This window comes from Oreochromis aureus, linkage group 5, assembly GCF_013358895.1.
Source record: "Oreochromis aureus strain Israel breed Guangdong linkage group 5, ZZ_aureus, whole genome shotgun sequence".
In the NCBI taxonomy this organism is placed as follows: Eukaryota; Metazoa; Chordata; class Actinopteri; order Cichliformes; family Cichlidae; genus Oreochromis; species Oreochromis aureus.
In genome coordinates, this window is record NC_052946.1 from 14,775,315 (window position 1) to 14,836,262 (window position 60,948).

General features: G+C 41.8%; 4 protein-coding genes across 10 annotated transcripts in view; 3 read left to right on the forward strand and 1 right to left on the reverse strand.

Annotated features, from left to right (window-relative positions):
• LOC116326519 (keratin, type II cytoskeletal 8-like) overlaps window positions 1-1,002 on the reverse strand; it is a 5,365-nt gene extending 4,363 nt beyond the window's left edge. Inside the window, exon 1 of the mRNA XM_031747851.2 lies at window positions 468-1,002. Within this exon, the coding sequence (XP_031603711.1) occupies window positions 468-920 (453 nt within the window). The 5' untranslated portion in view covers window positions 921-1,002. The remainder of the gene's footprint in view (window positions 1-467) is intronic.
• A 7,766-nt stretch (window positions 1,003-8,768) lies between these two features.
• Window positions 8,769-12,471, forward strand: LOC116326440 (keratin, type I cytoskeletal 18-like). 2 transcript variants are annotated; one of them, XR_004199922.2, is made up of 7 exons: window positions 8,769-9,394; window positions 10,615-10,697; window positions 10,788-10,944; window positions 11,038-11,202; window positions 11,289-11,414; window positions 11,622-11,912; window positions 12,196-12,471. XR_004199922.2 is itself a non-coding variant. In XM_031747752.2 (7 exons), the coding sequence occupies exons 1-7, from the start codon at window positions 8,954-8,956 to the stop codon at window positions 12,233-12,235; spliced, it is 1,233 nt and encodes a 410-aa protein (XP_031603612.1). In that variant the 5' UTR covers window positions 8,770-8,953; the 3' UTR covers window positions 12,236-12,471. The 2 variants fall into 2 exon arrangements, 1 of the variants encoding a protein (XP_031603612.1); XM_031747752.2 differs by having other exon boundaries at window positions 8,770-9,394; window positions 11,622-11,842.
• Window positions 12,472-13,291: 820 nt separating this feature from the next.
• eif4ba (eukaryotic translation initiation factor 4Ba) lies at window positions 13,292-23,939 on the forward strand. Of its 3 annotated transcripts, XM_039612041.1 has the most exons (16): window positions 13,393-13,399; window positions 14,796-14,831; window positions 15,154-15,294; window positions 16,537-16,742; window positions 17,486-17,602; window positions 17,720-17,774; window positions 17,905-18,051; window positions 18,465-18,587; window positions 18,751-18,990; window positions 19,113-19,374; window positions 20,250-20,338; window positions 20,457-20,718; window positions 20,865-20,902; window positions 22,109-22,238; window positions 22,621-22,693; window positions 22,782-23,939. In XM_039612041.1, exons 2-16 carry the CDS (start codon window positions 14,828-14,830, stop codon window positions 22,857-22,859), a joined length of 1,965 nt encoding a protein of 654 aa, XP_039467975.1. In that variant the 5' UTR covers window positions 13,393-13,399; window positions 14,796-14,827; the 3' UTR covers window positions 22,860-23,939. The 3 variants fall into 3 exon arrangements, with proteins under 3 accessions (XP_031603610.1, XP_031603611.1, XP_039467975.1); XM_031747750.2 differs by lacking the exons at window positions 13,393-13,399; window positions 14,796-14,831 and adding an exon at window positions 13,292-13,384; XM_031747751.2 differs by lacking the exons at window positions 13,393-13,399; window positions 14,796-14,831; window positions 22,109-22,238 and adding an exon at window positions 13,292-13,384.
• A 4,759-nt stretch (window positions 23,940-28,698) lies between these two features.
• On the forward strand, window positions 28,699-60,551 carry LOC116326472 (tensin-2-like). 4 transcript variants are annotated; one of them, XM_039612847.1, is made up of 27 exons: window positions 28,699-29,312; window positions 37,253-37,358; window positions 37,453-37,490; window positions 47,297-47,329; window positions 47,431-47,480; window positions 47,643-47,826; window positions 47,946-47,996; window positions 48,172-48,294; window positions 48,394-48,458; window positions 48,707-48,790; window positions 48,909-49,021; window positions 49,185-49,245; window positions 49,502-49,577; window positions 50,018-50,147; window positions 52,083-52,148; window positions 52,431-52,547; window positions 53,214-54,602; window positions 54,716-54,866; window positions 54,964-55,826; window positions 55,963-56,094; window positions 57,700-57,792; window positions 57,996-58,073; window positions 58,187-58,264; window positions 58,359-58,527; window positions 58,701-58,769; window positions 59,042-59,071; window positions 59,263-60,551. In XM_039612847.1, the coding sequence occupies exons 1-27, from the start codon at window positions 29,190-29,192 to the stop codon at window positions 59,405-59,407; spliced, it is 4,617 nt and encodes a 1,538-aa protein (XP_039468781.1). In that variant the 5' UTR covers window positions 28,699-29,189; the 3' UTR covers window positions 59,408-60,551. The 4 variants fall into 4 exon arrangements, with proteins under 4 accessions (XP_039468781.1, XP_039468782.1, XP_039468783.1 ...); XM_039612848.1 differs by lacking the exon at window positions 59,042-59,071; XM_039612849.1 differs by lacking the exons at window positions 37,253-37,358; window positions 37,453-37,490.
• The last annotated feature ends 397 nt before the right edge of the window (window positions 60,552-60,948 follow it).

Here is a 60,948-nt window from a genome sequence, read left to right on the forward strand (position 1 = left end):
CCAAACGGGATTCTGGTCAGTAGACACCTGACACTTTGCTCTCTACTTTCACAACCACTCGTTTTGCAGAATATTGCTTGTATAAGGAATGCACTCCTTCGAGCAAAATGCCTCTGCTCTTCATCCCACTCCTGTACTCTGTATCCAGGTTGATCCTTTTATCTGAGCTCTATGATCTCGCCTGAGAGTGAAAACTCTGGAAGCAGGAAAGCCATTAAGCAAACCAGGCAATATTCCCAGCAGACTGTATAGATGGCACATTGTTATGAAGTTTTGACAGGGAATGTCTTAAGGATGATCTCTGCTGTGAAATCAGACTTCTTTCATCTTTCACCTATTTTGGCTTGCAGCGTATCTCTGCAGTTTTTCTGTGCTGTTTTGTTACTCTGTGTCACATTTAGTTTCACCCCAGCACTCCTGTGAATTTCAAACACAAGATTTCACATTTCATTACAACCTCGACTGACCTTGTCGATGAAGGAAGCAAAGCGATTGTTCAGGGTCTTGATCTGCTCCTTCTCTTCAGTACGGATTGCCTGGATGGTGGGGTCGATCTCCAGGTTCAAGGGAGCCAACAGGCTCTTGTTCACTGTCACTGCTGTGATGGGGGCCACAAATTCATTGGCCATGCCACCTGCTACACCTCCACCAAAGCCTGAATATCCAAACTCTACGCCACCTAATCTTTGTCCGGATCCCCCAGGGGCAAACCCACCGACCGTCTTAAAGCCCCCAACACCCACAGCTGCACCACTGCTGCCCACTCCTCCATATGAGCTGCGGACAGCGTAGCTCTGCCTGGCACTCCCCACACCATGACCTCCATAGCCAGAGAAGGAGCGGCTGCTGAAGCCCTGCGCTGGGCTTCTGGGTGAGGACACAGTGGAGTAGGCGGTGGTCTTCACAGCTCTGACAGACATGGTGTAGGAGGAAGTCTGTAGCACTGAGGTTTTGTGAGAGGAGAGACTGCTGAGAGGAGAGTCAGGCAGACAGACCCACCCTGGTCCTGTGTACTATTTATCAGAGTAGGGGAGGAACCCTGCTGAGGTGCGATTGGCTGGTGTCCTCAGTAGGGGAGTGAAGGATAAGGGGGGAGAAAGAGCAAGAGGGGGAGAGATGAGAGAATGTCAGGGGAGAAAATTGCATCACGTTACACTTTTACAGCACATTGAAGCACAAGAATTACGTAATATCAGAATGCCTTTTTCATATATAAAAAAAGGTTTCCAGAGCTTCTGCAAGTAGAAGCTCTGAAAAACTGGAAAACAAACTGTGTGAAGTTGCATTTTCCATGCTTCATAGTTACAGTTGCATTAAAATTATTTTGCAACCAAGTTTACTTCACATGCCTTAGTCACACCTTGGACACATACGATCTACATCCTCATTGTATTTTACACATACTTATACACACACAACAAACACTGGGTATAAGGAACATGTACACCACTTTATGAGCTTCCCTTCTACTTTATAGCACCTCTGACAGGCTGTGATATATGGCAAAGTAAATTGTGCTTGGACAGTATGATAACTTTTTTTTACCAATCGTTTTTTTACCTGTTGGACCATATTTGAGCAAATGTGCAGCTTGCACAAAGAAACTATGTAATGGGCGGGGTGTTTCATTATCAGCAATAATTGCCACCGATCTATGCTATGCACACACACACACACTGATAAACATTCCTTCTATATCAGCAGGTGAAGCTCAAACACAGTTTGTCTTGTTTTTCACCACCTCAGTCTTATATAGCTTCACACACCCAAAGAAATACTGATAACCCCATGAAAGCAAAAAAAATACAGAGACTATATATCGCACGCAGACATAGATATGTATAAGACAGACAGACAGAGATAGATAGATAGATAGATAGATAGATAGATAGATAGATAGATAGATAGATAGATAGATAGATAGATAGATAGATAGATAGATAGATAGATAGATAGATAGATAGATAGATAGATAGATAGATAGATAGATAGATAGATAGATAGATGTGAGTGTTTTTTCCTACGTATTTTAAACATGAGCTCCATCCATCAACTCACATTGTGGAAATCTTCATTGATTTATCACTTGGCAGATTTATGACTCACAATCTTTTCAGGGCAATTCAATGGCTGTTGCCTGATTTAACCAGAATAACCCAATGTCTTCCCTCTACCAACATTTTTAGCAAACGTCTGTTCTTTGTTTTTCAGGTTTTATCTGTCTGAAAAAAGACCGCCTATTTATGAGCTCACGGAAAGAGAGAAATCCCATGGTACACTGCCATGTGCGAAATAAATGTGAACAGGCACAAGGGGGTACATCTTATGGAAAGTACAACCTGAAAAAAAGACTTGTAGGCTGATCAAAAACTGTGTGTTTCACTTGGCTAATCTCAAACGGTGACGTGGTACTTCACAATGGAGCACTTGTGCTAAAGTTGGAGACAACCATATATGTACAAGTCAATACCTTTTTGCTGTTTCACTAACTCAGCCTCTCCGATGAGCACTAGCTCATGAACAGAGCTGCACTTTGTGCTAATTTTATTTTTTAACACGTGATTAGAGCTAGTTGTCTCATCTCTCCTGATAATTCCTAATTTTTTTCTGTGTGAGAAAAGTGAAAAGGTTCATTTCAGAAGTTAATCCCCCAGCGCTCCTCTGAGGCTGGTGATGTTATGGTTTGTGTGAAGCTGCTAGATGACACATCAGGACAGGAATGTGCTGAGAAAGATCCACATACATGCTACAAGCCAGAGAGGAGGGGTGCTGAGAAGACGAGCTGGTGGGGTATCTGAGAAGGCAATTAGCAGCGATAAGAAACAAAGCTATTTCACAACCACTGACTCTCACTGAGAAGTTCATTTTGGACAGGGTGGGATGCACAGCAAGTTAACTTACAGTTACATGAGCAGTTATCAATGACTCATTCTTTTTACAGAACAATATGCTCATTATTATTATAAAACCCAACAATATGCATACACGTGGGGTAATAACTGTTTGATTGCCTGCTGAATTTGTAAGTTTGCTCACATACAAAGAAATAAACGGTCTCTAATTTTTATGGTAGTTTCATTTTTTAATGGATAGAAACGGAAAATCAACCAAATTTGCAGAAAAAAACAAATTGCATAGAAGTTACAAATAGATTTGCATGTCATGTAGCGAAATTAAACCCCAAGTAATACATGACTTAGTACTTGGTGGAGAAACCCTTGTTGGCAAGCACAGTGGTAAGACATTTTTTGTAAATGCACACATCTCAGAGGGATTTTGGTCCACTCCTCTTTACAGAAACTCTCAACATCCTTTAGGTTTCTTGGCTGCTGCTTGGCAACTCAATGCTTCAGTTCCCTCTAGAGATTTTCTATTGGACTAAAGTCTTGAGACTGGCTAGGCCACTCCATGACCTTAATGTGCTTCTTCCTTAGCTACTTCTTTTTAGCACTGACAGTATGTTTTAGGTCCCTGTCATGCTGGAAGACCCCTCCACAGCCCATCTTTAGAACTCCTGAAGGAAGGTTCTTATCCAGAATTTTTTGGTTGATGGACCCATCAATCGGCCCCACAGTGCAGTGATCTCATCCTGTACCCTCAGCAGAAAAACAGTCCCAAAGCATAATGTTTCCACCTTCATGATTGACTGTGAGATTGATGTTCTTTGGATCATACCCAGCATTTCTCTTCCTCCAAACACGATGGGTCAAGTTGACGCCAAAGAGCTCGATTTTGGTTTCATCTCACCACAGAACTTTCTCCCAAGCCTTCTCTGAATCACTTAGATGTTCATTAACAGACGTCGTCATAACTTATTGAGACCTTTGCAATTCAGAGCTCTGATAGTCATGTGGAGATAATCAACCAGTAAGTTTCAAATCTGTAAATAAATTGCCACAGAGCGGCTAGATCCCTAGCTGCTCCACCTGGGTCAGGTTTTGGCTTTCTACAGGAATCTCTCCAGAAGTTGGCCCAGAAGGTGCCGAGACAGAACTCATTTATCAAGAACTAAGACGGTCAACAAGAAAAAACGAAAGGACTGCCTCCACAGAGATATAAAGACTCAGATTTATAGACTTGAGTCTATAGTTGGGTTGATGGGGCTGGAGTGATTACCAGCCTTCTACTTACAGGGTGGTGGGTCTTGGAGGACAAATGTTAAAGTGGTCGACATGTAAAGTGTAACTGACGTGTGGCATAGCTGGCTCTGGCCTTGGACTGCGTGTTTTATCCTTTTGCAAGTGGGACACTGGACTTGACTATTCCTTCATTGTTTTTGATCATTATACTAATATATATTATGTTTTAGAAATGTATTGGTTGTCATCTTTTTCTCACAGCCGAGATAGTTGGTCAGACCTGGAATCTGATTGTTCGTGTTACAGGGGAATCTGCAAGATTTAAATCTGTAATGGTGTAGTGTGTTACCAATGGTGTTCTTGGTGACTGTAGTCCCAATTACCTTCAGACCTTTCTCATGAGGCATCTGACTATAGACCAAAAGCGACTGATGGTCATTGTATATTTCTTCCATTTATGAATAATCACAATAGCTGATGGTTTATACAGCTTTATACAGCTCTAAAATCTTCTCCCTGACATCCTTTAAAGGCTCTTTGGTTTTTCCTATGGTGGTACAGTTTGGAATAGAAGAAACTACTTCTGAATTCAGCTCCGGAGTATCTGTGATTGATTAATTGTAATTTGAGTGCCACATGGGCACAATCTAAGGGAGCCAGAATTCAGGCTGAATTGTAGGGGATCAAATACTTATTTCAATCAATGACATGCAAATCAATTTATAACTGTTATATAATGTGTTTTGTTTTGTTTTTAATTGTTGGTATTCTGTCTCTCTCCATTAAAATTAAACTACCATGAAAATGACAGAAAGATTATTTCTTTACAAGTGAGAAAAGTTTCAGCAAGTGATTTAATTATTCCCTCCACTGTGTAGATATCATTTGACAGATACATGATAAAAGATTAAAATGCAGATACTTATAAATAAAAAGCAGGCATTCAAAAATATCCATTACAGTAAGAAGTGGCCTTGCTGTATTTTTTTTATCTTTGGTCTTAAAAGTTGGACTTTGCTGTGTTTAGAGGAGCTTGCCAAGCCTTAAAAGCAATCAAAAGTATGTGCTATAAAACTCTTTTCCTGCTTCACCCTTGAAAGCCTGTTCAAACAAAAAACATCCACAAACAGTGATGAAACACACATTTACGCGCTTGCAAGAGATATATGAACTCAATGGACATAAACTCGCTGAAGGCAGAGTACCACCCCTTCTTCCGCTACAGTAGGTTTGTTTGCTTTGAGACTTGTGCCCCCTTGTGGTTAGACGACGGAGGTGGATTCAGTAAAGTGAATCCATTTCCATGTATAAAGCGAGTCATTTATTTGTTGGTTTTTTGGAAACGTCTACATTGTGAACCTTGGTTTACAGGAGGTGCATAAAAGTAAAAGATATTAAACTGAAAAATTATAGTGTGAATTACTTTAAAACTGAGAAATAGGGCATGGACTTTGGTAGAGAATAAACTCGCACATTTCCTCAAATACATTTTAAAACACAATGAATAAAATCATGAAATTAACACTGAAACAGATATTTTTTTAAATCAGTTATATTGCTGAACTCTGCAATGAACCTAAGCTTATTTGTCTCCTTGTGCACAGGGGCATGTAGGTGACTCTCCGGGGCATCAGCTCGAACTCGTAGCTCGGGCTCATTTTATGTCTTCCTGTGAAATGTCTTTGTGCCAGAAATGAAAATGACATCTCACAGAGAAAATGTCTCTTAGGCGACACAATTCAATAACCTCTGCTGTGTAAGCTTTCTTGTCTGCCAATGGTCCATAGGACCCATTAACCTAGAAGATAAATTAGTTTGTACAATTCTACTGACAATATCTGGTTTGACCACCTCTATTCTTTAATGCAGCCTAAATTCTCTTAGGCAGCTTTCTTATCATTTCTTTAAGTTGTCTTTTTTGGATGCTTGCTTCCTTTTGTTCCGTTCTCTATCGGCATGATCCCACACTGCTTCAGTAATGTCGAGGTCCGAGCTTTGTGGAGAGGACATGACTCTCAGATAATCTCCCGATTATCTGCTGTAGATAGTTTTTTAGGTCACAGAGCACGCTAAGGACACCCTGCACACAGTGTTAAGATATGCCATGTTTTCAGCTAATAGCTCTTTGGGAATTACCTCATTGATCCAAAGATACCATTTTATGCCTTTCAAAATGTGTTATCTTTGACATTTTTCATAGAATCAAGTAAATAAATGAGAACATATTTTATATGATTTTGTGACAGGCTGCGAGAGACAAAGTGCCTAAAGATTTAAACTCTCTACTAAGTTCATATCTTCAGTTAGGTACCTTTTTTATACTTGAATGATTCATAGGTCAGTGTTGAGTGGCTTAACATACAAAAATGCTCTAAAAATAGTCAGCTGCAAGGAATGGACTAAAAGTAAAACAGCAGCTAATCTCCCAAAAAAAACTGAAAGACCTTCAGAAACCCTTGAGAACTACTGCTCAAGACCACTTTAAAAAAAAAGAGTCTGGCTCCTGGGAAGCAAAACATAAAGAAGTCAGGGATGGCTCACAACTTTAACACAGTACTGTATAGACAAATTTAAACAAGGTCCCTTCTTTGGTATCTTGGAGCATCTTGGATGAGTCAGTGAAAGAATGATAAAAAAGAGGAAGGGAGGATGCAGAAATGTGAGTCACTTAGAGTGTATCACACTCACATGCATGTCAGCATTGTTTCGTGTATGTGTGACGTGACCACAGATACAATATGTATGATAATAAATATGCAAATGCATCTATGAAAATGTAGATTTTGGATTTTGAATACATCTAGGAGCATACAGTTTACGCTGGAAAGAAAGGAAACTGAAGAGAAAGAAGCAGGGAAGTAAAATTCATTCTAGCCCGCAGCAGGCTGAGCAAGGCAGTAATCTGACAGTTAGCCAAGATTTGTAAAAGAACAGAAACTTCTGCAGTAGTTTCCAGACTCCTGCTGTGTGTTACTATGACTCACAGTCTCCATTCCCTCCAGTATCCCCTTATTTTCCTTTTATTATCTTTGATTTAAAAGGAAATCTTAATGGTGTGAGCCAGGATTTAAAGAAAAGAGTCTTGATTGAATCGGGGATGTTTTCTGCAATTTAGAGATGAAGCTGTCTTATATAAAGCTGTAGCTCAAGTTTATTTGTCTGTTTGTCACTACAAGGTTTGGGACTTACTGGCCTGGGGAAAAGGTTGCCAACACACATTTAAACAAATAAGACGGCAGCCACGAAGTCATGAGGTATGAGTCATGCTGATTTAATTCATCGTTCCTCTAATCTGCCTCTGCTGCGGTGCATTCTTTGCCTTTTCTTTGCGATTTTGCCACTCTACAGTACGAGCTCTTCTCTTCTTACTGAGTGTTACTAAATGAAATTAGTAAAGAAATACATAGTAATAGGGTGCGAATAGGATACGGTGAAAGCGGATCGAGCTTGGAGGCGAAGGGAAGAACAGAAAAAAAAGAATGAGGTTGTAAGGGGGCGCAGGAGGTTGTTTGAGTCTTTGGAATTTTCCCCTATGAGTGCTTCATTATCCAGTTCTCTAAGGGCTCAGTGAGGAAAACCCTCTCTGGCCACAACTTTAGGTTCACTTAAGCCCTTCCAAGGTCATGCTGAAACACTACATACTGCAACTGGATTTAAAAAAAATTAAAGGTTTTTGTGTTTGAGAGTCTTCACCCATATCATGTTACAAACACATTTTTAGGACAGCTACAAGGAGCTCTGCAGTATTCTATTTTACTTTCTTTGAGGTTCTCAAAGGATAAAAGAAAAACTGCAATATCCAGAGGCACAAAATAAGATAAGACTTCAAAGATAATTGTTCAGAATCCTCAATAGAAATTGATTTGTGCAGATAATTGCTGATACTGTGACAGTTGAATGAGGGCAGCTTTTATTTCCTTTTGATTGTATTTTGACCCGGGTATCAGCTAACCTTTGTTTTTCATCTTTTGCAGAGCCTTTAGATCCAGCTGAAGCTTGGGTGTCACAGATATTCCTAGCACTATGTCAGGTTTCTTTGTTCATCATTGTTCATCCTACTCAGTGTGCTGGAATTTGATCACACTCATAGCTGAGTCTGTTAGTAAATCAGATGGCATCACTTCTGATGTGGTTTTTTTTAATTCTGCTTAATCTGATCGAGACATTCCTGTTTTAGCTGCAGCTGTTGTATACTGTATTCAGTTCAGTTGAGATAGGAAGGCTGGCACGGTCTGTTTATTTTGGGCCTGGCTGACCACAGACTTGCAAGTATGCAGCAAGTACTAGGCATTATTCCTTTCTTGGGCAAACCAAAAATATTTCGTTGCATACTCACCATGTCTTACACTTTAATATTTGCCTTTAATTCAAGCTAGAAACATATGCTTGTCCATTGCAATGTTATTTGTTGTGTGCGTTGGTTTCTGTGGTCTCTGTAGTTCCGTTATCTGCTCTGAAGGCTATTACATGTTTACACCACAAAATATGTTTAACACATTTCCTTGGAGACAGAAAAAACATTGTAGGTTAAAAAGGAAGCATCTGAGAGAGTGAGTGAGTGAGTGCGTGAGTGAGTGAAACAGGAAACAAAGACCGGGGTGATGTTGAAGTGGGCAGGGTCTGAGAGACCAGCTTTCATTGGGGGAGAGAGGCAGGAGTATAAGTTCCCCACTTCCCACTGCCGGCGTCACTTTCTAGACCAGCCAGCAGTGAGAAGTGGGCAGGGTCTGAGAGACCAGCTTTCATTGGGGGAGAGAGGCAGGAGTATAAGTTCCCCACTTCCCACTGCCGGCGTCACTTTCTAGACCAGCCAGCAGTGAGTCTCCACATCTCATTTTTCACTTCATCCTCTGCCGTGTCTAAACTTCTCCAACATGACCACAAGATCTACTCGGATGTCTTTCACCCGCTCTGCCCCAGCGTACCGCGCTGCCAGCATTTATGCTGGTGCTGGTGGACGGGATGTTCGCATCTCCTCTGCTTCTGCATCTTCCCTGCGTTCTGGTATTCCACTTACATCTTCAACCTCCTATAAGCTGAGCAGTGGATTGAGTGGAGGCATGGGCGCCGGTTACGGTGGTGCCGGCTCGTCCGTGACAGCCAGCGGTGGCTCCAGTGCTTCGATCCTGGGCAATGAGAAGGGAGCCATGCAGAACCTGAACGACCGCCTGGCCAATTACCTGGAGACGGTGAGGACCCTGGAAAAGGCCAACAAGGAACTGGAGCTGAAGATCCTGGGGGCCCTGGAGACAGGAGGCCCTGACATGAGAGACTACAGCAAGTATGAGCCCATCATTGACGACTTACGCAGACAGGTAAGAACTGAGAACAAATGAAAATGTTAGAAAAGTGAAAAGACACAGTGAGAAAGATACTTTAGAAATACTTTAGCTGGGCTAAAATTTGAGAATCAATGAGTGCATGTGACAGCACTCAACACTGCATATTTCCAGCAAGAAGGTTTTAACATAATCTTTATTTAAAGATCACCTGTGTTTGAAAATGAAGCCGGAGAATGCTTTTACTGAGACCAGCAGTGTTTCCTTTGTAAGTTATCAAATTTCTTTAAAGAGAAGGACGGGTGTGGCAGCTAAACTGTAGCCTGTCCCCTCCCCCATAAAACTCTCGACTGGCCCCAACTTCCTCTGATGAATCACCAACACAAGGGTATCATCACGAGAGACGGACTGAGAAGCTCTCAGAAAACCAGCAGACAAAAGCATTTCCAAATGGTTCTGCTTGTTAGATGTGGATTCTACAAGCATGCATAGTGTAGGAGGCCCTCAATGGGAAACAGATGTGTGGCACTCGTACATACAAAGCGATCTCATAGTGCCAGAGTGAGTGTGCGCACACACACGCACAGATAGATGCGAGTCAGTGGAGTGGTTGTATAACAATCGGCAGAGTCAAATGTCACATTCTTCTCCAGAGTCCCGCTTTTCTGCATCACATAATGACACATTTATGGTGGGTTTTTTTTACTTTTTTTACCACACTAAAGTATTTCCCCTTCCCCTCTGTGACAGGAAACAAGAAGAAATCATAGACTCACTGCCACAGTCACGATAAAGAATTTTCCCCTCTGTGCATGCATAGATGCGATCAGTGATACATACAGAGATAGACAGAGACATGTGCAGATGGGTGGACAGAAGAGAAAGTTTCTCTTTATGACTTACTGAAACAGGAAACATGTTGCTCTGGCAACGCTAAAACAAACCAGATTCTGTTTTGGCACAGGAACGTCCTCTCTTCCTGTTCTTCAGTTTATGGTTCTTCTTTTATGACTACAGGTTACTATGGATTCAATCATGCTGCGGTCGGTTTTTGCAGTTTGACTTTTTGAGTATCGGTGGTTACATAAGGCAAGTCGGGCCTACAAAAAATGCTGTGTCAAAGCACAGAATTATTAGAACAGGCTACTAAATTGTGCACTGGTTAAGCAGCTCTGTTCTTTCTAAACAGCAGAATCAAGTAAAATGAAAATAATAAAATAATAATCTTTTAAACAATGTTTGATTTTCCTCTCCAGATCTTCGATAAAATAATGGAGAACGCTCGTTTAGTGCTTCAGATTGACAACGCCCGGCTCGCTGCCGACGACTTCAAAGTCAAGTATGTGATCTTCTCGTCTTTGCATGTGGAGTCATTCTTACACTCTGTGATTGTGTATCTCATATACTATGTGTCTGCTCATTCCTACAGATCTGAGAATGAGATGTCGATCCGCCTGTCCGTGGAGGCCGACATTGCCGGGCTGAAGAAAGTCCTCGACGAAACGAACATGAGCAGGCTCAACATCGAGAACGAGATTGAAGCCGTGAAGGAGGAGCTTCTGTTCCTGAAGAAGAACCATGAGAATGTGAGCTTGCGGTTCATCAGATTGATAATAACATATAGAGTCGCACGTTTTGTTGTTTTCTTCATTGCTTTTGTCATTCTGCTGATCTAACAGGAAGTGATGGAGCTGAGGAGTCAGATCTCGCAGTCAGGTGTGCAAGTGGATGTAGACGCTCCCAAAGGTCAGGACCTGTCCCAGATCATGGAGGATATGAGAGCGAACTATGAGAAGATTGCAGTGAAAAACGCAGAGGACCTCAAACGGTGGCATGAAAATCAGGTACGGCGGACATCAAGAAGTTAGATCTTTCAAAGACACGCTGAGCCAATGTGTTTCTGACCGTCTTTCTTTCGTGTCCCCGGCAGATTGCAGATGTGCAGGTGCAGGTATCACAGAACACAGAAGCTCTCCAGGGGGCGCAAATGGAGAAAAGCGACTTGTCACGACAGATACAGACTCTGGAAATTGAACTTGCGTCTCAACAGAGCTTAGTAAGCATTTTACTGAATTTATTCATGAACCTGAATTTATCAAATCCTTTCATAGTTTATGACCCTATTCCATAATGCATTCTTTATATATTTTTACTACAAAATTGGCACAGTTGAATACCATGACCACTGCACCCACTGAGTTAGCAAAGCATTTATTTCCTCATCTTTTCCTATACTGAGAGCTTTTATTTCTCCTTTCATTAGAAAGCCTCTATAGAAGACACCCTGCGCAACACAGAGCTACGTAACAACATGGAAATGGAGAAGTATAACAACCTAATTATCCGGCTGGAGGAGGAGCTGGGCAGCTTACGCGCGAACATACAGCAGCAGACCCAAGAGTACGAGGCGCTGCTCAACATGAAGATGAAACTTGAGGGCGAGATCAGCACTTACAAGACTCTGCTGGATGGTGGAGACTTCAAGTAAGAGCAATAAAGATGTGGTGGAAGAAAAAAAAATGCAGGTCAAGGCAAGATGATGGTGATGGTGGAGGTGAATATGAAAATCAATTGATAGCATGAGTTGCATGGCAAAGAATAACTACACCATTATGCAAGGTAATCCCAGAAAGTTGATTCTGCTTATCTGTATGTGGCGTTTTCTGAAAACACTACATCCGGATGAGCAGAATCAACTTTCTGGGATTTCCTTACCTGGATGATTGAGCATGCATCAAGACATTATGCAAAGCAGAAATCTGAGGTGGTAATGGTCTCAAGGCCAGTTTAATGTGAATATTCTGGAAGTCAAAATATTTCATTTGTGTTTTGCACAGGCTCCAGGACGCATTGGACGAGCTGGAGGCCGCAAACTAATTTGGAACAAAGGCTTGGAAATCATCGCAACAATGGAAGCAAAGCTGCCTACACCCATTAATTATGAGTGGGGTGGGTGAAGGAGTTTTGACATTTTTTGCACTATAACCACATGTTATGTGAACCCTGATTTAAGCAGTTTTTAATAAAAGCATTATTCCACCACAGTGAAACATGGACCACTGCCTGATCTGACCGCAAAATAAAAACAAATAAAACCACTTCCTAAACCTGAATTCACAGCTCTTGTCTGGTTCTCATTTTTAGTATTGATAGATAATAAAGTTAATTGAAAATAATAACAATAATAAAATAACTGATCATTTCTGTTGGTGAAAACAACAATTTATGAAAATAACCACAAATTTGCTTCATATATATAGCCATCTTATTCAGGGAAATTATTGTCTGTGTTATCATTTGGTGCATCTCAAAATATTATGATGAAATAAAAGCCATGATCCATCCATCTATTCTTTTCCACTTATCTCATTCTGAGTAAAGGCCATAATTTGAAACGTAAATCTTAAAGATGCATTACATGATAAGTGGCCACTAGGGGGGAGAAGTACTCCAAAATGAGCCACCCAGGTAACAATGCATAAGAATTTGCCTGACCACTTATACGCACCAAGGAGTGGCTATAACCTTGGATGATATAATCATAAAACCAGCATAATATAACTGATAGCTGGCAGTTATTCAAACCTGTACAAAAGATGCAAGCCATCATGAAGAGCTGATATAAAGTTAGTCACTTTAATCACAAAAAAAATGCTGCTTGGACGGTTTTAGAGTAAAAAAAAACCGAAAACTCAACAAAGATCTGTAAGCTCTGGGACACGGGCCAGTACTTAATGGCTTATTACCACTAATTCATGAGAATTTTAAGCAAAGAAATCAGAAAACGCGGGCTGAAATTGCTATAAAAGTAAAATAAATACACAGCTGGGAAAGCTGCAGCCAGTTCGGTGACAAATACGACAAATATTCAGCAGCGAGCGGTGCAGCTGAGCAGATGTGGGTCAGTAAGTAAACAAGGGAGGAGGCGCGGGTCTCGTGGACGGCGATGCGCGCTCCCGATAATAAACCTCTGACGCCTTCATCCGGGAACTACTACGAACTCGCTCTCCAACATGGCGGCGTCAGGTGAGGTTTATGTGGGTGAGCGATCCGGGTTGGTTCGAGGGAGAATTTAAGAGGATTTTACTTCAATGCGACTTAACACGTGAAGTTTGATGGTTGTTTTTTCTTCGCTTTATCGCTCCGCGTCGTTGTCTCGCGTGTATAAAAAGGGTTCCCGGTTGTTTTGGGCTCGGTATAGACGATACTGCCAGACACAGGCGAATGAACGGAGCAACGACTAGCATAAATGTGAACGTTTTAACCTCCCGAGAACTTGTAGCATTTACCTCTGGGCACGGTTACTGCGGCTGCTGGAGTCCGCTTTTGACTTTACGCGGTGTTGTGCGCAGTGGACGTGCCTGACAGGCTGTGAAATGTTCGGAACTGCGTGCAGAGCTGGCACATTGTATGACCGTAGCGGGTTTCGCCGTGGCGCTCAGAGCACGATAAGCGCCGGGCGCAAGCGCGATGTGTGGAGGAGGGGTCGGGCCGAGGAGTCCGGGCTGCCCGAGGAGTCTCCCCACGTGTGCAAGCGTGGCTGCCTGGTGTCGGTGTTTGATGAAACGGGGCAGCTGAGCCTGTTTGGGCCGCATTCTAAACACTTCCCTAGCCCCTTCTCAACTTTAAGCTATCTTTTTTCCCCCAGCCGGCCAAGTCCTGCGCGGTTGATGGCGCACTTGGATCGTGGCGCTGCGACGCGAGCTAGGCCGTAAAACCTAGCCAGCTAAGCAGGGATACTTCCCCCGTCAGCAGTCCTTTGCTGACTAAGCCCGCATAGCCGCCAAGACAAAAGCGATCAGTGTATACGACAAGCTAAAGACCCGTATAGTTAACCTAACAGTTTAACCGCGGGGGTTGTAGTTTTAGAAGAAGACAGCCCCGCTGAAACTTGATGTTACGCAGCTCTTAGCTCGCCAATGTCACATAAGTGAGGATCGCTGAGCAGGCTACCACAGCCAATATTTTGCTTGCTGGTTTTGCAAAGTACAAGCGGTTATAGCCATTTTCATCAAGGCTGGTGGGCGTAAACAACAACTTAGTGTTATATACTGGACCAGAGCTGTAAACAGTCTTTGTTGGTCTCTGCATTTGTGTCGGTTTTAAAATGATTTGTGTAAAAGAATGCCCTGACAGCTGGGATTTTCACAATAAAGCTCCCAGCCAGCGTTCTCACCCCCTATTTTTTTTTTTTTTTTTTTTTTTCCCCACCCCCAAGTCAAAACCCGCATCATAAACTGTGTGAGCCCCCCTCCCCATCCCGCTGGGCGGCTGGTAACTGCTGGCACTGAGACACACTGTCAAGAATATTCTGTGGTCTGTGCAGTCAGTCAAACCCCAAAAACGTGTTGTAGACACGCAGTAAGGTTGTTTTGAAATCGTTATGGTTCTAACCTGACTTGGAGCTAAACGGAGCCTTTTCTGGTCTGTTGCACAGTGACGGTTGGACAGGCTGACCACTCCCCATTCATGTGTGTGTGTGCAGTTTTGTTTTTTGTAGCAAAAGAAGTATTTGTTATCACACGCACACTGGGGCCCACTCTTATCTTGCATGGCTGTACATCATCTCACTACTAAACTTAAAAATAGCGTCGCTATTTAAACAGCAGCTCTCATTTGAGACACAAATATTAGATTTTTATTTATTTATTTCTTTTTAACTGTTGGGATGCTGCAGTTTCTGGGAGTTTAGTCTGCAGCTATTCCATATGTTACTTTGTTTGTGAAGGACTTCCATAGAGTGACATCCACTTGGGCAAGGCAACCATTACTTACTCTTGTGTTCTTCCCTACAGCTAAGAAGAAGAATAAGAAGGGGAAAACCCTCACTTTAACTGACTTCCTTGCGGAGGACAGTGGAGGCAGCAGCGTCGCCCCCAGCTATCCGACCAAGTCCACGAGCTGGGCAGATGAGACTGATGACCTGGATGGAGATGGTGAGCGCACACTGAAATGCACACAGGGATCACAATATCTTAGCAGCATTTCACAACAGTAGGTGAACCAAAAAACAGTTTGCATTATGTTTCTCGGTAACCACTGTTTAGCTCTACCTTTTGCCCTTAACTGCAAATTCAAAAGCTCTGAATTGAAGGATGCATTGTTTGTCTGAGCTATTTGCATTTGAAGAAGCAAGCTGCCGGCTTTATTTGTAGTAACAAAATGGTCAGTGTAAGTCAGGTTAGCTATGCAATCAGTAGGCGGAGTTATCCTTTTAATTGCGTAGCTGTTGATTCAATCACACGTTTTAAAGGAGACTCTGTCTGACAAGCCAATCTCAGTGGAAATGCCCTGAAAAGCAATTACTGTAATAAAATCAGCACGCTCGCTCTCTATCTTGTTCAGAAGATCTTTTAGATTCGTTGGGAGAATTGAAGAATGTAGTCAAACTGGCGATTCTAGTAACACATGTAGTCAAACATGTGGCAGGATGTGAAATGTGCTGCAGAGTGTTTAAATGAAAATGACCTGGGTGAGATAGTATTTGACTTTTTCCCCCTGCTCATCAAGTCTTTTTTAAGGTAAATAAATAGCAGTGTTAAAAAAGGTATTAAAGGTAAATGAAAACCTCTTTTGGGGGGGGGGGGTCAGATATGTCAGATATGAATGTCTTGTAATATGAGGGCAATAACACTAATCCAAGCAATTACACGAGGTAAGAATTTCTTATTTATAAGAAAGTATTAATTAACATATTTACCGAGTCAAACTTTGGTTTTTATGCAGCGTCAGTGGCAATGCCGTGTTTGTTTGCATGTTAATTGTTCCAGCTTCTAGCTTCAGACTAGGCTATCCACACCACACCTGAATGTGTGTGTGTGACCCTTAAACTCTAGTTTGTGTGGCTAATCTGATCGCTTCATGCCATATGGGGGGCGTTTGCTTAGAAAGAGAGGAGCTGAGATGATGAGGCAAACTGATGCATAGTCGGGATCATTAAGGGGGAATGCGAGCGCAGGCTAGTTTGCGCAAGCACTGTAGCAGGCAATCACACCTAGTGTGTTTTTCTTAAGTGTTTGCATTATGTAAAACAGTGATCGTTTTGCAATGAGCTCTCTTGTTTTCTCACAGGTAACCATAGTATAGGTAGCTTTTTTTTTTTTAAGTCAAAGGATTTCATGAATTTAAGAAGCTCAAATATTAGCTTTTATTTGAAGATTTCTCCAATGTCCCTGCAGTCTCGACTTCCTGGCACACGGAGGAGGACACGTACAGGGCACCACCCATCGACCGCTCCATTCTGCCCACAGCGCCTCGCTCAGCTCGCGAGCCCAATATTGACCGGTCAAGGCTCCCCCGCAGCCCGCCATACACCGCCTTCCTGGGAAACCTGCCCTATGATGTCACTGAGGACTCAATCAAAGACTTCTTCCGCGGCTTGGCAGTAGGTTTAGCAAGAACACCGACATCACTCACTATTGAATAATAACGGCCAGGGAAAATAACATTTAGGATGCCAGCAGGTCTGTGTGTGTTGGTTTTGCAGTTTCAGTTACATTTCAGGTTCCCAGATCATCACTTTGAAGTTACATGTGTGGCTAATTTCTGAAGTTTCAGTCCACAGCTACACGGTGCTGTCCACACAGTGGAACACAACAGGAAGATTGAATTTGCATTTTAAAAAAGAACAGGATGCTGAGGTCCACTTTATTCTGTTTGTTTTCACACTTGTTGCCCAACGTGTCACATCAAGGACAAAGTATTTTTCTCTGTTGTTATTTAGCATTAGCTTGCAGGAGAGCTTCAAAAATAACATGTTTTCAGTGTATGTTATCACTGTGGGGGAAAAAACACTGTTAAATAAAAATGAATAAAATCTACTCATGTGACATCACTGATAACGCTGAAAGAATTTGTATTTCCAGACATCATCAGTGTGTAGGAGCTGTTGTGTTAAATCGTTACAGTTTTGCAGGATATTAAAGCAGTCAGAATGACTTTGAATTTGAAAATTAATAATTTTTTGATCCTTTGTTTTTAAAAGCTCAGTTGTGGTGTGTCCTTAATTCCAATATGTATACACTCCTTTCTCATTTTGAAAACTTGGGAAGGGTGTTTCTGGTGTCATGACTGTAATTAGAGTGTAATGTTATTAATGTGTTTCACTTTAACTGTCTCTGTGTCCAGATCAGTGCAGTGCGTCTGCCTCGAGAGCCCAGTAACCCAGAGAGGCTGAAAGGCTTTGGTTATGCTGAATTTGACGACGTAGAATCCCTCCTCAGGGCTCTCAGTCTCAGCGAGGAAGTAAGAGAACCTGAAGTTGGAAAAGACACAATTGAACAGTCTGAGACTTTCCTTAAAGTGCAGGAAAGATCAGTAAATAATAGTTGTAACAAACTACTTCTTTGCTCATGCCAACAGAACCTGGGAAACCGCCGGATTCGTGTGGATATTGCAGACCAGTCAAATGATAAAGGTACACTGCTTTTATTCCTGGACATTTTGAAACGCTCATCTCTGCCTCTGCAGTGATGCGCTGCTCCATCGTCCTCATTGAAGTGTTTGATAATCTAACCCCGTGTCTCCTCTCCTTCTTCACATCTCAGAAAGAGACAGCGGACTTATGGGTGGCCGAGACCGAGGTGGGCGAATGGCTGACATGGGTCCTGACAAGACAGACAGTGACTGGAGAGCTCGACCAAGTGCGGATGCTGATGATGGACCTCCCAGGAGAGATGATGCCTTCGGAGACAGTGAGTCTAATATGGTTTTGCTGGAGCTTTATCATGATAGCATAAGATTCCCTCTAAAGACAAAAATATACCTAAATAAATAAACAGGAAAAACGTAATGCTTTGAGATTATTTTTTCCCATTTCAGTTACACAAATTGAAGCGTTAAAATTTAATTTCTGAGTATATTGACTGAACTAATTAGTTTAAAAAGTCCATTAAGTAGCTTCTTTTGCAGTGTGGAGAATTTTGTGAAATGTAGCCTTAGCGTTATGTCACAGCTCAGGTTTTCAGCTTTCAAACTGAGGAGCAGGTGTAATTTTTTTTATTTCTTTGTCTTTAATTTTGAATTCTTTATATAAAATACTTGTGTGGTAACACCATCCAGTCAGCGGTTCAGTGTGTCACGTCGCATTACTTTCGGCCTATTGCAGGATCACGTGACCGTTACGAGTCTGATCGTCACAGAGATGGCCAGCGGTGGGACAGCGATCGTAATGAAGGAGGTCGTTACCGGGATCGCTATGACAACAGGGACCGCAGAAACAATGATGGAGGTTTGTTTGTATAAGTACTGTAAACTGCTTCTTAGGCACAAAATCCACATTACTTTAACATTCTAATCCCAAGTAAATCTTTATTTTTTGTAGTTGTATTTAGTGTTTACAGCATTCTGTTTTCACGTTTCTTTTTTGGTGTCCTGTCCTGCTGTCTGTGTAGGTTATGATTCTCGTAGCGGAGGAGGTCGTCGTAACTTTGGCAGTGGTTTCCGCCGTGATTATGATGAGAGTCAGGGTAGCAATGATCGCTACGGGGACCGGGATCGTTACGGAGATCGAGATCGTTACGGGGACCGGGATCGTTACGGGGATCGGGATCGTTATGTAGATCGAGATCGTTACGGAGAACGGGATCGTTACGGGGACCGTGAAGACCGGCACGACAGGCGTGAAGAGAGAGGTGAGATTTCATTGTATAAATCCTATCCTTTGTCAATATTCTTAGTTTAAAACAATTTTCAGGAAATATCTTGTCAAGTTGTGCATTTGTAACGTATGTACTTTCATCTTTTCCAACCCCAGCTCCTCAGCAAAGACCCAAGTTGAACCTGAAGCCTCGTAGTGTACCTAAAGAGGAGGAAAGCACCGGCAGTGGTGGCACTTCACCCGCTGCCACTTCAACCTCCAGCAGCAGGGCCTCGTCCATCTTTGGCGGAGCAAAACCTGTTGACACAGCGGCAAAGGAGAGGGAGGTGGAGGAGAGGCTGAAGAAGGAAGAAGAGAGGCTGCAGAGGCAGCTGGAGGAGGACAAAGGCAGGGGACCGGACAGAAAGATGAGGGACAGGTGAGCGGGGAGGCTGATGAGGAATGTTTGAATGAGCATTATTGTACATTTATTACACAATTATTACGCCATTAAATTTTATGCTGCTTTTTTTTTCTCCAGCAAAAGTAAATTAGACCTCATGCAGAAATAGGAGAGAGCTTTTTTTTATTTTAAAATGTTAATGATTAAATGTTTAATGTTGATGCATCCTGTGGAGACTTACCACAGCTTGTACAAGCTCTTTGCAGCCAGAGTCTCTCTGTTAAATTGACTGATCCTCAAAGTGCTTTTCTGCTGCTTTACTCCAAGGCTCATTCACACACGTTCATATAAGTGCTTTCTTTAACTTAACATTCACATGGATGCACCGGGAGCACTTTATAGGGTACAGTACCTTGGAGAAGCCAGGCACCATCGATCCTTGCAATTAGTAGAGCCACAGTCGCCGTTGCATTAGAATGTTTCACTTCTGTTCTTGCAGCTAATTTTAATTTCTGAGATGTTTATGGCATGTTTGTAAGATCTGCCTGCAAATTAAGGGCCACTCAAAACCTCATCTTGTGATTCTTGAAGAGTTTCATGGTAGATTTCTGAGGTGTTCTTTGGTTCACTGCTTTTCATGTTGGTCTTGGTTTGACTGCTTGACATTTACATCCAGAATTTTCAGATGTTTGTCTGACCTTAAAGTGTAATCAGTAAGTTAAGGCCTAACAAGTTGCTCAAGGTTTCATATGTAATAGTAGCAGTTCCACTTAGTTTGTGTAGCTACACTGGAAAAAAAAAAAAGCTTAAAATAGTAATTTGGGTTTCAGACATCAGTGGATTGATTTGCATAATGTAACCAAAGTTCTAAAAGAAAGAAACGAAAAGAAAGATGTTCTTTTTGCTTTTAGGGACCCGAGCTGGCGCAACGAGGAATCTCATACTGAGCGATCCCGCACAGGAAGCGAGTCTTCACAGCAAGGAAGCACTTCTGGAAGAGGTGGAATGTTTCTCCACTTGTTTCCTTTCCTCTTCTTGATCTCTCCTTCATAGATCTAGTTTTGCATCGACTTTGTCTTTGTCTTACTTGGGACTGAAATGCTGCCTTCTCCCACCAGGGTCACGGTGTCGAGATAGCGAGCGCTCCGGTGACAATGAGGTATTCAGCGGGGTAGAAGGTGGCTCCACTTCCCCTGGGTCCTCATCCCGGCCCCCCTCCACCAGCTCTTCTAAAGAGCCATTGAAGGTGATGCCTGCACCTCCTCCCAAGGAGAATGCATGGGCCAAGAGAAGTGCAGCCAGCACAGGCTCTAATGAGGGCGATGGTCGAGCTCCGATCTCCCCGGTCTCCCCAGGCGGTTCAGCTCCTCCCAAGTTCAGGTGAGCACTCGCTGAATGAAGTCTGCAATGTTTAAATTCTGCTCTTGAATGAATGAATGAATGAGAATGAATAAGTAGATGTGGATACACTGAATTGCCTGCAGCCTTAGTATACTTTGCCTTGACTGTTCCTCCTTTCCTTTTAGCTCCTCAAGTTCTGCAGATGAAAGAGGATCTGGAAAGGGTAAGTGCTAAACACAGTGGGATTTCCTCCACCCCCAAAACAAGAAACCTTTTTTGGACTACAAATAAAACTGAATATGTCTGTGTAAGTTTTGTAAATACAAAACACTGGGGGGAAGTGAGGGTTTTATTGATGGAAATTGAATTTTTGGGAATCAGATGAATCATCTATAGCTGAAGTTTTGGAGTTACCAGAGTGTCTCCATCAATTACCTAATGAAGAAATCTTAGACAAGCACAATCTGACTAAACAAAAGAAGCAGAAACAGTATATTACATGTCTTAATTGAATACAGTGAGTAATCCATCTCATTCCATGCTGGAAAAGTACATGTACTTTGCCATAAACTTGCATTTGGTTTGGTATTCCAGTCAACGGGGTGATATTAGAGTTGTGTTTTGAGTTTCCTGTCCTCCTGTCCCCTTTGACTTCTTGTCTGGCTCTTCTCGACATCATCAGTCTATGCTGCACTTAATCAGCTTCAGCCGTATTTGCCCATCTGTGCTCTGAGCAACAACAAAAAAAACAGCTGAAGCATTTGCACATGCTTATACAGTACATCTTGTAAGTATTGGCGCCTGAAAGCTGATGACAGAGTGATTTTTCAAATCCTTGAGTGGTCCAGGAAAAAGACCTGGGATCTTCTTTTTTTTCTGTTCTTTCTGTAGTCTGTGAAAAGCACAAGATTCTCAGAAACAGGAAGTGGAATAGCTCAGGACTTCATTTATTGTCGTACAAATGCTGTGTTCATGCATTTAGCAGGTTTCCTTAGAAAGTGTTTCATCGATTTGCTTGCTCACTTACCAAATGTGGTGTGCAGCTTTTATCTGTGCTTTCCACACTTACTAGAAATCGTGCTGAACGCATTTGTCAAAGAGTCTTGCTAGGAGCAGGTCCTGCTCAGAACGTGCATGCCGAAACACTACAAGAACAATAATATCTTCATGGTCTGCTGTGGCGCCACAAGGTGGCTCTCACTAGTTTCAAAAGTTTTGGAACCCTTTTGCAAGTTGGCATCAGATTTCTAAGAGGCTCGTTCTTGTAGTGGGGGCAGTTGTGCACCTCTCATTTGGCCCTACATCAGTGACTAACACATTTTGAATCCAACCGAAGTGGCTGTTTATGCTGCAGTACGTTGAGAGTGTAGTCTACTGTACACCGTCCACCAAGCCCCCCTTGACTCAACTGTCTGGCTTCTTCTTTAAGATGAGAACAAGGCTGATGGTGTGCGTCGGGACCGGGGGCCCCCACGAGCACGAGGGGGGCCTGCAGGGCCTGGAGCTGGGCGGGGGCGAGGAGAGGGGCCCAACAGAGACCGAAGGAAGGAGGCAGACAGGTTAGCAACTGCAAAGTTCTTAATGAGACAGGGAGGATATTCTTCAGGCATCTATGCTCGGGTTACACAACTGATGGTGGTTTGTGTTTTTTCCTTTCTTTCTTTTTGTGGAACACTGGGAAGACAGGGTTTCCTGGTGTGCACATGAATGCTTTATCTGTGCTACACCAAATCATCGTGATCCCCATATTGTAGCACAAGCAATAATTCATGTCAGAACTAAATAAATCAGAACTGAAATTTCTGAAATGGCTGTTAATCTTCAGAAGATGAAAATGAGCAGATTCATCTTTATTTATTTTCACCTGTGGCCATTAAAGGTTTCGCAACAAGCTTTTTAGTGCAGATACTTCCTAACGTCAGCATTCACTCTGACCTTTAGAAAGGACAACAGAAGAGACCGAGACTCCAGACCACCCCCAGAGCCAAAGAAATACGAAGAGACCCCAACCCCCGTAAGTCCTGAAGCTCGGCCACGTCAAAATCTGCGCAAAGTTGCGCTGTGCTGTCAAAGTACTGATTATTTTTCTTATTTTGTTGCAGAAGTTCAGCTCAGCCAGTAAGTACGCCGCTTTGCTAATGGATGGCGACCAAGGAGACGACGCAGATGACGCCGATTAGAGGGAAAATAACGAGATAAGGAGAGGAGAAGGCGACGAATGCAGGAAGAAAAAAATAATAATCTCACATAGCGTATGGGAAAAAAAAAAATCTCCTCACATGGATGTGGCTCCTGGGAAGGGAGGGGGAATCATCACCCCCTCCCTGTTTTCCTCCTACAAACCTGTCCTTTAATTTCAAACCATTCACCCATTCCTCCTCCCCCTGCTCCACCTTCAGGACTCTTCAGGTTCTAAAGAATAGTCACATACTGGACTTGTTTTAAATGGAAAACATGACACATGAAAACGTGATGGATAAGATTGAATTAATTGTAATAAATAAATGGAAAAAGTGGGGAAACAATGATTTTTGTATGTTTGTGGATCACAGGCGCATCTAATGACTGAAGATGGAGGTTATAAAGGTGTTTTGGGTTTTTTTTTTCTCTCCTTTATTGACTTTTTAGAAATGCAAAACATCATTACAAGCCCTTCTGTATACGTTATTAAATGATTTGATGTTATAGAGTATCTTAAAAATATACAAGTACACTGCTGAAATTTGAAAATCCCGTCTTCCAGTACTCATTATCGAGAACATGGAGACAAAACCTGCTAATTTAACCATTTTCCAATCATGTATTCACCATTCAACAAATGAGCTGGTCGATGGTGTTAAAGGGATTCCCCAACATATTTTTGCAGGATAGATTTGTATTTTCACAGTTGCAGGGAAGGAAGGAAGAAAGGAAAAAAGCCACCACACAATTTTACCTTGAGAATCAATTAAGTGCCATTATTACAGTCCCCATCATCGTACAGATTTCCCTCTATTTCTATACCTTAGAATTAGACCAGTTAAATGCTCATGGTACTCCAGTATCCAGTCACATTAACAGATCCTCTAAAGCTGTGTAAATCATTCACTGCCCCTGAAGTGAGGAGTACAAATCTATGGAGAAAGGGTGGATTTGCTTATAGTGGTGGGTTGGGGGAATTTTCATGAGGTTATGTGAACCTGTCTTCCAATTTGTAATAAATTGGAGTCATTATGTGAAATCAAATAATATGTGGTTATTAAAGTTCTAATGTGGGAAAATGCAACTCCTCCCTGCTGCCTTTTGTTATGCTGAGTGGGCAGCACATACTCTCGTGACACCAACGGGATTTACCATCACCCGTGAAAACAGTGTTGTCTATATGCCAAGTTGCTTCATCCAACTTTCTGCTCTCCCGGTGTGGTCTGTGAGGCAGAAGATTTCCTCAGTGTTTCTTCAGACTCGGGCCCCCTGCTGAGGCCCCGGCTCCTGGTGGCAGCTGGTTAGGATCCTGCTGAGCTTTACACCCTCCCACCCTCCTCCACACACAGGAGGTGCGCATTTTAATGCAAGGAGGGATTTCTCAGACTCTTCAAAGCATGCCATTCTTTGCAGCGGATATCAGAAAGAATACTGATTGACACCAAGGGTGTGTTTAGGCACGTGCAAATTATGTCTTTTAAATATTCATGAGGCAAAAATAGTGGCCATGATGTAGCAATGCCAAAGCTGGGAAACAGACATGGAAAACCATTACTTCATGGTGGTGGTGTTTATACTTGGGTTACTTCAGGTAGTGTGTGGATAAAAGACCAAAAAATGAAATTATTATAAAGCCTAGATAAGAAAGAGAATTACAGAGAAAAAAGCCTGGGTTCAAATCCAGACGTGTCACAGGGAGGACGTCGTGACCAAACTGGCCATAGATGTGAACATTTCTGTGAAAACCATGTGACCAATCAACAGCCTATTCAGGGTGTGCATCCCACCCCCTACCAATGACAGCTGGGATAGGCTCACAGCATTGGACAGATTGATTTCAGTGTTTTACATTTGAAAACTGCAGGGAGAAGCATCTTTTTCCTCTAATGGATTCAGGTTGCACATACAAAATGTTGCTTCTAAAATATTAAACATTTAAATCAATAATCATTCACATTTATGAAGTGCTTAATCGTGTACCAGCTGCAACATGACATTAATATAGATGTGAGGAAATATAATGCAATTTGGCCCTTGAAGTTAGATTTTTTGTTTATTGTTGAGTGCAATGTTAAAATAAGGTCTTTAAAAAGCACAAAATGATTTAATATGAAGGCAAAATGAGCAGAGAGCACAAACATGTTGAGGGATTGTCTGTGTTAGTTCAGTGAGATAGTTACTTGTAAAGAAAACATTTTTCACTAGCAGTCAAAAACTAATGTGTACACGTAGTCTGCATTTTTATTTATTTAAATACAAACAAAATGATGTAGAAGTGCCGCCACGTGTCCGGCCAGAAAGAGAGGACTAATGTGTCTATTTGGTAGTTCAATGAAATGCTTCAGTTAGTTAAGAGTGAGGAAAAAAATTGCCTTAACTTTTGTAGTTTTGTCCTGTTTTACAATATTTGTAATTTTAAAAAAACAAACAACATTCTACATTTTCAGAAATATTTGTGGGTGTTTTCTTGTTTGTTTGTTTTGTACTACTTGAACACTAAAGTGGCCCTCCAGTGAGATGAGAGTGCCAGCAGTGGGCCACAGCTCATTTAAGTTTGAGACCCCTGATTTAGAGCAAACAGTTTTTGTAATAGTGTTATTTTAATAATCTCTCAGCCATAAAAGGCTGATGGGGTAATGTCGTCACCCCGCCGGGACATCCAAATTTGTGAATGTGACAACTTGAAAACAAGGCGACGTAGGATTTTGACATTCATACAATATGTGCGTCTACTAAAAATCTCGGACGAGTTTGAATCTCAGTGTCATCGACCTCAAGGTCAAAGGTCACGTTTTCTGAAAATCTTGTGAACGCAACAAATCAAGAAAGATGATACCATAGGTACATCAACTGGGAGAGTGAGGGGTAGCATATTATTTATATAAACTGCAGTGCTGTTTCTTTTACCTGGGTAAAGATCTGAGTGCCTTTTATAGTGGTTCAGTCAAAGCAGTTTTAACATGAACATTGGGGAAAACAATGTTTTTTATAATAACCCGTCCTGTTGTGCAGTTTTAGCAAGCAGAATCATGGTCCGAATGCTTTGTTGTGCTGAGATGGGGAAGACAGAATATCAACCAAAAATTGAAACGTTTTAAATTTATTTACATGTCACTGAGTGAAATATGTGTAAGCGAAATATAAAATAACCATCAGACACCCTTGACCTGGAGCTCTGCGCAAGATCTTAGCACATGGGGATGATCAGGAGGAAAATGGTGGCTCAGCCCAAAACTTGGAACTTGATCTGAAGGCAACTGGAACCACAGTCACCACTGGTAACAATCTACATTGCAATGGACTGAAATCTTGGTAAGGTCCCCCTTCTCGAGAAGGCAGTTATACAGGCTCATCTTAAGTTTGCTAATGAGCATCTAAATCATTCAGGAAAGATTCGGGAGAAAGTGCTGTGATCGAAGACAAATGCTGAGTATGATCTTGTGATGGCTGCATGCAACCACACAATTAAGATACTTAGGTAATATTCATTTGGTCTTTTGTCTTATGTTTACATTATGCTCTAAAGCTTCTGTGATCATAAGTTAACTAATTTGTTATTTTGAGTTTACCTGTAATGCATGACAGCACTAAGCTATAGCCCAAATGGTGGCATAGACTCTGCTTTGCATTGTTTGTTGTTTTATATAGGTATATGTTATATTGATTATATTTCTGCTCTTTCTGAGTTACCTGACCTCCGCTCCAGTCCTTCCTGGTTTGGCTGAAAGAGGAGGCTGTGGGTGGAGCTGGTTTAAATGCAGAAGCCAATAAAGTGGACTGGACCATCTATTGTGATCATGCAGGGGGAATGGGGGTTCTTCTTGAATGATGGTTAGCTGTTATCTCTTTAGTTTTCACCTTTGGTGTATATAATGGTTTATTCATTTGCTATATAACCGGAGCTGTTTCTCATTTGGGCAGGTCAGTTTGTTGAGTTATGTTTTTGTTAAGTGACTTTTGAGTAAAGTTCTGTTAAGTTAACCTCTTTTATGGGCCCACTTGGTTCTTAAAAAAGTTTATTTTTGTTATTTTGAATTTTTATAATTATCTTGTCCTTTTTGGGGTATAATAAAACCCATTTTTTTGAAGATTACATTTGTGCCTGTGTGTTCCTGGCCGCTTGGATCCTGACAGATCTAAAGAACACCATCCTTTACAGGCAAACACGGAGATGTTAGTGACTGCACTGAGGGGTCGGTGAACAGGGTTACTGTAAAATCCTCCTTCCCTCAGCCAAAACACTAAAGATGGCATCAAAGGACAGGGGGTTGGGAAGCGCACCTGTAACCGGAAGGTCGCCGGTTCGATCCCCGGCCTTTCTGTCCTGGTCGTTGTGTCCTTGGGCAAGACACTTTACCCTACCGCCTACTGGTGTTGGCCAGAGGGGCCGATGGCGCGATATGGCAGCCTCGCCTCTGTCAGTCTGCCCCAGGGCAGCTGTGGCTACAACTGTAGCTTGCCTCCACCAGTGTATGAATGTGAGCATGAATGAATAATGGCATTGTAAAGCGCTTTGGGTGCCTTGAAAAGTGCTATATAAATCCAAGTATTATTATTATTATTATTATTATTAAAGAAGAAGCACATTAAGGTCATGGAGTGGCCTAACCAGTCTCCAGACTTCAGTCCGATAGAAAATCTGTGGCGGGAGCTGAAGCTTCGAGCTGCCAAGTTTCTGTAAAGAGGAGTGGACCAAAATCCCTCCTGAGATGTGTGCAAACTTGGTGACCAACTACAAGAAACATCACACCAACAAGGGTTTCTCCACCAAGTACCAAATTATCAAATACTTATTTCACTCAGTGACATGCATCTATTTATAACTTTTGTGTTAAACTGAAACTATTATAAAAGTTAAAGCATTTTCATTTCTTTGGAAGTGAGCAAACGTACAAATTCAGTAGGTGATCAAATACTTGTTTCCCCCGCTGTATCCACACATAACCAGCCCCCACACCTGTCGTCATGACAGTTAGGAGGATGGCACACACAGGAGGGTCCTCCATACCCTTTTCCACTTCAAATCACAAAATGACAAAGGTTCATGTCCACGCATTAAGTTTTCAAAAGAGCTGCCTTGATTTTATCTGAATTTTATATCATACAGATTTTAACCTCTCACCATCACTGACTCTTCTCCCGATTTCTTGTCACTGCTGCTGTGGATGCTGATGATTTGATGCCCAATTTAGCTCCCGGCCACAGATTTGCCTCACATTTAAACCAAAGACCGCTTTGTACAGCCTAACCAGGGCATAAAAACGTGGCTTTAAAAAGAGTTTATTGTTGAAGATTTTCTCCTTCCAACTGCAAAAACCCCAGCTTGAAGCAGTATTTTGTCTGGGGAGCCCAGTTTGAGGAAATACAGTTGTGTGTGTGTGTTACAGAGAGAGAGAGAAAGAGAGAGCTGTTGTCTGAAGGAATTTAACGGGTAGCGGAGCACAGATCTAAAATTTAAGCACAGAGCGTGTCATTGTTTTAATTTCAGTGGAGAGAGAGAGCTGCATCCAAGTGAGGAAATAAAGCAAGGCCAGTGATGATGTCATGTGTCCTATCAAACAGGGTGGTGAAGCTGATTACGTTTTAGGCTTCATAAACACCCATGGGACACGGCGAGATAGAAGACTTTTCCTCTAAACAATGCGGAGAGGGAGAAGTGCGATCAGTGCGATCAAGCCAGCAGTTAAGTTCTCATGAGCAAAGCCACAGAGACCAGAAGGATGACATGTGTGAAAGAGGTTCAAACTAATCACTCTCCCATGAGGAAGAGGAGCGTGAGAGGAGCTGAAGTAAAGCCAAAGCATAAGGGAAGGGCCTGACATCAACAAGCCAAAACAGCTGCCCCCTTCTCCCGCACAGCAAGGGAGAGAGAGAGAGAGACAGGGAAGACTGGAGGGTCTGTAAGTGTAGAGCACAAGACATTTGAGGGTCTGTAAGCTGGAGAGAGGGAGTTATTAGCAAGTGGAAACGGCGGAGGGGGGCAGAAGGGAAGAGAGAGGCAGAGAGCAAGGGACGCAGGGGGAGTGTAAGGGGATGTGGGTTGAAGGGTAGGTTCTTGGTGACACTTCTCGGAGACGGAGAAAGAGCGGTTGTAAGAAGAGAAGTCAGGGGGTGGAAAGTTATCTGGGGTGGGTTTCGAGGCAGGGTAAGCCGTCAGAGGGGAAGAGCAGAGGTGTGAGGAGTCGCTGAGAAGGACAGAGGAACATGCTGGAGAACAAGAAGAGAGAAAACGTGAAGTGCTGAAAGGGGTGGAAGAGAAGAGGAAATCACTCGCGAGGAGCTGAGGAAATTTAAAGATTAGAGGTGCAAGAGGCGTGTGTGCTGCGAGAATGGGGTGCATTCACAGTACGAACACTGTGGGGATACAAAAGCACGCACATGACTCAGAAACTGGAGGAATCCCTGTGAAGGCAGACCCTGAGGTACCTCCTGAAATCCTTCAGCTTGCTGAGGTAAGTGAGTAACCATCAAGACACTGGTTGTGCACAGTTCCATCCTCAAACGTGTGCAGTTTGAAGATAAAGACAAAGTAAAATCACAGATCATTACAGATCAGCTGTTAAAGTCAGTTTGAACCACTCTAGCTCTCATTTTACATCCACGGTGCCCGCTCGATCTGCTTTGCCATTTGACTCAGCAGCAGAGGCTGGACTTTGTTATACACTCATCACATGCTAGATAACAACCAAAGGAATCCAAAGAATTGCCACTACGTTTCCAAATTAGATGAGGCCTGGACTCCAGAGCGGCTCTGTCTCTCTTATGAAATATTCCAGCAGCACATCATAAACAGAAGTGTGCATACCAAAGGGATCAAAGTGATAGCTTGTGAGCTAAGAAAGCTAATAAACTGTAAACTAAAACCACAGTCATCAACAGTGAACCAAGAAAAAAAAGGGGGGTATGCACAGCAGTGGAAGGGAGGAATCATGCGATCGCTGTTAAACGATGTCCCTCGGGTATCAAAGGTTCAGGAGGAAGTGGTATAAGTTACTGTCTGGTTTTGACCCACCGCCTGCCTGTCTGCAGCCTCTATTTAGGAACATGTATGGATTTAGGAGCAAGCTACATTTCCACATACATGAAGCCTCCTGGGAGACTTTTATGGAATCTAAAATAAAGGTGCCTCTTTAACACCGAGGGTATGCGCGCTGGAATATGTGTTCTCACATGTCAGAGTAAATCACATCGTGGCATGCACTGTGTCAGTGTTAGAAGAGAGCAAAGGAAAAAAAAGGTAAATAGGAAATGAAAAAAGTCGTGCATCTTTAATAAAACACACAGTGAAATGAAGCTGAAAGCCCAGACATCTGTGTGACGAGTGTGTAGTTTCTCTCTGATATTGGAGATATTGCTGGAACAAAAACATTAGATCATTTGTGGCTTCATATCCCTTGCTTGTGTTTTCCTGTGTGTGTGTGTGTCAGAGCATGCCAAATTATGATGACATAGTCCCAGCTGAATGGGTGGACTCGTATGAAGTGGAGAAGAATGAAGTGTGTGAATCTGTACATGCAACTATCAGTGCAGGAGTTTGGTTTTTTTGTGTTGGTGGGGGGAAGTTTGCGGTTGCTTGTGCTCTCTTTTAGTCTCAGTTTCTTTTCCTCTCTTTCACACAAATGCAGCATTTTCATAGCTTTTAGAGGTGACAGCCCCCTACTCCTGCAGGTTATAAATACCCAGCCAGAACTGGAGCATAGTCCTGGCTCGCCACCTGCTCCCGTCCCTTCCTGAGCAGATTGTATGTCTGTGTGTGAGTGTGTGTGAGTTTTGTGACTCCTGGTCTCTAGCATGTCATCACTTGTGAGGTGCCGCTGAAAAAAGAAACGAGGCATTTAGTGCCAAGGAGGTGCGTGTGTGTGTGTGTCACTGTACTCTGTATTTATTTACAGCGTGCGTGCATGTGTGCAGACGTGTGTGCGTATGTGGTTGCAGCTGTATGTTTTTGCCAATGTGAGGCAGTGGTACAGTGTATATTTCAGAAACATTAAGCTTTGTATTGAGGCACATGACAGAAAACTCTCGAGATACAGAGCGGCATTAGAGCTTCATTTTAAAAAGCCAGTGTAAAAAAAACCAAAGCCCTAATAAATGCAATTCAGTCCCTTTCTTCATCTACACGTTAGATGTGGAAGTCCTTCGGGCTCTTTGGTCAGTGGAGATGCCTGGAGAATGACACAGGCTTTGGCTGCAAAAAACAAATGGGGTGGGGTTCTAATGCTGCAATGCAATACTGCAACACTGCTGATAGTCATGGGAGCCTCTGGAGACTGAATGTCCGCGCAAACAGAGATCCTTCTTACTGGTATCACTGCATATAAAGGGGGTTGGGCATAATCTAACAAACACCTGTGCAGCACAGCGTAGCTTATATTCAGTCCTAGTGTTGAAAAAACTCGGTAAAATTCATTAGAAAGCTCAAATTATTCAAACTTTTGAAGCATTCAAAGCATTTTGCAAATTGTGCCAAAAAGTTTGTGTTTACTGTCTGAGTCAAATGAACATGACAAAGCATTTGTCAGCATCGCCTCAGCTTTGAACTGTGCTGCTTTTATGATAAATGCTTCGACAGTTGTTTGTGCAGTTCCAGCTCAAACTAAACTTCTGCCGTCTTGTTGCGCTCCAGTTATTTGACAGCGTTGTCCTTCTTGTCGCCCTGATGTTTTGAGCGTGGTGTTAAAAATGCTTTCCTGATGTGTAATTTTCTGTCCCTCTGTATGGAACAAAATCCTTTTGTATAGTTATATTCAGAAACACTCTGAACCAGACCCATAATGACGGGCTGCTAGAACAAAATCCAAACAATGTGCAGCAAGAGCTAAGCAGTAGCAGGCTCTGCCATCATGGGCTCGGCTGTCAACTTTCAAATCATGTGGAGAAGATTTGTCGCCCTGAGGCGACACCTCGGGAAGACATGTGACCTGGGAAAAATTTAAAGATCAAATGACTTTTAGACGAGCAAACAACAACGACAGTGTTGTTGTGACAACTGAACTTTAAAGTTGAAAAGACATGTTCAGTTCACATGAAAATGTTGTTTTTAGTACAAGTTTAAATCCGTACATTTCAGTTTCGTGATGATAGCATCGCTCCAAAGCTGTTTAACTTGGCTCGCCTTACTTAATGTTGTTAAGTAAGCTGGAACAGGTGGAAAGGACTGTTCTTTATCCTGAGTTAATTGACAGATAACTACCACTAAATGTGCTCTCTGCTCACACACCAAAAGTACTTTATAAAGGTTAATATTTAACTTTTCCATGAGATTCTGATTAAAATGTCAGATGAAAAATGAAGGGCTTTAAGCATGTGTGTGTCAGCTGATTGAGGGATGATTCGGATATTTTAGGAATCGGTGTCTCAGGAAAGCCGTGAGGACCCCGCACACCCATGCCCTCACCTCTGTGAACTACTGCCATCTGTCGCACCCACACAGCCAGGCTGAACAATAGCTTTCCCCCAGAGCTGTGGCTGCTCTAAACCACGCCAAGAGCACATAAAGACTGGAAATATTCTTCCAATGTAACACACTGTATTGCTGATCTGTGCATGTCATCCACTATTTATTTTCACACTAGATGTTGTTGCACATGCCACTTTACTCATCCTGCTAAACTGGTGCACAGTATTGTTGTGCTACTGTATAATTATTGGATACTTTTATAGCTTTAACTTAATCTTCTGAACATCTGTAAGAGCTTCAAACTAAATTTCACTGCACTGCATAACATAAGTATAGCAATAACAAGAATGTGTTCGCTGGAACAAAAGCAGTACACCCAAACTAATTACATCACCATGATGAAAAAAATGTACAGCTGTCTATGCTTTTCAAATAAATTTAACAGTGAAAACTTCCTCAGTTGGAAAATGTGCTGCACTGCCACAGTGTGTCCACTGGGCAGCAGCCTTGACCCATTCTGATATTTCAGGTTGAACTTTCTGACTTATTGGCAACGACAGATGGAAAGTGCCAAGGGTATAGCATGGAACTGATATGCTGCTTTAATGCCATATCTCTAAATTAAAAATGTAATATTCCATATTTGAGTGATTTTTCCTCAGTGGCAAAGATTTGCAACATCAAAAATCTTTGTCATTTACTTGACCTGCGGCACAAAACAAAGGAAAAATCAATGCAATGTTCGTTAGTCACGTGCCATCTAACTGTGACTTCATTGCAAGTGTTGTTTACTTCACTGCTATTAGAGTTTGTACTGTCACCATATGTCATACACAATATTTTTAAGGTATGTATTACAAATATTACATTGCTTTTATGCCACTGAATGATTTTTTGTCTTTATCCTTTCCCGTAATTTATTTTCATATTTATTTAGTTTGCTTTACGTTGAGTGATGATTGTAGCTTTTTTTGCAGTGTCGTAGCCGAGGGAACATTTCTGCAGGCGATCTCAGATTTGTGAAGTGAAAACATGCATTTGTGTGTACTGCATCTCTTTAGGTTGCATTAGTCCAATTGATTCAATCTCCAATATTCACGGGTTACATAAGAACATTCAGAGTGTAAACGGCTGAGATGAGATGATGATGATCCTCTCCCCTCATATGGCCTCAGGTTTATCTTCTATCTTCCTAAATCCCCCCCATATACTCCACACTACCACACACACACAGACCCAGATTCATCACATTCACTGGATGTTACCGTTTATATTCAGCAGTGCACGTGTCAATAGTCAGATGACTCGCTACTCTCTTCTTTGTTTTTGAGATCAATGCATACAGCATGATGGTAACGTGGTCCATCAGAGGCAGCAGCCAAATTCATCTCAGAGGGCTTGGTGGCTAGATGGGTTACAAATATTAGACATCCTGAGAAAATGAGTGCAACAGTGATTTCATTATGGAAGTGATGTCCTTTGTTTGGTGGAGCACACTCTACAACAGCTTTTCAAACACCTGTACACCGACATCTATGTAAATGTACACTCCATACTGTATGAAGCTGCAAACAGTTTCCTTTGCTTCGAAACAAGCTACCCTGATTTTGTCCTACCAACAGACAAAGTCAGTGGTTAGTTCTGGGGCCTCACAGCAAGAGGATCCTAGGCTCAAGTCCAGTTTGTTTGGAGTCTGCATGTTCTCCCAGTGTCGTATGGGATTCCTCTTGCAGTCAAAAGACATGCTTGGGGGATTAGGTTGATTGGTTGTCTCTCTTATGATGTTTAATAGTCCTATGATTGAGGGATGACCCCCACAAACCCTGTATTGCATAAGTGGAAGAAAATTGACCACTGGGTTTGAGATTATAGCAACTATTTTTTCTGTAGTCATATATGCCAACTCTAATCCACCTACCCACCATCAAATAGCATTCATACTGTCAAACAGGCAAGTAAAACTTTAGCACCTTTCAAGAGAAATATCACAAACTGCTTCACAACAAAAATGCTAAAACAAAAGGTTACCCAAAAGATGTGTTTTAATCAATGATCAATTTTTATCAATCAATCTTTAGCTGCCTTTTAAAAGAGATCACTAGGTCCACAGCTCTCGGGCTCTCTCAGAGGGGTCGAGTTGTAGGTTTGGAGGCCACAGTAGCCAATGCTCCTTCAGTTCTCAGCCTTGTATCCTGCACAGCCAGCAGGCCCTGCCCGCATGGCCTCAGGGACACGTTGGGCAGGTATGGATATAAAAGTTCACTGATGTATGCTGGTTTGTGTCCATGCAGAGCTCTAAAAGTCTAATCCACAATCATATAGTGGACCCTGAAGTTAATGGGGAGCCAGTGTAACTGAATTCGTAACACTGTGACATGTGAGTACTTAAAAGACTTAGACAGAAGCCTCAGAAGATGCCTCTGAACAACCTGCAGACACTCCAAAGAAGCTTCCTTTGGACAAGTGAACAAAGTGAATTAATTACAATAATCAAGACGTGATTAAATAAAGACATAAAAAACAATCATAACAGTAATGTTCCAACCACCTCTTGGATGTAATTTCATATTTAGTGAACAAACAGGAGAAGCCTTCATCTAAGTCTTAGTAAGACAGCAAATAAGTGTATTTTCAAGAAAAAAGTATTATTCTAAAGCTCCTGATTATTAACCGTGAGGTCATTTAAAATGAGATTAAAATAAACTGCAGTGCTTTAATTTGAGACTTAAACATTATTGCTCGGCAAACCTTCATTTTCAACTGAAAGTGGATCCGAAACACTTGAGTTCAGTAAACAACTAAATGTCAAATTAAAGAGCGTTTGGAATTTTTAATGAAGCAAGTCAGAAACTGTGCAGCTGTTATATGGTGTGCTGCAAAGCATGGTGTCTGCAAATCAGCTGCGTTTACGTTCACATTATAAGCAGCCGCACAAAAGCTGAAGGTGAGGCCGCATAAAACATTCAGTTGACATTTCTTGTCATTAAGGATTTAAACGGTTTACACTCCACTTGAGAGGCAAGTCTGCTTTATAAAACATTCCAGTTTAGCGACAGTCACAGTTTAAGGCGGTGAGGGAAGCGAGGCCAGTCAATGATCATTTGTGAGAGGGACCAAACCAGCGTTCACCTTCCCAAGTTAAAGTCAAATCAAGGCGTCCAAAAAAATCCAAATCCAAAAAAATGTCTCAGCTGAGATGTGTTTTTTTTAATTAGATACAGGCATTTAACAGGAGGGGAAATATCAGCATGTAGTGGTACTATGGGATGTTTGTTGCCCTCCACCTCTCCTACACATACCGCACTCTCACACCATCTCCGTCCTGATGTTTCCAGGCCCCTCCTCGTCCTCTGCTCAAGGAAAAATGTAATGGTTTAATTTGCTTCACATGCCGTCAAAAGGTTTTGCTTTGGGAGGGCGTTGCCATAACGCTGTATAAACATTGTCCCATTTCTCTCTGGGACAGTTGAGTATGAGTTTATAAAAAGAAAAATCCATGGATTATGACTCAGGGAGGTGAAATTATTAGAGTGCAAATCTTCCCCACAACTGTGTGGATGTGCCTTAAAGACATTCAAATTAATCGTTGCTTTCAAATTATCGTTTATATTTGTGCTTAAATCAAAAATAATTCAGTCAATTTTCATCATTCCCACCATATTAAGCAAAATAATGTTTGTTTGTTTTCTGAGAGAGAGCGAACAGTCATACTAAGCCTGTTTATGTCAGATTTACTGTACCTTTGGCTTTGCATAAAGAAGCTCAAATCCTGGGTTTACACAGCTGCCAGGACTGCCCAGTGTGGTACCACCTTGAAATGTTGAGAGGAAACTGAGCCTGTCTTCAAAGAGGAGAAGCCCCAGCTACTTAAGCCAGACTAACAGGGAGACTAAATGTAAGTTAAATATTAGTCTTTTGTTTAGCTGAAAAAGATTCATCTTCAAAGTCAGTATGTATGTAGGCAACACAGTTCTTTGAGATGATGACAATGCATGTGTGTATTCATAATATTGGTCATAAATTAGTCAGGGAAATGGCCAATAGGAAAAAAGGTTAACCTGACAATGACACTAGAGGTCAAACCAGGGGAACACGAGGATTCAGTCATCGGGGAATATTCGTTTTTAGTTGGTGAAAAGTTGGAGTAGGGGAGTTTAGGGGACATCTCAGTGTTTTTGGTACTTTTTTATGTTCTTGAACCGCTGGGGAGGCCACTGCTTTAGGGAATTCCATCACCAAAAGAGGAGTGAGGCAGACTTTGGATACACTTGGGGATACGATGTGTAAAAGTAACATGCACAGGAATGCTGAGAACCCATGTGAATGTTTTACTAGCAGAACTTTAATGTGACAATCATTGTTATTTGCTTCACCTGACAGTTGTGAAGTTGTGGTTGATCAGTATGGAGACACAGAGAAGCTTAAAACAGTGACCACGGTAAAATAATAAAAAGATTAAAACACTCTTATCCCCTGACAGAATCTGTTAGGTTCTATTCATCTTGCCTGTGACCATACAGCAGCACGTAAAGCTTTTCATTTTTCAGTCTTAGCCCCCAGACTGAGACAGAATAAGGACAAGTTAAAAGACAAGACAACAGGATGCCTTCAAAGACAACATGATACGACAGCTGATATTAGTGGAGGAAGCTGAACGTACAGCAGGTAGGACACCAGTGCTCATGCTGGTGTATCACTAAACCGGCGCATATCTGTACTGACAGCAGCCACGCAGGGGATAGTGAACATCTAGTGCTTCAGATGGAAGAATGCTAAACTCAAATTGAGAAACTTGGTAAACCTAAGCATGCCCCACATTCTACTATTCATGTTATCACGAGGGGTTCCATGGTTTCAAGCTGCTTTCCTGCACACAGTTACCGCCTCCCTAAATGAATGATTTCCACTGAGGAGGAGCCTTTATTTCGTCCTTCATAATATTTCTATGTCTCGTGTGTGGTGATCAGTTTTGATTGTCCTGTGTATCCGCAGCTCTCCAAGTCAGGGAAGCATGCCTTCACACTGAAAACACTAAAGCGGAGACGAATGTGTGATGTGTGCAAGCACAACATTGACACCCCTGCGGCTTTCTGCAAGGGTGAGTCCACATCTCAGGGTGGTAGCAGATCTAGATGCACATCAGAGCAGCTCGCTGTCTCTCAGAGTAAATTATTGCTTCTTTTTGTTTACAGAGTGCAAGGTTACAGTTCACAAGACATGTGAAGCCAAGGTGAGCTATACATTTTCTACCAGCATACCTTACCTCCTCCTGCCCAGAGCAAACTGTGCACCTTTTTCAAAGGTTTGTCGGGTACCGGCGGTAATGTGATGTTAGTCTTAAGTGGAATAAGCCATGTGCACTGACCTAGATGTTTGGTTAAAGAAGGCCTGCCTCCAGAACTGCACTCATCCATGCAGTAACATGGATGAGAGGGTGAGCTCTCAAGCACCCGGAAAGTCTCCGTTGTTTTTCAAAGTGACTCTTAACAAAGTCTGTGGCTTTAGAGGTTATGACTGTATATATGATACATCATTACTCATTATTAGCACTGTGAAAATAGCTCTCAGGGTGATCAATTAGAGGCAACAGGGATCTGTGAGCTGTCAGTGGTCTGGATGCACAGTGAGGGATCAGTGAGGAGGAGCCTAGACGAGAAGCAGCACAGCTCAGGGGATAATGCACGTTGCAAACAAATGCCGTCTGTGTGTCCGTCTACAGATAAGTTGCTGTTTGTCATAAGAAAGCCAAATACAGTGGGTGAATGGGGGATTCTCAACTGGAAAACTGGAAGGCCCTTGTTTGCAAGCAGTCACTTTGTAGTGCTCTCTGAACAAACGCACTCACAAAGCTCAGTGAAGCTAGTGCTCACAGCTTCAAACCACATGCTGTGCCATAAGAAAATCTGCATTTGTCTGTTGGTGATTAGAAAGGAAATAGCCCAGTAAACACTTTAAGCTCCACTGAGTTTCACCACAGTTGCATATGTGCATTAGTAAGTGCTTGTTTTTTTTTTGTTTGTTTTTTTAAAAAGCTGCTTATAGACTTTGAGTAAGATGTCCCCACCTTTGCTTATAGAGTCCCCCAAAGAGTGGACTGTTTCATTTAAACTGTGTGAGAGAAGCACTCTCTCCATCCACAGCTCATGTCAAGCCATTGCAGCAGCGGCTTCTACTCTCATGTGACCCCACTCACATCAGCTCAGTGTCACACAACACTGAGTGAGTTCATGACCTTGCTGGAGCGGGACTGTTTTGTCTCACTCAGTATCCAGCAGCACAAGCCGTATACATGCACTCAAAAGCAGCACACCTGCCCTCTCAGCGCCACACAGAAGGACCTGTCATATTTATTTCTCTGCTCTTCTCTTCACCAAGGTAACTCGCACACTGTAATGGTGTATGACACACCTCTACCAGCTGTTGTGCCTTAGTTGCGCGTATTAAAAGAGGATTATTATTTTTGTCATATGCATCCCCCTCCCCCGGTCACCGGGGCAACAGCCAAAAACAATTCTCGGAGGCTGCAGGAGAGCGGGTGCCACGGACGCGAGTGGATATCGTCACACAGGATGATGATCAGTCTGGATAGGAGAAGTCTGAGTGGGTAAATATAGAAAATAACGCGAGTGCCACAGATGCCTGCGAGTGAGTGATCACAGGGGACGCAAATAAGTGAGAGGCAGCTGGGGAGGCAGTTTTTGTCTGTGTGAGAGTGCGTGTGATCAGCCCCATTTGGGGGTATTCATAAATAAAAAGGAACACTGGGTCAAGGCTTCAGACTGGTGTGCTTCATATATCAATACCCCCCACCCCCCGTATGTTTCTGCTGTTTGTCTTCTTGCTATAGAACATGTTATAGCACCACCTTCTTTTTCACTTCTTTCATTTCTTGCGTCTCACTGTCATCATCTCTTCTAACCTTTAATCTCTGTTAGATTTCTCCTTTTTCTGATGTTTTGTCGTCACAGTTAAAGCATCTCCCACCTTCTCTGTGTCATTTTTTTCTTATCTCCTTTTCAAATGTTTGATCCTTTCATCAGTGTTATATGGCAGTCACCACTACAGTTATACTATGAGATTTTTTTCCCCTATTTTTTATCCTTTGCGCATCGTCTTGTCTTTTCCCATCTCATCAAGTTTATGTCCCCGCTGCTATTTGTCCTCCTGCCTCTTGTCATCACTCTCCCTCGGGGCACCGGAGAGGTCACTGTACATCAGCACCCACTGTCTGCATGTGGCGTATTGATGTACGCGTGCGAGGGAAAGTGCTTGCATGGCTGATGTGCGTCGCTGCCGTCTGTGCGTAAGGCACAGGCAAATCGGGAGGGGAAACGCTATGTTGCATGTGCTGCTGGCACTCTGCAAGTGTATGCAAGAGAGGGAGGGAGAGGGGGGCAAACTTAGTTGGTGAGAGAGAGTGAGCAGAGAGGGAGGTAGTGTATGACAGTCTACACACAGCGCTGCTCAGAGGCAGAGGGAAAGACTGAAGCTGCTTGTTGAGAGGTAAAAACACACTGCGCTCTGTATTGACTGACTACAGCTTTTTGCTTTAGTTTGCCTGCAGCTGCAGCATCAGTTTCAACATGTCTAGGTTTTTATTTTCTACCGAGTAACAGCCTTACCATCTTTAAATCCTTTCCACGGTGTTAGCTCAAACTGTGTGGCTTGTGATTGTGCACATTATTCCATTAAAGCCGTAGCCAGAGCGCTCTTGCTTTGCCCAGAAAGAGGATTTCGTTTACTGTGATTAAGGAAAGTGCAGAAATTTAAGCAGAGATTCCTGCTGTGACCTACAAAAATACGCTGATTTTAATTATTTAAACTGGAGAATGGATTCATAAGACTTACTTTTTCATGAGACAGTCATGCAGGTTAGTAGTTTATGGGCACTGGGCCTAATCTGTCTTTCATACGTTTCTATAATACATTTCGTGCAAGACCTTTTAAGGGTTTGATTAGATGTATTTGTATGCATCTGTCTGCTACTGTGTCTGTGTATTTTTATTTGCTCGTACTTTATTACTTTTAACTGTATCAGTATTAATCCTGTAGATGTGATGATGCAGGTTCCAGATTACTGTCTAATTACTCTGCTGCTTCAGTGCTGTGCTGTTTGTTATTGTGTGTTTGCAAAGTCACCATTTAGGACTAAAGGACACCAGAGACAAAGGGACCCAGTCACCTGTCCTGACACCATCTGATGGATCCTAATGTAATGCTGTGAAATACAGATGGTTTTACACTGTCTGCTCATGCACACCAGCTGCTCTCCTAATGTTTCGTGCTGATATATGAAGTGACATAGGGTCGTGAGTTTGAAATGATGCGAATTCAGATCGGTTTGCAAATGCTCGACAGATTATAGGCTGGATTTCCTTTTTTTTTTTTTCTTCTTCGAGCAGATGCTGATTATTAGTCTAGCTCTTGACCAGCTGTCCTGGTTTTCTGAGTCTCTTCCCCTTTCCGTTGTCTTAAGCCGCCCACTTTCTCCTGCATTTGTGGTCATTCACGTCTCACAGCTGGGGCACAAGGTAGACGAGAAGTCAGCAGATGTTTAAAGTGGATGCCGTTTATTACAAAATCCCAACAGATTGTTCATCTTTGTAACTCGATTAGGGTGGTGGCTTATCACCGTCACTGTGCTGCTGCTGCTTTTTATAACCATGATGTACTTGTCCACAAATAATTATCATGGTTAATTTAATTTTACTGCTTTACTCGCCTTAGCAACAATAAAGCATCGGCGGGCACAAGGGTGCACACAGATGCACGCTCAAAGCGTTTATATTTACCCTTTGATATTTTTTAATTTCCTGAGAGCCTAAGCCACACCGTAATGCTTTGTTTAATATTCCAGGAATTATACAGCTCCTATTTTTTTAACAGGGTCGTAACAATGTTTTTTAAAAAAATGGTGTCAGCTTAGATGATGTCACTGTAATGTGCAGGGGATGCAGATAGAAAGTTTTGATTCGGTTCCTGCTATTTTTCCAGTTGCTGAATGTCAAAAGGCATGCGGTGACAATGGGACCAACTCCAAATGTATGTTAGTTATGAGGCAGCCACATGTCACATTCTTCAAAATCGACTGCCAGATCTCTTGAAAAAGAGACATTGTGGGATGATTGACAGACAAATAGACAAAATGAGCCTGTAAGTGTTCTGGGGGACATTTAGTCTAAAATAAGGAGCTCTATTAAAATAGCTCTGAGAAATCTCTCTGCTCTGTGTCAGTGGTCAGGAGGCATGTTCAGCTGTTGACATCTCTCTCCTGGCCAGCGGTCAGTCTCTTTTACTGTCCCTGTTTGCCTCTCCTCTTTCCTCTTCCTGTCTTCCTTTTTTCCTATGTCTTCTTTGTGTTCCCTAGACATTCGGTTTTTCACTTTGAGCCCTTATTGCTTTATCCCATGGGTCAGTTTTGTTAGTTAGTTGGTGCTGTGCCTTTGATGCGCGTGATGCTTATCGAGGTGCTCTTTGTCATCTGATGTTGTTTATTCAGGAGGAGTACATGCCTGCATTTCATGGCAGGGATGATTGTGGTCATCCTGCCCCATGGCTTTTTAAGTAGTGAGGCAGAGAGGGGGGATTAGAAGGGGGCGACAGACTCCAGGAGGTAGGAAATAGAGAAACGAGGGATCAAAGATGACAGGAGGATGAAAGGCAGACTGCTAACAAGACAAGAACGAGAGCGCGTTGCGCTTTCAGGTAAAGCCTCCCGAATCTCTCCAGCCACTAAAAATAAAAGCCCACAGATTTTATTTTAGCTTTCAGCAACTTTGGGCATGAGAGACTTTTTTGTGAGAGTACAGAACATGGAATAAACCTGGTAATTTAGCTTTTTCCACTTTCTGGTTTGAAGGCTTACTCACTTCTCCCTCTCTGGAGCGTGATGTCAGCTCTGAGTTGACTGTCAGATTGAAGCTCGTTCCTTTTAGATGGCACGCTGACGCCTGTGTCTCAGACACTCACATTTATCTTCTGCCTTCCCTGCTGTGACAGATCTCTCTGTGTTGGATTTCCTCTCCCAGGAACAATTCAGGATGTGGCAGTGGTCAGATCAGATTCATATTCTAGCTGCAGTTGCTGTGCTGTGGATGGGATTAAAAGGAGGGAAAGTTTAATGTGGATATAAACATTGATTAAAAGTCAATGATTTATTGATTTATTTATTGTTAAGCTACACTGTGAAAGAAAACACTAAAGAGCTTTTCAAAGATAATTTTGGGGGAAATATTTGCTTTCTTGCCAAGAGTTATCACACGTCTGTCTGTTTGAGATGGATTCAGACTGGAAGCAGACAGCAGGAGCTAGATTTTCACCGATTTTGGTTCTTGTGAGACAGCTATCAGCTGTAGCGTCCTATTTTATATACACACGAGAGTGGCATCGATATTCGCATCTAGCTGCCAGCAAGGAAGCAAACATCTCAAAAAGCCCATCTTTTTTTATTAGTTGCTTGCTTTGCTCAGCACTACCATTTTTTTTTACAAAGACAAACCAAAGAAACTAAACGGATGGATGTTTACCATTTCTCATTGACAAAAAAAAGACGTTTCACCTGATAAATCGATCAGCTAATGAGTTTAGTAACAGTCGTCGAGTCCCCTGAAGTGGGAGGTGGTGTAGGGGGGTCGAGTGCTGTCACTGGCACCTCAGTAAATGCTGACTGATCAACAAGACAAACTGAACCAGATGGCTCCTTTCCCAGTGGCTCCAGCTTACAGTCCGCATGCATTAATGAAGACCCTGAGGCTGGCAGAGCTACCAAAGACACATGTATGCTCTGCGTGTAATTTGTGATTTGTGTGTGCGTTACGTGTGAACCTAGGCCGAGCAGCGCTGACATCCTGTTGCAAATTGCTTCCTGTTGACTCTGATGTCTTTCTCCTGCTGTATTTCTATGTTCTATGCCTCTGGGTTCAAACCCTGGTCTTCTTTTTGTGTGTGGGTGTGCATGTTCATGTTTATACATGGGTGCACATGCATGTGTTATGTCTGTCTCCCACTGTTCCTTCCAGGAACTGACTACTTTATCCAGTAACAACCTTTATTAAACCTGTTAAGAAAAGAGTTATCCCCTATGGCTGAATCTCTGTGTTCTTTCATTTCCTATTATAAGTTTTATAACTACTTTATGGACTCTGTGACTCTAAAGCGTCCCACGTTTATGCTGTGCTGAATAATAAGTGTTGTTATGCTGGTTGTCTGTCTTTATAGGAGGTACACGATGTTACATAACACGACCTTCGTATAATTTCAGCAGGAGCTAATTTATGAAGCAGCAATTGTGCCCTTTTCCCATTCACTCCCCTTTTTACTCATTCCTCCCTAGATTGCATGCTGATTTATGTCCCCCTTTTTTCCGGTCACACAGCCCTAAACTTTCTGCGTGTAATACTTGTCACCACTGCAGCATTGCTTGTAATCTGCTTTTTTGTGTATTAGAAAATGTGCACTGTGAAATTGAAAAGTTTTATTTTGGGTAGAAAACTCAATTTGACTGTCCTCTTGACAAAAAAGTAAACTAATCCAATTTTCCTGGTTTCAAAGCTCTTTTAAAGTAACTTAAAATAAATTGTGTTCTACTTCTCAGAAAACTCACTGACAACAGTGTAGCAGTAGGAATAAGTCAGACTGACAACTCTCCTCTCCAACAAGATACAGCGCTCAGACAATCTGCTGCTGATGTCTTGTTTTTGATACCATAGACACCTTCAGAGAACTTCAGTGGCTTAATGTGTTCTTGGTTATTTGTAGCATGCAAAGAGCCAACAACATATGAGTAGTGGTCATAATGTTTTGGCGCACCAGTGTGTATTATAGTCTCTTTCTGAGAAGCTGAATAGCAATCATGATGCAGCTGCTTCAGCTCTTAATTTGGATGGTTGATCGTCACATCACAGTGCTGCACTTTACATAACATTTATTGTATCTATTTAAAACCAAGCTGAGCTAACACACACAGCTATAAGGATTTACACACTGAACATGAAAACAACAAACACATTAGTGAGCCTGAGGAGACAGGCTAATGCTAACTAAGCCATCTATTACTAAGTACCCAATAAGAAACACGGCTTTATTAGTGGCTTACTTTGACAGATGCTGCGTATGAATACATAGAACCTTTTGGTAAAGGACGAGGTTTTTCTTACAAGAAAATTTCTGGTTTTGTGTACTTAGCTTGATCTATCATGAAGAGCAGGCTCTGGTTGCATGCAGGAATAAAATGTGCACGGAGAGATGGATTGCATAGCTAAAATGCAACCCCGAAACCTTTGCCTATCCAAAAATAATCTGCATGAAAATAATCTGCATTCATAAACACTGATTCCTTGTTGGAAACAGAAATTTGTCTGCTGGCTACAACGCAGGCCATGGAAATAAAAGTTTGCCAGATGCTAACCACTCAACTGGCCATTGGGTCTGCAGACTGATTTTGATAATGACCAGATGCTTGGACAGCGGATGGTTACTAGAGATGGCACGATACCACTTTTTTATGTCCGATACCGATATCATAAATTTGGATATCTGCCGATACCGATATGAATCCGATATAGTGTGTTTTTTAATCAATAAAACTGTTTTTTTAATATCTTGCTGCATTTTGTATAAGTTCATACTCAAGTTTAAATAAACAACAACACTAAAGCTATTCTGTTATACCTGTATGTAAAAAATACACTGCACCCAAAATATTTCATAGTTCAGCAACACTGATCAATCTAATAAACTTAAACCTGCACCATCCTCCCTATTCTGGTATTTTAAAGAGTACTTAGCAGAAATATTAAGCAACCTAACTAATAGGGTTGCAAACCCCCAGCAAAAAAAAAAAAAAAATAGGGAACCACCCCCCACCCTCCACCTCATGATGCTTAATCGATGTAATCAACTTTAATTTGATGCAAGGTGAAAAAAAATGCACAGAAATAAATTATTTTTCAAGAATAATTAAAAAGATTCAACATCTTTCTTCAACAGAATTGCAGACTGCACAGATGGTACTTTCCCAAAGGAAAAAGTAGTAGTAGTAGTAGCTTACTAGGGTATATTAGACTTAATAGTTACTATATACAGTAATGGACTTCTATACATTTTACATCAGATTAAAACTTTGGGTGTAAGATTCAGATAATTATTTATTACAAGCTAGACATTTTAAATGAGAATAAGAAAGAAAAGTATGTCTTTGTGCCCCCTTTTCCCTGTTCATGCCCTATCGGCCCCCCTGATTAAACTTTGCTAGATCCGCCCCTGCACAGTTACCAGCCGTCAGCTACGTAGAAAAGGATCCTGGTGTAGAAAGTAATATTAAATAAATTCTAACAACAGCTTATCAAGCTTAAACGTGCTGCTGTTGTTCAGCCGCTGGTTTCCTCTTTCTGGTGCAAAGTGGACCAAAAACAAAGAACAGAGACGGACTCGCGACAGAAAAGCCGATCAGCTGATCATTGATCAGTTTCACGATTGAAGTAGCAACAAGAGAGGGAGGGAGAGAGAAGAGGCAGTCGCTCCATATATCGGTTGTTAAGCTTAACATGGGAACGCTTTACAAACATTCAGAGATGAACTTACACACTTGCTTTACTTCTCTCTGGGATAACTTCCTCGGAGATGAAATGCCGGATTGCTAGAGAGGCTACAAATACACACAGCCGCTCTATCACGTGAGGCATACTGCTCCCACGTGCTACGGTTATGAGCCGAGTTCCGCCGTGTTGCAAGTTTTTTGAGGTGCTTTTTTGATATTTAATGGATCGGATTACATTTTTTATTTCCCTCCGATATCCGATCCAGTAATTTAGGTCAGTATCGGACCAATACCGATACGTAATATCGGATCGGTCCATCTCTAATGGTTACTAAAGACAGTGTTCAAAGCAGCCACAGTCTTAATGTATTGTGTCACCACAGAGTTAGTGAATGTAATCCTGCATGGTCGCAGATTTTCCTGTTTTCCTTTCACTGTGATTGGCATTTGACTAGTTAACCTGTTGCTTGAGGCCTGTCAGCACTTGCCAACACAGCCACAGAGGGCGGCTCAATCTCGTGGGAAAGTTCAAAGGTTGAAACCTGACATGGTGTCACCTGTCAAAGCGCACTACTGGGGCCCTTAGTTGTAGTGGATTACTGAATGTTTTTCGTTGTTATCCATGCGTTTCTTTCCATTTTTCTTTACCCTCTTACTTTCTATCATTTCAGCTGCATTATAAATTTTTACATTTTATGAGAACCTCCAGATGAGTCAGAAAAGTATCAAATAATCCAGAACAGAGGAAGCTACAGGAACCTGTTAAAGTTTACTGTCATAGCAGTGCCTGTCTTCTGTTCAAATGACCTCGGCTTCCCTCTGTCTCTCTCCATCTGTATACGTGTGTTTGTAGTTTTGGCAACTTACCTTTGGCTCATCACTACAAGGACTGGATGCCACATGTTGAGTCCCCCTGAAGTCTATCTATCAGTGCTTCTTTCTAAAGAGGCCAAAAGAATGAAAAAGTGAAATCAATCATTTTTATTGAGCACTTCTTAATAGCCTGAGCAGCACGGCTGCTTATTCAGCTGCCTGGTCAGCACAATAAACACCATTTAGCAATGACTAAGAACTGAAAGAACACTCTTTGTCCTCAGGCATTTTGTTGTTTTTGTTTTTTACAATTGTTTACACACATGTACACATGAGCAGCTGTTGAAGTTTGTTTCTAAACATCTACGCTTGTGCGCACCACTGAGTGTATAGATCATTCTACGTGTGTCATCCATCACTAGTCCATTATAAGGAACAGCTGCATCTGTTGACCGACAGCTTCTTCCTGAAACCAGCTGCTCTGAGACGGAGGAGAGCGAATTTTACTATCCTCTTCATCAGCTCTCCTCATTCCACAGCGTTCCATCTCCTCATCTGCACTGCTGGAGCTGCACCAAAAGCATTAAACTAAACACATGACGTGGCATGAGCTGCATCCTCCCAATGTATATGTGTGGGTCTGTTAAAGCTGCAAAGAAACAACCGCGTGCTTTCTTTCCTTTCAGGTGACTCCCAGCTGCACCTCAACACCAGAAGTGGTAGGTTCGGGGGGGGAATCACATGTTTTTTTGTCACAGAGAAATTTTTATGAGATGTGATGTGAGTGCAGCACCGAGATCTTTTTCTGCTTGTCTCGCAGCACACTTCCACTAAATCAACATCGCAGAAAAAGAGAGGCTCCATACCAAGGTATCGCAAAGCCTGATCAAAAACACAAACACATTCAAACCAAAGAAAAAAGGCATTTTTGTGCATTTATAACAGACAGAGACAGACAACAGCAAAACCTACAGTAAGGACATTAATTATTGCTCTGCCTGAACTAAAAGAATGGATTTTCACAATGTCCAGAAGTAAAAGCGTGGAACAAGTGATGGAGCATGTGATGGAGCGCCACTACGACTTTGACCTCACCTACATCACAGAGAGGATCATCTCAGTCTTCTTCCTGCCAGACCTGGAGGAGCAGCAGTACCGCAGAAACCTACAGGAAGTGGCCTCCATGCTGAAATCCAAGCACCAAAATAAGTTTCTGGTCAGTGTGAAAGGCTGAAACAATAAGAAACATAAAATTCAAAACTGGCATAACAATGTTTAATATTAGATTCAAGCAATGGCGTTTTGGATTTGTAAATTTTTTCTGCCTTCCCCCAGCTTCTAAATTTATCAGAGAAGAGACATGACATCACCAGACTCTACCCAAAGGTACAGGCACTCACATCTGACACATAACTCCACTTACTAAGACATCACCGAAATGCATGAGCAATGTATGTGATGTACTGTAGGTACTTTTATACACTGTATATTTAGGGTTAATGAAAATACTTTACAAAGCATAAAACCACTAGTATTTGAAATATCTTCCTCTGCGATGCAGGTGCAGGACTACGCCTGGCCCGATCTTCATGCTCCACCCCTGGACAGGATCTGTGCTGTTTGTAAGGCCATGGAGACGTGGCTAACTTCTGACCCAAACAATGTAGTGGTCCTCCACTGCAAAGTCAGTGTAGTCTGAATACTCATCTGATTCCTTAGCTGTTAAAACGTTAAAGCAGCGGTAAAACTGATTTGATAATCCCTTTGATTTTTGTTTTGACAGGGGAACAAAGGAAAAACAGGGGTCATTGTGGCAGCCTATATGCACTACAGCAAGATATCAGCAGGGTAACCAGCATTTTTATTATTAGTCTACTATTAGTCTCAATATACCAGCATATGTAAGGATCTACTGTTTGCACAAATGAGCCCTTGCTTTATGTCCAAAAAAGCCACTAAAACAATCTTTGTGGATTTGTTTAAATCTGTAGATAAAGCCACCAACAGATTTCATGACTTCCTCTCAGCATACACCTCATCAACATCAAGCTCAAGAAATAATGAATGAACTAATACACTTCTGCCCGTGTTCACAGAGCCGACCAGGCCCTCACCACACTGGCCATGAGGAAGTTCTGTGAAGATAAAGTCTCCTCTTCCCTGCAGCCCTCTCAGAAGAGGTGTCAATCCCCTGCATATCATCCATTTCCTCCCCCTGCCATTATTTTTTCTTGTTGTGTTGTAGTTATCACCTCAGTCAGTCTCTCATCACACCATTTCTTCACCTATCTTTGACAGATACATCTACTACTTTGGTGGTTTGTTGTCAGGTACCATCAAAATGAACAGCAATCCCCTGTTCCTTCACCAAATCCTCATTCCTTCACTACCAAACTTCCAGGCAGGAGGAGGTCAGTTTTATAGGCTGTACTTTTTTTTTAATGGTAATTTTGAGTGTGAAAGTGGGAACAGTCAGTGTTTTACAATGTTAAGAGGGAAAAAGAAAACAATAAAGCCTCTGTCTGCAAATTCTTACCCTTTTTATTATCCTTAAACTTATTTCTGTATTTGCAGGTTTTTATCCTTTCCTGAAAATCTACCAGTCTCTTCAACTGGTGTATACCTCAGGAGTCTAGTAAGTAACTGGTCAGCTATATGTGTGTGTTTTCAGCTCACCTCCTGTGGGCAGACGTCTTTCCTTCCCTCAGTCTCTTTGACACATGTTGACTCTGTCTGTGTTTAGGTGGAGCTGGGACTCTGCTTATGTTAAAGCTTATGCTGTTTGCCAGTGTTTACCCAACTGTGGCATGTTTTGACTTGTTTTATGTATTTTAAGATGGACTGTCCATTTTTTCTACTCTGTGTGCGTGTACCTGTGTGTGTGTGTCTAGTGATCCACAAAGCTCCAGGGCAAGAAAGCTGTGCGTGACTATGGAGCCAGCACTACTATTAAAGGGGGACATTATGGTGAGAAATAGCATATGATTAACTGTATGTCACTAATTTACAACCTTTCTTTGATTTATATCCTCTCTGTATCCGCAAATACGTACAGTACATCACTGCAATAACTGCAACACTCCTGCGATTTTTTTTTAGCTAAATCCTGTAATCAGAGGCTTTTATCCCCGCTTGACAAAACGGCTACACAAAACACTTTTTCCCTCCTGACTCTGATGCACTTTTGTAACTTTGCTTTTGAACAGTGCTTGATTATTTTTAAACCACTTAAGCGTTAAATCTTCTGGAGACTGCATGCTCATTTTCTCCCATCAAGAGGATAAAAATATTCAAGTCCTTAGCAACCCAGAAATAAAAGGAAGCAATTTATTTATCTCAATGTAAGGGGCTGCTATCAATATCTTGAGACTATCGTTGTACACTGCTTTATGCATCTTTGTCCTTAGGTAAAGTGCTACCACTGGCGAAGACGAGCAACAGAAAGAGAGGTGGTCTTTAGAGTCCAGTTCCACACCTGTACTGTTCATGGAGCCCAGCTGTGGTTTGGCAAGAGTGAACTCGACCAAGCCTGCATAGGTATAAAATTACAAGCCCAAAGTTTGTCAGTCGTTTGGAGGAGCATGGAATGGCGAGAAAAAAAATGCCAGCTTGAAGCAGAGCCAGACAATTTGGCATAGAAACTGATGCTGGTAACTACAGTCAGTTATTTAAGACAAAAGAGTCACTTTTTCTGTCACGCACTTTAAGCATTTGTTTTGCAGACATAACAGCAATGTACAGGTATGTCATCATTCATTATGTATACACTGCTCAAAAATGAAAAGAACAGAGTCTTTTTAGTCACAGTATAGCATCAAGTCAGTTAAACTTCTGGAGTATTGATTTGGCCAGTTACATTTCTGGAGACAGGCAGTTACTCTAAGAGAACTGGACAGGGCTGTAGAAGGTGCTTAGCCCATCAGCAGGACCAGTATCTGCTCCTTTCTGCAAAGAGAAACAGGATGAGCACTGGCGTGAATCTCTCTGACCAAACAATCAGAAACAGACTTCATGAGGGTGGCCTGAGGCCCTGACGTCCTCTAGTGGCCCTGTGCTCACTGCCTGGCACCTTGGAGCCCCACTGGCATTTGAGATGATGAGAGCAGGTTTACTCTAAACCCATGTGACAGATGTGAAAAAGCCCGGATAAGCCATGGAGAACTTTATGCTGGCTTTAACATTGTTCAAAATGGCCAGTTTGATGGTGGGTCATTGATGGTCTGGGGAGGCATATCCATCAAGGGACTCACACACCTCTACAGGTTAGGCAACAGCAACCTGACTGCTATTATGTATCGGGATGTTATCCTTAAGCTGGTGCATTGGGTCCTGGGTTCCTCCTGGTGCATGACAATGCCCAGCCTCATACAAACTACTGACTACAATTTTGAGTTGCTGCAATGAAATTTCTACAAATTAGATTAGCCTGCTGCATCATTGTTTTTTTCACTTTGATTTTTGAGGTGTCTTTGACATGGTGATAATTTTCTTCCCATCCAACGATGTGGCATCCTTTCTTTCACATTACCCAGTCATATCAGGACAGATATCCAGCATGATTTTTTTCCCTGTTGAGATCTGATGTATTTTCAAAGTGTTTCTCAACTTTTTTGAGCAATCATAAGCTTTTTATGTAACTCTTAATTGATTTTTTTTTTAAACTGGAGCATTAGCCAAACTTTTTCTTCTGTAACTGTTAGTAAAGCTCATAACATAATTACTGTTGAAATGACTTGAGCTCTTTAAAATGTGCACATATAAAGACAATAGCTACAGAGAAATGGTTCTGAAAAGAAGCATTCACTGTCTGTAACTCTATTCCTGTAATTATGTGCATAGCACCCCCAGCAGGCTTACTTGATGTTTACTTGTTGTGTGGGGTTGTAAAACTTTAGTCTGTGGTCTTCGTCGCCACCCTTTGCTATCCCTTGGCTCCACCCCATCTTGAAGGGGAGTTAGTACTGTTGTAAATCACTGCAGCATGGTTGTTTAGACTCTGCCTCACAGCATAAAATACTACGAAAAGGAAACTTTCTGCTGTATAATTCTGTTGCTAACTTGAAATTGTTTACATGACTGTATTATTCAAGACCCACTTATTCCTCAGACCATTGTTTTGTTTGTCTTCAGAGACAAATAGCAAAGGACAGCATCAGCTTAGATGAAACAGAAATGATTTAACGTGGTTCACTAAGCAGCAGTCTAAGGACAGTACCTCTAAGTGCTACATGCTGACTCATGCATAAAATATACAACTAATATTAAATTCACACTTATGCATGAAACTAAAAAACAAGCTAATTTTAGATAGACTTCTATGATGTGCCGTGCTCTGTTTCCTTTTTTGCCCTGTTTATTTCCATTATGCTGAGAGTAAAAGCAAGTATCTTTATTTATTTACTTTGTTTTGGTGTCTCTCTGTAGTTACAGTCTGGATATTTTAGTCACTCCTTTATGTTTGCCTTTCTGTAGATGACAGGTTCCCCCCTGATGCTACAGTGGAGTTTATCTTCGCTAATGGACCAGAAAAAATAAAAGGTAAATATCACTGTTACCTGCATATCTTTGAATCATTTCATGCATTCCTCGCACCCAATCTCTTCTTTCACATTTTAAATTCAGTTCAACACTTTATGGTTCTATTCTACGGCATGAAATTTCTTGATTTTAGCTTCTGGTATACCAGCAGGCTTAATACAATAGCTATATAAAGTAAACACAATACACATACAGGACACCACTCATAAATACTAATAAAATCTAATGTATTAGTAATGAGCTATGTTTAAATATGTTTCGAATAAAAATTTTGTGTTTGAGGTCAAGAATACCACCAGAATGACACCTCCATCAAAGTGGAATATAACACCTCGGATCCTGTTGTCAGATGGGACTCCTATGAGAATTTCAATCTGCATCATGAAGACAGCATGGAAAGTAAGAAATGCTTTACATATACATCTAAGATCTACAGCCGTGGTCAAATTCTGTCTTCTGTTTTATTTAATAAAAAATCATCTAGTCCTTACCAGGGCTTAAAATGAGATAAATACAACCTCAGATCAACTGCAGATGCAGTCCAATGAAACACTAAGTACACTCCATGATTCAGTAGCTTGTAGAACCACCATTAGCAGCGATAGTGTGCAGTAATCATCTTTGGTATGACTTTATCAGTCTGTCACATAGTTGTGGAGGAATTTTGGCTCACTCTTTTTTACAGCATTGCTTCAGTTCATTGAGGTTTGCAGACATTCATTTATGCACAACTCTCTTAAGTTCTCACCACAGCATTTCAACTGGATTGAGGTTTGGACTAATTTTCCCGTTAATTTCTCTAGAAACAGTAATATACTTATTTTTTGACACACTGCATTTTAGCTCAGTATTAGTCAGATAAATAAAGACCCAGTGTAGTATGTCATATTCTGTAGTTCATCTGAGGTTGTATTTACCTATTTTTTAGACCTGCTAATGACCGGATTCTTTTTCTTGTGTCCTGAAAGAAACATTAGAATTGAAAGAAGGTGAGCTTTCTTCATATTTTGACTATGAGCTTTAGATAAAGAAGGAGGAATCAGATTTCCATCTTGTTTTTATTAGATATCTTTCATACAAGGGGACCTCTGGATGGAAGCTTATACGCCCAAGTGAGGAAGCGACGTGGACCAGGAGCAACTGCCTCACCAGCATCAACCAATGGCTGCCTCACTACCAGCCCAACAGTGAAGACTCAAACTTCCAACCAATCCAAGACTCTCATCTACACCTCAAATTCCAGCTACTCCTCAGTCCCCTTTGATCACCTGGCTGACACTGCTCTATCCATTAATGAAAGAGATAATATTGACTATCCATTGAGGAGAAGCAATAGGGAAGATGAAACAAAAGAGAAGACAAGAGGAAAAGAAAGGGACAGAGAAACAGCTATATTAGATGATACAGACCCATTGGGTCCTGGAGGGCTGAGACGAGAGCACTTGTGTTGCGGACAAGCAAGTATAAAGTGTGGTGACATGGGGTTGGAGAGGGACAGAGAGCCCTGTCTTCCCAACAGTCACTGTCTTGGACGTTGCAAGAGCATTAAAAATCATCCAAAAAGTCAAACTCTGCCAGTTTTACCATCCAAATCAGTGTCCCCTCATCCTCATTCAGCTCATATGGAGCTCTGTCATCGCCACAGTGCCCATCCTCTACCAGAGTTGCCATGGGAACGTTCAACGCCCCCTCTACCTCTACCTTATTCCCATAGGCCATGTTACCCTTATTCCACTCGCGATCATGCACACCCACACAGCCACACCCTGCCAGCCTCAAACAGACTCTGCACTGGGGAAGAGTGTCACCTTCTTCATTATTCCAGCCACGTCCCAGGGTCTCATCTATCCAACCAGCCGCAGCCATCAAGCCCTTACAGAGAGATGTTCTTTGGCTCTCCTGCACAGTCCTCTGGTTGTCCCTGGCAAGACTGCTCCTGCAGACGTGAACATCAATCAGCCTCAGTTAAAACAATACACTCAGCATACCCAGACCAATCAGAAACAATACACTGGTCTCAAGGAACAGGTGTACCTCCACAATGGGAAACTGAAAATCCATGGGACATAGCAAGAGAGGCAGAATTTTGGCAGTGCAAATCCAATACGCCTGTATTTCATCTCTACCAACCCTCTCTGGACCGAGGTCCAAATCTAGAGCACCCTAGATTTGCCGTTGCACCTCACCAGAACTACCCAATCCCCCAGTCACTAATAGATATACGGGATGGAGCCAGCAGTGGATACCACACGCCCTTACAGCCGCGCCACTCCTGCCCCTGCTCACCTTATCAGTCATCTCCAGCTGAAAGCCATGAGAGCCGAGGTTATGCCTCAGGATATCACTCTGGATCAGCCTCCCCTCTACCTGCTAATAGCCCATCACCTGCAAAAGGAAAGCTGCCCGAAACCCCACTGGGATCCAGAGACCAAATGCACAATGAGCATCGCAAAGGTAGAGGAAAGGACTAAGTGGATGGGTTAACATGCTTTTTTTCCCTTCTTTTTACATCATCACTCTCTTATGTTATACTTTCATCTCATATATTTTAATCTCTCTTATCAAAGTCGAAAAGGCCAAGACAGACGCAGAAGATGACATATCCCAACATTCAGAAACTAAGTCTGATTCTAATGGACAATCAAGCACCCCTGGACCAGACTCTGACCATGACTACACACTGATTGGTAGCAGCAGCCCCACACACACAGAAGACAGGTGAGTGAAACTTTGCTTTCTGACATCTCACAATTCTGGAAAATACAGCTACATATAAAGATATGAAGAAAATTATCATATGTGGTCTTTTCATTAGTGTAAATGCTGAAAGTCCTTCTCAAAGCCAAGACACATCAACACCTCAAGAGTCCAGCGCAAGTAACAAAAATGTGAAACCAACAGAAACACAAACTCAAGGTTCAATCATACCTGTCAACCCCGTGCAAACATCAAGTGAGTCTTCTGAAAGTAGCAGTCCTGATGGTAAACTTGGAGCAGCCAAGGTAACGGGACATGCACATGGATCCAACACATCACATGCTTCAAGCTATGCAACTGTCATTATCACCCCAGTTCAAGTGCAACTCAATGGTTCTGCCCTCCCTAATGATAGCCCATCAGACAGCAGCAGAGCTGTATCCATAAATCCAGCAACTAGTTTAAGTTCTAGCCCTTCCACCACTTCCCCAAATTCTCCTATTGGTTCCCCGGAGCTACAGTCTTCTCCTCTGCGCTCCTCATCTGCTACAGACACAGCAGGACAAAGCTTGACTCCAGACAGAGACAGCTCAGCTGACACCAAACCGCCTTCACCTGTTCCTGATGGATACCATACACCAAACTTTCCCTCAGCATCCTATTACTACTCATTACTAAATGTCCCCCACGTTCCATACACTGGGTACACTGCAGTCACTATCCCCGCCATCCAGCCACCGCTCCCAGAGAAGAAACGCTTTTCCACAACAGCAGGATCCCTAAATGGACACAATTCTCTAATTCGGGCTTCCTCAGCTCCTTCCCCCACACATCATGTTACTTTCTCCCCTGCTGTTGGAGAGCAGAGAAGGGGGTCTGCACATCACAGCTGTCGGGAGGAGCCAGACATCAGGGTCAATGCTAAGTTTGTCCAGGACAGCTCCAAGTACTGGTACAAACCAGGCATCACCAGAGACCAAGGTGAGAGCTTTAATGAAACATGAATTGGTCGTATCAGGAACACTTAATACATCAGGATGGTTCGTATTTAACTCGTATTATGGTCAATGTGTCTATTTTGGGTCATTACATCATAGCTCTAATGTTTCTACCATAGCCATAGCTGTGTTGAAGGACAAGGAACCAGGAAGTTTCCTCATCAGAGATAGCAATTCCTTCCAAGGTGCCTATGGCCTGGCCCTCAAGGTGGCTACCCCTCCTCCTAATGCCAACTTCTCTGGGAGCAAAGGTATCTATCATAAGTTTAGCTTGTTAATAATACCTCAGTCACACAGGCTTAGAGACTGGTCGGCGACCCCCAGGCAACCTCTCACTAGTGAACTGGTGTATTGCCCAACCATTTGACAAGCAGTTCCTGGAGGTTGCTGGCTGCTGCTGGGTGAAATTCGTTGCTGCAGCTAAAACCTCTTTGTTAGCAGCAATCTGCTGGTAACCAAGGCAATAACTGCAAGCAATAATGTTTGCTGCAAACAGTAGTTTGCATGGAAGGTATCAACTTGTCTGCAATCACTCACTGACTACTCGACAAGAGACAGTAAAACTTGAATTAGTGCAACACAAACTGGAAACAGAGAACCTTTGCATTCAAAGTAAAATTGTGCTTTACCACTGCAACCCATACATTTCAGAAAGCACAATGTTTACTCTGAAGGCTGACAGTTTATGTGTCTGGTTTGCATATGGTTTGCAGCAAGCAGTTGGCAAGTGTTTGCATACATTTCAGCGTCTTCCATGCAAACGTTTTCAGTACAGCACTGTACACCTCTGTGCCTCAATTCCTCCAGCCACCAACTTGGCAACTTGTTAGTGAATACACATTTTTCCCTAGAGGCCAATGGTTGCCAGGGGCTCAATAACTGTTCTCTAGGGCAGCGGTCCCCAACCTTTTTTGCGCCACTGACCGGTTTATGCCCGACAATATTTTCACGGACCGGCAATAAGGTGTCGCGGATAAATACAACAAAATAAAACTAGTGCCGGTACCGAAAAAACGAAGATTTATTCATAACACACGTGAAAAGACCCAGGAAAACCGAGTTAACGATAAAAACGATAACAAAATAACACTGAAAACCGATAAAAACCCTGAAAACCATACATTTCACACCTGAGCCTCAACTCTCGCGGCCCGGTACCAAACGACTCACGGACCGGTACCGGTCCGAGGCCCGGGGGTTGGGGACCGCTGCTCTAGGGCACAGCTTGTGACTGTAGTATTCTCCTGAACAATAGGTGTCGCCACTGAGACAAACCTCCAAATCAGAGGAAGTCAAAACCAAACTGTTGCAATGTCTCCTTTTGTATTATGAGTGAATCTATGATTTTCTACACTGATATATAGTTAAGCTGTTGGTAAAAATAAATAAATAAATCAGATCCTGGGTGAAGTTACAAAAGTTGAGAGGTGCATAATCAGCCGAAATGACCACTTGCGCCAAAGAATGTATGGCACTTTTGCTATGCAGTGTTGTTTGTGAGGTTGAAAACGGCTGGTATAAAGGGCCTATAAAGCATGCAAACTGGAACACAGAAAGAAAGAAAGCAATGAAATGGACATTTACCAAAGCATCTAAAGACACACTGATGGCTGCATTCAGGGAAAAGTAATAATTTGGTAGTATTTTGAAAAACACCAAATCAATAATTTTGTAATGGTGATACAGTGTGTTAATGTATTAAAATGGTTTATGGTGAACATAATAAATATAATATGGTCAGAATAAAAGATATCAGCTACATTATGCTATATTTTTGTTTATGTTTATAGAAGATTTTTGGCAGCAAAACAAGCTCTTTTTCATCCTTCCTTCCTTTTCAATCTCCTGTCTCCCAGGGGATCCTCTGGAACAGCTGGTGAGACACTTCCTGATCGAGTCTGGGCCGCGGGGAGTGAAGATCAAGGGCTGTCAGAATGAGTCCTACTTTGGTTAGTTACACTGTAGATGCAAATGCTGCCATTTATTTCACATTTTCAGTGTTGTGTGAGAAACTTAGCATTTTAATCTACAATCATACAGTTTTTGAATATTTACTACATTCCAAGTCCTCAATTTTCTGTGTTTTCTAATCTGTTACATTTGCAATCTTCTTACCTTTTTTTTTTTTTTTTTTTTTTTTTTTTTGTCTCAGGAAGTTTATCTGCCTTGGTGTACCAGCATTCAATTACTCCCATCTCTTTGCCATGTCCTCTTCACATCCCAGAAAAAGGTATTAATTGTTTAATTAGATTTAAAACTAAATCTATTATGGGAGAACAGTTAAATGCTCCTCTATGAATAGGAGGCATTTTACAGCCTTAAATGAAATTCATCATGTTTCAGATCTGGTTGGGGAGCTTCAGGAAATGCAGAGTGCAACAAATACCAGCACTGCAGCTGAGCTCCTCAAACAAGGAGCAGGTACTTCTCAAGCTCCATATTTTCACAACGTTGACCTGTAAGAATAATATTAATAATAATAATAATGATCTTTGTCATTTCCCTAATGAACCAGCGTGCAACGTCCTCTACCTGAACTCTGTGGAAACAGAGTCGTTAACTGGGCCCGAAGCAGTTTCTAAGGCAACAAAGTTCACTTTGTCTCTGAATCCACGCCCACTGGCAACCATGGTCCACTTCAAAGTGTCCTCTCAGGGTATCACACTAACTGACAGCAAAAGAAGGTACTTATGAATCACTACAATGTTACATATTAGGAAGAGCGTCAGTTTCATTTAATGAGCATTATTCGTAAATTTTGTGATATTTGTTATTGTATTATTAAACAATCATAGGAAGTATTAAGTCTTTCTTTCATGCCAGACAAAGGCTCTTAATGTTATGTTTGTTTACACAGGCTATTTTTTAGGAGACACTACCCAATCAACAGTGTCACCTTTAGCAGTCTTGATCCTCATGATCAGAGGTGGGTCGCTGATAAACTAAAACCAGTTCTATCCATGTTAATAAAACTACCCTTGTTTCTATGTCACTGTTGATTACCTTTAGTAAAGGTGGGAACAGACCTGTGTTTGTCGCTGCTGTAATGACTTATATTTTTCTAATATAAGTTCTCTTTGTGAGTTGCATATTCGCTTTTTTTACGTGAGAAATGGATGTATATTGCTACTCTTTTGCCTAGTAAAACAGTCTCTGTGTCCTTGTCACTTTGTCTCTATTTGTGTACCCGTGCTTCAGGTGGACTAATTCTGATAGCACGTCAAGCAAGTAAGTGCTTGTGTAGCAGTGTTTTTCCCTTATCAGTGACATTACCAGCTGGCACTATGTGCTTCTTTGCATGGCAATTGATCACCATTGGATTTGCTACTCGCTTTTAGAAAGACAATTGACTTTCCGTCAGTGTTAAATGGGGTTTGCTGAACATTCTTTTGACCTCTTGTGTCTGCCTTCTGGTGCAGGATGTTTGGCTTTGTGGCGAGACGGACAGGCACTGCTACAGAGAACGTGTGTCACCTGTTTGCAGAGATGGACCCCGAACAACCAGCTGTAGCAATCGTCAACTTTATCAACAAAGTCATGCTGGGACCACAGCTACGGAGATGAGAAAAATGGAGAATTTTTGGGAAAAAAAACCTCTCTGGACTGTTAGGGATCTGAGGAAGACATTAAAATGGTTTTTGACATATTTTCTCATGAAGTGTGTGTATATAGTTTTTGTTTGCGTTTATACAATTTGCATCACTGTGCTTGGCTGTATGACTGTTTTTATAAGAGACTCTAATTCTGACAAATCACTGCTCTGTAGGTCAAAGTATTATTTAGAGGAATAGCCAAAGATTGACCTAAACTTGGTGGTATTTGCTGAATAAGACTGAAAAAGAGATTTACTTTGTTTTGTGTTTGTATCTTTTATTATTATTGTTGTTAAAATCATTGATTTGTTATCATTTTTCAAACTGTTCACATGATGAACAAACTTTTGAAACTGCATGAGCAAGCATCCATGTTATTTTCCTAACATTTTCCATACATCAGTATCAAAAGCTGAAGAAAAAGGGCTCAGAATGTGACAGGAAGTAAGAGTCATGTGTTAAAGGGTAAACTGGCATAGTTGCACTTATGAAACGCTGGAACGAGTAAAGCAAGTGAATTCATGAAAGTGTGTATTCTGATGATCTAAGGCAAAGGTGTGGCTACAGGTTAACTCACTCATTACATATAAATGTGAAACATTATGAGTTTTGTCCTCACAGCATGAATACTAATAAAGGTCTAACTACAATAGAGCATTATGTTAACCAGAATTTAAAATGCAGACTATCTAGCAAAAAATTTTGTAATGTAAAATTTAATCTTAAAATAGATTTTAACAAATATGCAGTAAGTTAAGAGGTCATAAGCATTACATGAATATGAACAACTTTTCTTATGTTGGTAATGTCATAATAAAAGCACATAGAGACGTTTTTAGTTAATAATCACTTCATGAGTGAACTGTTCCACTTAAAACCAAAGACTATTGTGATATTTTGAACTGTTGCTTCTTTTTTTTAAATATATTTTTCATTTTGCTATTTGTGTTTTTCCTGTACACTGAAACAGTATCTAGGTTACTTCAGCACAATTATTATTTTTCATATTGGATTTTTATGTAAAAGAAGTAATATATTTTAGGTGTCTGAGGTGGTGAAAAGAATGATGTATGTCATATTTGACAAGAACATTAAAGCAAGTTTTCTGAAACCAAGTAGTGTCTTCATAATTAAAGTCATAAATTACGCCCATCTTGAGACAATTTCAGTTTAAAGGATCATCTTCTCTGTGTTACTTACAAAGAACAGGTGATAGTTTAGTTATGACGTTCTAATTGCAAACATCTGGCTGCCGGTTCGATTTGGTACATCTCAGCCTTTGAACGCATAATTTAGGCACGACAGGAATCACAACGCATCAAGCAAGCAAGCAAGCAAGCAAGCAAGCAAGCAATTTATTTATATAGCACTTTCAGATCAGCCCCCAGCTGAACACAAAGTGCTGTACACTTGACATGCCAAAGTGATACATTGAACATGTTAAAAAATATAAAAATAAATAAAATATATATATAAAAATAATTATTAAAATGACATTAAAATAAATAAAAT

What these genes read in the sequence shown, in the direction of transcription:
- LOC116326440 (XM_031747752.2), top strand. Translation starts at nt 8,954, where the DNA reads ATGACCACAAGATCTACTCGGATGTCTTTCACCCGCTCTGCCCCAGCG. An exon ending in TTGACGACTTACGCAGACAG is followed by an intron (nt 9,395 to 10,614) that starts GTAAGAACTGAG and finishes TTTCCTCTCCAG; the next exon opens with ATCTTCGATAAAATAATGGA. An exon ending in CTGGATGGTGGAGACTTCAA is followed by an intron (nt 11,843 to 12,195) that starts GTAAGAGCAATA and finishes TGTTTTGCACAG; the next exon opens with GCTCCAGGACGCATTGGACG.
- eif4ba (XM_031747750.2), top strand. An exon ending in TGATGACCTGGATGGAGATG is followed by an intron (nt 15,295 to 16,536) that starts GTGAGCGCACAC and finishes ATGTCCCTGCAG; the next exon opens with TCTCGACTTCCTGGCACACG. An exon ending in CGAAGGAAGGAGGCAGACAG is followed by an intron (nt 22,239 to 22,620) that starts GTTAGCAACTGC and finishes TCTGACCTTTAG; the next exon opens with AAAGGACAACAGAAGAGACC.
- LOC116326472 (XM_039612847.1), top strand. Translation starts at nt 29,190, where the DNA reads ATGGGGTGCATTCACAGTACGAACACTGTGGGGATACAAAAGCACGCA. An exon ending in CCCTGCGGCTTTCTGCAAGG is followed by an intron (nt 37,359 to 37,452) that starts GTGAGTCCACAT and finishes TTTTGTTTACAG; the next exon opens with AGTGCAAGGTTACAGTTCAC. An exon ending in ACAAGACATGTGAAGCCAAG is followed by an intron (nt 37,491 to 47,296) that starts GTGAGCTATACA and finishes CTTTCCTTTCAG; the next exon opens with GTGACTCCCAGCTGCACCTC.